At 46.3% G+C, this 72,089-nt stretch overlaps 1 protein-coding gene across 1 annotated transcript; it reads left to right on the forward strand.

Annotated features, from left to right (window-relative positions):
* The first annotated feature begins 32,430 nt into the window (after positions 1-32,430).
* Positions 32,431-54,417, forward strand: LNPK (lunapark, ER junction formation factor). The gene is made up of 12 exons (XM_078870940.1): positions 32,431-32,779; positions 37,157-37,198; positions 40,155-40,342; positions 44,494-44,552; positions 45,513-45,553; positions 46,759-46,842; positions 47,234-47,276; positions 48,042-48,359; positions 49,217-49,322; positions 51,151-51,221; positions 52,146-52,349; positions 53,253-54,417. Exons 1-12 carry the CDS (start codon positions 32,750-32,752, stop codon positions 53,552-53,554), a joined length of 1,488 nt encoding a protein of 495 aa, XP_078727066.1. The 5' UTR covers positions 32,431-32,749; the 3' UTR covers positions 53,555-54,417.
* Positions 54,418-72,089: the final 17,672 nt, after the last annotated feature.

A 72,089-nucleotide genomic window follows, 5' to 3' on the forward strand; every position in this document is an offset into this window, starting at 1 on the left:
ATAGTGTAGTGTATATTGTAGTGTATAGTGTAGTGTATAGTGTAGTGTATAGTGTAGTGTATAGTGTAGTGTATAGTGTAGTGTATAGTGTAGTGTATAGTGTAGTGTATATTGTAGTGTATAGTGTAGTGTATAGTGTAGTGTATATTGTAGTGTATAGTGTAGTGTATAGTGTAGTGTATAGTGTAGTGTATATTGTAGTGTATAGTGTAGTGTATAGTGTAGTGTATAGTGTAGTGTATAGTGTAGTGTATAGTGTAGTGTATATTGTAGTGTATAGTGTAGTGTATAGTGTAGTGTATAGTGTAGTGTATATTGTAGTGTATAGTGTAGTGTATAGTGTAGTGTATAGTGTAGTGTATATTGTAGTGTATAGTGTAGTGTATAGTGTAGTGTATAGTGTAGTGTATAGTGTAGTGTAGTGTATAGTGTAGTGTATAGTGTAGTGTATAGTGTAGTGTATATTGTAGTGTATAGTGTAGTGTATAGTGTAGTGTATAGTATAGTGTAGTGTATAGTGTAGTGTATAGTGTAGTGTATAGTGTAGTGTATATTGTAGTGTATAGTGTAGTGTAGTGTATAGTGTAGTGTATAGTGTAGTGTATAGTGTAGTGTATAGTGTATATTGTAGTGTAGTGTATAGTATAGTGTATAGTGTAGTGTAGTGTATAGTGTAGTGTATAGTGTAGTGTATAGTGTAGTGTATATTGTAGTGTATAGTGTAGTGTATAGTGTAGTGTATAGTATAGTGTAGTGTATAGTGTAGTGTATAGTGTAGTGTATAGTGTAGTGTATATTGTAGTGTATAGTGTAGTGTATAGTGTAGTGTATAGTGTAGTGTATAGTGTAGTGTATATTGTAGTGTGTAGTGTAGTGTATATTGTAGTATATTGTAGTGTATAGTGTAGTGTATAGTGTAGTGTATAGTGTAGTGTATATTGTAGTGTATAGTATAGTGTATAGTGTAGTGTATAGTGTAGTGTATAATGTAGTGTCTATTGTAGTGTATAGTGTAGTGTATAGTGTAGTGTATAGTATAGTGTAGTGTATAGTGTAGTGTATATTGTAGTGTATAGTATAGTGTATATTGTAGTGTAGTGTATATTGTAGTGTATAGTGTAGTGTGTAGTGTAGTGTATAGTGTAGTGTATAGTGTAGTGTATAGTGTAGTGTATAGTGTAGTGTATAGTGTAGTGTATAGTGTAGTGTATAGTGTAGTGTATAGTGTATATTGTAGTGTAGTGTATAGTATAGTGTATAGTGTAGTGTATAGTGTAGTGTATAGTATAGTGTATATTGTAGTGTATAGTGTAGTGTATATTGTAGTGTATATTGTAGTGTATAGTGTAGTGTGTAGTGTAGTGTATAGTGTAGTGTATAGTGTAGTGTATAGTGTAGTGTATAGTGTAGTGTATAGTGTAGTGTATAGTGTAGTGTATAGTGTAGTGTATAGTGTATATTGTAGTGTAGTGTATAGTATAGTGTATAGTGTAGTGTATAGTGTAGTGTATAGTATAGTGTATATTGTAGTGTATAGTGTAGTGTATATTGTAGTGTATAGTGTAGTGTATATTGTAGTGTGTAGTGTAGTGTATATTGTAGTGTATAGTGTAGTGTATATTGTAGTGTATATTGTAGTATATTGTAGTGTATAGTGTAGTGTATAGTATAGTGTATATTGTAGTGTATAGTATAGTGTATAGTGTAGTGTATAGTGTAGTGTATATTGTAGTGTCTATTGTAGTGTATAGTGTAGTGTATATTGTAGTGTGTAGTGTAGTGTATATTGTAGTGTATAGTGTAGTGTATATTGTAGTGTATATTGTAGTATATTGTAGTGTATAGTGTAGTGTATAGTATAGTGTATATTGTAGTGTATAGTATAGTGTATAGTGTAGTGTATAGTGTAGTGTATATTGTAGTGTCTATTGTAGTGTATAGTGTAGTGTATAGTATAGTGTAGTGTATAGTGTAGTGTATATTGTAGTGTATAGTGTAGTGTATATTGTAGTGTGTAGTATAGTGTATATTGTAGTGTATAGTGTAGTGTATAGTGTAGTGTATAGTGTATATTGTAGTGTATATTGTAGTGCATAGTGTAGTGTATAATATAGTGTATATTGTAGTGTATAGTTTAGTGTATATTGTAGTGTTTAGTGTAATGTATAGTATAATATATATTGTAGTGTATAGTGTAGTATATATTGTAGTGTATATTGTAATGCATAGTGTAGTGTATATTGTAGTGTATATTATAGTGTATAGTGTAGTGTATAGTGCAGTGTATAGTATACTACTTCAGGACACCGGTGTGTTGGAGAGTAAGTCCACAACATTTACTCTAATTGTAAATGCTTACGTGAAAACCCTTACTAATTGGCTGTGTCGGATGGTGGCGAGTTTAACGAAGCATTTATATTTACGCGATCTAACCCAAAAAGCCTGCATTATGGGCAATCAGAGTTGTTAGCTAGATTTAAGTTTGTCTTGGAAACTCGCCTCTTTAAACTGGGCTTCACCCCCTAGTACTGGCCGTTTGCCCCGGTTCTGAGCGAGTGTGTGGGTGAGTGGATGAGTCGGTGGGTGAGTGAGTGAGCGAGCGAGTGGGTGAGTGAGCGAGTGAGTGTGTGGGTGAGTGGATGAGTCGGTGAGTGAGCGAGCGAGCGAGTGAGCGAGCGAGTGGGCGAGGGAGCGAGTGAGTGTGTGAGTGGACGAGTGGGCGAGTGAGTGCGTGAGTGTGAATGAATGGACGAGTGGTCGCGTGAGTGGTTGAGAGAGTGGGTGAGTGAGTGTGTCAGTGAGTGAGCGAGTGAGTGGACGAGTGAGCGAGCGAGTGAGTGGCTGAGTGAGTGATACGGGCGAGCGAGTGGGTGAGTGAGTAGGTGAGTGATTGAGCGAGTGAGCGAGTGAAAGGGTGAGTGAGCGAGTGAGTGTGTGAGTGGGTGAGGGAGCGAGTGAGTGGGCGAATGGGCGAGTGAGTGGATGAGTGGTCGCGTGAGTGAGTGGGTGAGTGAGTGTGTAAACTGGCCTTCATCCCCTAGTTCTGGCTGTTTACCCTGGTTCTGAGCGAGTGGGTGAGTAGGTGTGGTGGGTGAGTGAGTGAGCGAGCGAGTGGGTGACCCTTTTACCCCGTACAGGTTTTTTTAAAACTCCTGGCTTCCCATCCAGGAGGCACGCATTGGTGACATCCACGGATGATCCGCGCCACTTTAAGAATGCCAATCATTGGTATTCATGTAAGCTCACTCGCGGCGGGAGCGTTCGACATAAGCGAGCTGCGTCGATCATTACCAAGCTGAAAGCCACCAGGGTTAGTCGGCATCGAATCCAGGAAGTCGTCACATCGTGAGACATTCTTACGCCGTGCTTGTCACCCAGCGTGCAGAGGTCGGTAGCCAACCAATCTTCTTGGTTGTTTCGGTAAAGTCACGTAGAAGGGAAGTAATAAAATAATACAAATAAAACATAATAAAATCATTCTCACGACGTTTCGGCCACAACGACAGACCTAGTCTTCACCCGAGGACGGCTGCTTGCGTTGTAGCCGAAACGTCGTGAGAATTATTTTATTATGTTTTATTTTTATTATTTTATTACTTCCCTTCTACGTGACTTTACCGAAAGAACCAAGAAGATGAATCCCTGCAGTCACGAAAGCTTTAAATCGAAAGCTAATCAATCGTTCGACAATCGTTCAAGGATGTATCTCCTATGTAAGTATCCACTGTCAAAATCCGTTCCCGTTGCGAATCAAACGGTTGGCTACGTTCTGCGCGAAATAAATTTCAACATACACATACTGTATCCCCAAATGCCATTATATTATTGTTCATTGTTAAACACCCGTTGTATCGCTATTATCCGGTACGGTGGAGAGACAGGATATGTGAAGGAGAGACACGCTGTTTGTTTATCTGCTTTGTTGTTTTACACAGGATTCTTCACGACAACGCTCGCGATAAACTCGTGCGATCTATATTATTATTGTTCGACGTTTAACAGCCATTATCACGCAGGAATAGCAAACGGAGAAACTCAACGGTACGCTATCAACAATGCTATTTAAATAAACTATTTTTGTTACGTAACCTTTTTTATTTTAACCAGGTAAGGTCCCACTCAGCTATATGGCTCTTTTTTTCAGAAGCGACCTGGCCACAAATGAAAGCTCAACAAAGTGGCTTATCGCGTGGACATTTATAGCAGCCAAATACTCTAAACGCATGATGTTGATTATAAATGTGGAGGGAGGACCCGGAAACAAATCCATATGACCACAGGGAAAGAAAGACAGAGACACGCAAACTCCAAATACAGCAGCAGGCGTCAGGGTCGGGATGGAACCCACGACCTCCTGTATACCAGGCGAGGTAGTCAACATCTCCTTGTACGTGGTCTACACGTGCACCCAGGGATCAGGCCGTGTTTGTGTTTGTTGGTGAGTTTCTTTATTAGTTCAACCGTAGCAACCTACCCCCGACTGACTCCGGCCAGAGTTGGCAAGCGCGCGCGTGGGTCTATCCGTGCGTCAGTCCGTGGCGTCTATCCGTGCGTCGTTTCTCTGAAGACCGCGAGATCGATGCCGATCTTACGACGTTCCCGTCGCCGCAGTCTGATGGCCCTGGTATTCTTAGGTTTTTTCGGTAAAGTCACTTAGGTAAAAAATTAAAAGTAAAATAAAAAATAAAATAAAAATCACGACGTTTCGGAGGCAACACAAGCTTCCGTATTCAGGTGGAACTGTCACAGCACGACTGCTGATACAGCTATCGTGCTGTGACGGTTCCACCTGAAGACGGAAGCTTGTGTTGCCTCCGAAACGTCGTGATTTTTATTTTATTTTTATTTTACTGTTATTAATTTTAATTTTTTAACCTACGTGACTTTACCGAAAAAACCTAAGAATATGAATCCTTGCAGTCACGAAAGCTTAAAATCTAGAACTGATGGCCCTCGTCGCGATTTTTTTTTGTTTATTCCCCCCCCACCCCCCCCAACTCTACGAACTCTACGACAGAGCGGGGTGCCTCGTGACGGCTCCTGGCCACCCTCCATCCTCCACTCCCGCTACGCCTGGCGACGCGCTGACTACATCTGGGCCCGACCACGCGACCCGCGCGTGAAAAGTGTTGCTGCTCCTGATGTCCACATTCGTCGGCCGTACGAGAGATGAAGAAGGAGACTGGCCGCGCGCGTGCGTGCGCGCGTGCACGCTCCCAACGACACACGCGCGCGCTCTCCTCTCTCTCTCTCCGTACGTCGATCTCACAGTGGGTACGCTATTACGAAACCCGCACCAGCCGAATTCGACTCCGGCTCACGGACACCAAACACCTCGTGACGATTCTCTGAAACCGGTCCCGATAGCCCGCAGCCTAGGTCGGCTCGGCCTCAAATGAGTAACCTGGTGCGGTGTGTTGTCTACATCGCCACTGGGGAGACAAAGGCGGCCGGGCGTGGTGCTGGACACTCACCCCCTCGTGTGCCGTGCCGGTCTTCGTATAGGTTGCTCGCAAACAGCACTTGCCCCAAACAGTCTGTTACAGGCTATACGGGGGATCTCTATCTTTGTGATATTCAGTGGATGTTATCGACCGTGTAGGTGATGTTTGTTAATATCCTACTGGTCATTGCCACGCGCTGTACGTCTGTATGGGTGTACGTGAGTGAGTGTCCGCGTGTGTGAGAGAGTGTCTGTGTGTACGTCGACTCAACGTAACGTTGTGAAAACACCGAGCGCTCGGAAGACAAAGGCGGCCGGGCATTCAGCTTGCTCACATCACCCACCCTTTGTGCCGTGCCGGCCTTAATAGGTGCTCGCTAACAGCACGTGCCTCAACAGCCTGTCAAAGGCCGCTACGGGGGATCTTTGTCCATATCTCTTGTATGTATATATATTGTATCAAATTGTACTGTGATACGCTTGCATATCTATTGAACACATAAAAAAAAAACACTGAGTGGTCTTTAAAATATTTTTTTAATATAAAAGCGACGTATCGGGCACTTTCCCTTCTTCGCAGCACGTAAAAAGGACAAAGTCGAGTGGATAATAGCTGGAGCGAACACTATGATAAATACAGTTATTTTATGTCATAAACTCCGTACCTATCTGTATATATTCCGATATATCTATGAATACAAATCTATCGTTTTGCCTATGCGTGTGTATACATTATCTCTCTCTTTTAAATTGTCTTAGTACATGCTGAATCCTAAAGAATCCATGCATATAATTACATGTAATTATATTTTGCGTTGTAAGACCGCACGCAATTATAATAATTGTATGTGTACAGGTATTATCTACATATCTTAATATAAAACATTGTAGTATGGTGTGCATGCATAATGAATCTTACTAACATTTTATATGTACAACTATTGCCTCTCTGTGTATATCTCTCCGTTGTTACATGCTGAGCTATCATATAGCAAATATAGAAATATATCGGTCAGTCTCAGATTATAAGTGCATATGCTGAATGTATGGTATATCTGACTGTATAATGCAATCATATTCGTCTGTCTAACATTGTACGTGTCCATTTATTACGTGTCAACATCTCTGTCTATCTGACATTGTATGTATCTCGATTTAAAGCTTTCGTGACTTGCAGTGATTCATCTTCTTGGTTCTTTCGGTAAAGTCACGTAGAAGATAAATAATAAAATAATACAAATCAAACATAATAAAATAATTCTCACGACGTTGAAACGTCTACGTGACTTTACCGAAAGAACCAAGAAGATTGTATGTATCATTTCGATGATTATCCGCTATCGAATATGTCAGTCGATATACGTAACAATAGTCCACGTAATAATGGTAACGTAAAGCCCCTTGGTCTATCCTCTGCTGCGTGAAGGACTATCCACGCCGCATCATCAGCGATAGAGTCGTTTCGCCATACTTCACCACGCTGGTCAATGCGGGTTTGGTGAACGAGGAGGGGGCGAGGGGGGAGAGGCCCAGCACCGGTCCAGGCATCGCTCGCCACTGATGTTCGCCGTGGCGAGGAGTCAAACTCAGGTGGCAGTGTTCGTAGCGCAGTGCGCTAACTGCTGCGCCACCACTCCCTCGGAATTTAAATAATATAACCGTGCACAACAACACGTTCACATTTGCGAGTAAACGACGCGCGTAAATAAACACAATCAGCGTCAATATATTTACAACAAACAACACAACTGGATCTTATAACGATACGTACAAAACCATCATCACAATGCAATGGAGCCTGGCAGAGACATTTGATAATTTTTCCTTTCACATGAACGCGTTTACTTTGTCGTGATACTTTCAGATTATCGGCGGGGTATGCACTGGTACTCAACTACACCACGAGCGTGGCTATTCCTATTTAAAAAAAACTCATCTCATCAACACACATTTGCTAATCGCGCAACCTATATTCAGCGGGCACCACGTGTCAATGAGGAGTTTCCAACTCTGACTCTCTCCTGGGTCTTTTTTTTCGCGTGTGATATGAACAAGGGCCATTGCTCGAAACGTTGGTAATAATTATGACGTTTGCATTGTAAGACCACACACGAAGACAAACACACGTACGTGCCGTTGACGAATGTGTTTGGCGTAATTTTGTATTTCTTGTAAGCTCATATAATGTATTTATAAGACGTTACAGTATTAAAACAAAGCATTTATAATACGTTACAGTATTCAAACAAATGCATTCAACGCAATTGTCAGCAAACGTTTGCTATCACTCTGCCCACGATTGCATTAATAAGGACAGTTGCCCGAATCGTCGCCTCTTACATCATGAATGCCCTTTAAGGCCGCAGCAGTGTCACTGACGAATGCACCGATGTTGTTGTTATACGATTACCACCAGCCCTCATCTATCCACTGCTGAATGAAGGTCTCCCACTGTCAGTCGCCATACCCTCCCGTCTCTAGCATGAATCTACGTTCCACTTCGTTACTTTATGAACGCTACATTGTAAATTAATTTATTGTAAGTTATTATGTTTATGCCGCGTGTGTTTTTGGTTTCAGTTTGTGCGAGTTGTATCGCTGTTTATTTGCCTCATCGTGTTATTTGTCAACAAAAAAAAGGCGTGCAAGATGCTATTATATTAAGACGCTTCATAATTTGTAATTGAGTCATACGTTAAAAACATCGTCTTATCGAGTAAATTAATCAAACATAGACGATGATATATGTATGTGTGTGTGTACAAAGACACATGCAAAGATCCCCCGTATAGCCTTTAAGAGACTGTTGGGGCAAGTGCTGTTAGCGAGTGCCCATTTAGGCCGAACCGGCACACGAAGGGGTGTGTGGACAGCACCGTGTACCGGCCGCCTTTGTCTCCCCAACGCCGAAGCTCACGCGACACCAGGTGCTGCTTTGAAGGCTGAGTCGACCTATGTGCGCACACACATACACGGATCTACACGAATACAGTATGCAGCCCATAACAGCGAACACGGCTGACACACAACAGATACCACAGTGGAGAGCGGTGGCGCAGCGGTTAGCGCACTCTGCTACGAGTTCGGCAATAGGAGGTGAGATTCCTAGGCTCGGCTCACATCAATGGCGAATGACATCTGAATCGATACCATAATTAATCAATCCGATACCGGATAAAGTTCATCCCCGCACGCTGCGTCGGTCATGGGAGTCGTTTAACCATATTTCACCACTCTACCCCTAACTGGACATCTGTGAAAAAGAGCTTTCTAGCTCATCGGATTCCTCCAGTAGAAATACATGTTCTGATTCCGGTTTCGGCGACGATTCCAAACTATGGGTCTGTGTGAGTCTATGGGTCTCTGTGTGAGTCTATGGGTCTGTGTGAGTCTATGGTCTCTGTGTGAGTCTATGGGTCTGTGTGAGTCTATGGGTCTCTGTGTGAGTCTATGGGTCTCTGTGTGAGTCTATGGGTCTCTGTGTGAGTCTATGGGTCTGTGTGAGTCTATGGGTCTCTGTGTGAGTCTATGGGTCTGTGTGAGTCTATGGGTCTCTGTGTGAGTCTATGGGTCTCTGTGTGAGTCTATGGGTCTCTGTGTGAGTCTATGGGTCTGTGTGAGTCTATGGGTCTCTGTGTGAGTCTGTATATGTATGTTGAACCTCTTTTGCACCGTACCTAGCAAACCGTACTAATCGGAGGTGCCGGGGGAAGGACAACAAACTAAACACACACACACACAAAAAACTGTTCTAAAGATATACGCAAACGTACGCACATTTATTTAAATGTGTCCACTCGATTTATATTTGTACAGCATGAGTTGCATTCGGACAGATTAAAAAAAAAGATTTTCGAGAATTATTGGCAGTAAAAATGGCATGGCGGTGTTTTAAATTACGGCTCAGTCTTGTGGGTCTGGTTTATAAATTTGATACCCAATTAAGGTACCTATAATAGAATTTGTTGAACAATAGGCGCGGTGCGTAGTACTTACTCCAAACCAAATGTGGTCTGATAGAACTGCATGACGTATGATCTGCTTATTTATTTGACGTACCGAAAGTAATTCTAGTCTCCACAACAACGCCAATGATTATTGTTAGTATGTGTTATGTATATTATGTACTTTTTGCGTTAAACTAAGACCCCCCCCCATGACATTTAAACGTCTCACAGTCGCCAGCACTTGTTCAAACAAAGCCTGACTCTGCTTGCTGATGAGCCATTGAATGACGAAACCTGCCCACGGGTTATTTGAGTTAAAATCATGCGCTCCCGTAAAGCTCGCGTGGCTGATGGGATGCTTAAAAAAATATATCTAGCATCTTCTTGGTTCTTTTGGTAAAGTCACGTAGAAGGAAAATAATAAAATAATAAAAATAAAACATAATCAAATATTTTTTTCATAATAAAAATAAAACATCATAAAAATACATTTTGTATTATGTTTTATTTTTATTACTTTATTATTTTCCTTCTACGTGACTTTATCGAAAGAACCAAGAAGATGAATCCCTGCAGTCACGAAAGCTTTAAATCGAAATTTTATTATGTTTTATTTTTATTATTTTATTATTTCCCTTCTACGTGACTTTACCGAAAGAACCAAGAAGATGAATCCCTGCAGTCACGAAAGCTTTAAATCGAAATATATCTAGCACTTGATTTGTTCACGTGGAGGAACAGCTATGCAAAGGAGGTGTGATTGCTTATAGACACGAGACAGTTGTGATCGTGTGCGCATGTATGTTGCATGTATGTTGTATGTATACTCTTAGTTTTTTTTTGGTAAAGTCACGTAGGTAAAAATAAATAATAAAAATAATAAAAATAATAACATAATGTGATTTATTATTTTAGTTCTATAATATTTCTATTATTTTTATCATTTATTTTTACCTACGTGACTTTACCGGAAAAAAAAAACTAAGAGTATGAATCCTTGCAGTCACGAAAGCTTCAAATCTATGTTGTATGTATGTTGAACATCTTTCACACCGTACGTAGCCCACCGTGCTAATCGGCGTGTATCTGTGTCCACGTGGGCAGCAGCAGTGGAGCAGTGAGCGCTACGCTGCGCCACAAACCCGGCGAGCTGAGTTCGATTCCCGCTCACGGCCGACACTCCCCTAGGTCGACTCAGCCTCAAATGAGAAACCATCTGCGGCGTGTAAATCATCGCCATTGGGGAGACAAAGGCGGCCGGGCGTGCTGCTAGCACACCCCCACACTCCTCGTCGGCGTTTCATAGGTGCTGCTCGCTAACAGCACTTGCCCCTTTTACCTTTTTGTTACGAGCAAAATCTGAGACGTTAACATTTGCCCCCATTGATATGAATCCATTTGCGTCTCCGGTCCAACGTTGGGAGAACGTCTGAAGGCTCAGTGAATCACTTAGCGTCTCACTTTGTCTGACTCCCACGCCGAACGTGTCGTAGTCGTATTTATTGTGATGACATTTTTTTCCGAGCAATAATACGAAACATTTCTCATAATAATAATTCAAATGTATAATTGCGCATTCCATCCTAAGATCCCAATGAACAGTGCATGAACATCAGGAAACATAAAAACAGAACCAGGGGCAACCGACACACCAGAAGAGGGAAAGACACTTTTAAAAGCGATGGGTTTTCTGAGCAAACTCAAATATATCTACCGACTCTGATTGCCTGGTTTGAAGAGGCAAGGCGTTCCACAGCTTGGGTGTCACGCTAACAAAAGCCCGATCGCCAAAAGAGCGCAACCTGTAGTCCTGGGAGTGCTGAGCAGTTGTGGATCGGAAGATTTTAAGGACTTTGATGGATCTTCTTGGTTCTTTCGGTAAAGTCACGTAGAAGGGAAATAATAAAATAATAATAATAAAACATAATAAAATAATTCTCACGACGTTTCGGCCATAACGCAAGCAGCCGTCCTCAGATAATATTAAACAGGTGTTCTTCACCTGAGGACGGCTGCTTGCGTTGTGGCCGAAACGTCGTGAGAATTATTTTATCATGTTTTATTTTTTATTATTTTATTATTTCCCTTCTACGTGACTTTACCGAAAGAACCAAGAAGATGAATCCCTGCAGTCACGAAAGCTTTAAATCGAAATTTGACTTTGATGGAATATATAAATGTATTAGTTCCTACTATGTATGCTTTTTGTTGTTGTTGGTCAAATAGAACTACTGTATACTCTTGGTCGAGGAATATAACCTTAACCACGCTTCTCTCTATTCGTGTTAACTTCTGATAACACAACGTGCACACGCGATATTAAACACGCACCTCTTAGACTTTGAAGAAATGATCAGATACGTTGCACAATTCTACCTGGGGTTTGATCTTGCACGAAGCGCACGGTTAACCCCAAGCCGCATCCAACGCAAAAAAAACCCGTGGCTGCAGTAGATGCGCGTGACACCCGATGTGCACAAATGGGAAATTAAAAACTCTCCAGTAGTAGCGGTGTATGACTGTGGGTCATCCAGAACAGAGACCGTGACGCGACTTCTAACGAAGACGCGATGCCCCGATCTACAAATACGAAGGTAGACACCGCGGCGACGATTCGCCACTACCCCCGCTACTCCTGATGTGGTTATCTGAGCTCGATCACCTGGATGTGAAATTTCAGTTGTTGCTCTGCATCTACATGATCAGCCGGACGAAAAATAAAGAATAATAATAATGATAATCAACCCGGGCTAAGTGGCGATTATCCGACAATAAGCTAAAAATTCACTTTACGTGTTGAAGCTGAGTTTAAAACGAGTCGGATGGTGCCTATCAAATCTCTCGTGTATAATTGTTTTGACTTTGCGTACAAAGTAAAAGTGCATTGACTTGGCAGGAGAGGCAGCCTGCTTGCTAGCAGGTACGATGGCTTGAGACTCAACAAAGTCACGTAACGTTGATGTGTTCTGAAGAAGGGCCATTGCCCGAAACGTCACCTATTATAAATATGTTCCTTTGAAGGGTCAAACGCACACACGGTGTTATCGACGAACATGCTGTTTTTATTTTGTAATTTATTAAATTGTTTATCTTCTCTATCACCAATTCCGTTTCACTTCGTCCCTCCACTCATGATAATACAAATAGAGATTGCATCAATCATTTGTTTTATTTAATTGTTCCTAATAATCGTTAATCAAGTATTTGTTTTTATTATTCCAAATAAGCACCGCGCGATGATGATGATTATGATGGTATGATTGGTTATGTGTGACTTAGCATTGCCAGCGAGCGCCTATGAAGGCTGGCACACCACACGCAACTGCGTGCTGTTCGTGTCGATCGCGTCTCATCACGAATTTGGATGTTTGTCATAAGCTGAACACGTCGATATACGTACACACACATAGGCACATTGACACAAACATATACTCTGCGTACACAGGAACAAACATGCAAAGAATCCCCTGTAACGCCTTTAACAGACATTAGGGGCAAGTGGTGTTAGCGTGTAGCACCTATGACGGTCAGCACGGCACACGAGGGGGTGGGTGGCCAGCACCACGCCCGGCCGCCTTTGTCTCCCTAGTGGCGATGTTTACACACCGCGCCAGGCACTCATTTGAGGTCGACCTATACAAAGACAAAGGTCCCCCCGTATAGCCTTTAACAGCATGTGGGGGCAAGTGCTGTTAGCCAGCACCAATGAAAGCACACAAAGGGATGGGTGGCCAGCACCACGACCAGCCGCCTTTGTCTTCTGCTCGATATTCTCACACGGCACCACGTACTCAATTAAGGCCGAGTCGACCTAGGAGGGGAGCCCAGGAGCGGTTCATATATTCGCCACTGTTATTGGTCGTGAGCGTGGGAATTCAACCGGCGGTCGCTCAGTGCGCTAACCACTGCGCCACCGCTCCCCACCGCACGGAGAAACACACGCGCGCACATGCACAGACAGAGATCCGGAGAGAGTCGCACAGATGGACACAACGTACGCATGACATCATCATAATGATCGTCATCTACTCCGAATTAAGAAAAAGCATATCAGCAAATACTGTACATAATATGTACACTCTATGATTGCACACACACATGCATATACGCACACAAAGACAAAGATCCCCCGTATAACCTCAACATGCTGTTGGGGCAAGTGCTGTTAGCAGAGAAACGATGAAGGCCGCCACGGCGCATGCGGGGAAGGATGGCTACCACTCCCGGCCACCTTTGTCTCCCCCTGCCTATGTTTACACATTTAACCATGTACTTATTGGAAGCACATGTATACACATAAATGCATTCAGCACGATACGTGGCACAGTGATAGGGTGCGATAATGGAGCGGTGGCGCGGCGGTTAGCGCACTGGGCTACGAAAGCAAGTTTCATGAGTCTGATTGCAGGCAGTGACCAGCGTGGTGAAGTATGGCCATAGTACCCCCATGACCGACCGACTCGACGTGACAAGGCCTTCATCTATTGGTGGATGGACATAAGGGCCCCGTACGCGATTGCATTAATCATATTAAATACAGAGCTACGTGATCTGAGAGTCAATGGATATGTTTTCAATCACATATCTCTATAGGGTGCGTGCATAGTGCAGACCGTGCATGTTACTCTAGGAGCAGTGTTTGATTCCAGCCGGGAGCAGTCGGGAACGCTGTGAATTATCGGGGAAGTTATTGCTGCACCCAGCCACATCCATCTCGTCCTCATAGGATCATAGAAATATAGGGTGGCGAGATGTTAACTACCTCGCCTGGTATACAGGGGGTCGTGGGTTCGATCCCGACCCTGACGATGCCTGCTGCTGCATTTGCAGTTCGCGTGTCTCTCTCTCTCTACCTGTAGACTTATGGATTTTTCTCCGGGTCCTCCGGTTTTTCCCTCCACATTATGGAATCGACATCACGCGTTGAGAGTGTGTGGCTGCTATAAATATGCACGTGATAAGCAACTTCATTGGGCTATCATTTGTGGCCAGGCCGCTTCTGAAAACGAGCTAGATGGCTCAGTGGGCCTTACCTGATAAACTAACAAATGAATGAGTTTTTTTGGGTTACATCGCGTAAATATTATGGATGCTATTGGTCGCGAAAGCCTACGTGTTAAACTAAAAACAAATTTGATTACAGTTTACTTCGTAATGGATAGGGTGTATCTTGCACTCTCGTGCAAGTGCCTTACGCCGATGATAAACATTCCAAGCCAGCCTAGCAGCGCTTCGGAAAAAACCCCAGATATTATTGAAGCTCTGTATTTATCCAATTTATAAGTATTGTCAATAACTCGCCCTTTGCCCGTGCAAGGACGGGTGTATTGCAGTTAATCTGAAACTTGCAAGCGAAAAGCAGACCGCGACGTGATATTCATTGCATCAATTCGTGTGCAATTTGTAAGGGCGCGGTGACACAGACCTATTTAATTTAAAGGTTATAATCCCTTGTTCATCATGACGTCCTTTTTACTTCGATGTCTCAACAGCGTTACGGAGATCGCGTGACGTGAGGGTTCTGCTTTTGTCGTGAGGGTTGTGAGTTGACGCCTAGGAGCGGGGAGGAGGCGCCTCGCCCCCCGCCCCATGTGGAGTGACGTCACCTGCTCATGATTATTAATGAGGGGGGGTCCATGTGGAGGACGTAACCTGGTCATGATTTCGATTCATGATTTCGTTTTATTTTTGTTATTTAATTATTTAACTTCTACGTGACTTTACCGAAAGAACCAAGAATACTGTTCATGATTATTAATGAGGGAGCTGGTCGACGTGGAGTGACGTCACGCGCGGGACACACAGACATTCTTGGCTCATTATAGTAGTACATTATTATCACGGAGATAGTTATTATATAGGGTGTTTATTAATTATTGATTTTAAGCTTTCGTGACTGCATGAATCCATACTCGTTGGTTCTTTCGGTAATGTCACGTAGTTAGTTTATTTCTAACTACGTGACTTTACCGAAAGAACCAAAGAGGTATGTTTATTAATTGTTTTAATACGATTCCACAGAAGTATGTGTAGTACGTATCTTTGTCATGTAATGCATACAGAGACGCTCTTGAGTGAGTGACTGTGTGAGTGGGTGATGTGAATTCTAGCGATGTTCTAGAAGGGCTAGAGAGAGAGCTGGACATTCGGCACAATTATAGCCCCGAGCCTGTGCATTGTCATCCTATAGAACGATCTGACAACATCAACAACAACAATGGAGGTGTTTAGAATGTTGGGGGGGTCACTAAAGCGGAGGCACGCGGTGGTCGCCGATTTGGTTTCACTCACGGACTGGTTGGAGGGGGGGCAGCCTCACTCAGCCTGGAGCTCCCCAGCGCTGCTCCGAGGCTCAACACTCACGCGGGATACGAGACCCGTCAACATCATCAGCATCATCATCAGCAGGAGTGGACCGAGTAATTGGCCTCCTGCCGTGGAGTGTGACGCTGAAGCCGACTGAAAGCAGGAAGACGTCTCGGAACCCATACCCCGACATACCTGCTACCTACGTGCGTGCAGAAACTCGACGCGCTCACGCGGGATACGAGCCCCATCACCATCACTATCAGTAGTGGTGGACCGAGTAATTCGCCATTTACCCGTGGAGTGTGACGCTGAAGTCGAAAGAAAGCGAGTGGAGATCGCTACTGGTTACGAGTTATTATAAATGTGTGTATACTGCAATTACATATATTACTACATTATTGATACAATTGATATTTAAATGTCCACATGGCGTATAACAACGACCTGCATTAATATGTAATGTGTATATTTACATATAATACACGTATAAATTAAAATAACATTCATGATGCACGTATGTTGAACTTCCTTTGCACCGTACGCAGCCCACCACGCTCATTGCAGGCGCGAATAATGGCGTATCATGATGGGCTACTTGTACACACAACGTAAAGAGACGGCGTTACACACGACGTATAATAACACAATCCTGGATCGGTCCATCGCACTGCTGTGCTTTGTTAATCCCGCCTCCATCTCCATCGCCGTCATCCGATGAGAGCCTTGTTGTCTGTGCACGGTGGGAAATAAGTTTAACGTACGTGCACGTATAAATGTATCTTCTTTCACCCCTTACCCACTCTCTCTACGCTCTTGCGATTGCAATCGAATAGCGTCACTCAATCCATGCAGCGTGTCAACAACACTCGCTCGCCGGTATTCATTGCACTTTTAATCTATTGCATAAACAAAGAGATGAAGGTGATTTTGGCTTAAAACTTTCGTCACTGCACGAATTCATTTTCGTTGCTTCTTTCGGTAAAGTCACGTTGATAGAAAAAAAAATGAAGTGAATAAAAATAGGAAAATGAAAAACCACAACGTTTCGATCGCAACACAAGCGGTCGTCATCAGGAAAAGGGGGTGGGGGTGCGATCGAAATGTCGTGGTTTTTATTTTATGTTTATTATTTTGTATTATTTTTATTAATTTCATTTTTATTATTTTTCTATCTACGTGACTTTAGCGGCTCGTGTGAGATGCTGCAGAGCAACGACGGTAATTTCACGTTCAGCCGGTCAAGCCACATGAATTCAGGTGGTCGAAACCATCCTCCCGCACCTCCTATTAGTACGGTTGGCTACGTACGGTGCGAAAGAAGTTCAACATACACACTGCCCATAGACTCAACACTGCCCATAGACTCAACACTGCCTATAGACTAACACTACCTATAGACTCAACACTACCTATAAACTCAACACTACCCATAGACTCAACACTACCCATAGACTCAACACTGCCCATAGACTATCACTACACATAGACTCAACACTGCCCATAGACTCAACACTACCCATAGACTCAACACTACCCATAGACTATCACTACCTATAGACTCAACACTACCCATAGACTATCACTACCTATAGACTCAACACTACCCATAGACTCAACACTGCCCATAGACTCAACACTACCCATAGACTATCACTATCTATAGACTCAACACTACCCATAGACTCAACACTGCCCATAGATTCAACACTGCTCATAGACTTAACACTGCCCATAGACTCAAAACTGCCCATAGACTATCACTACCTATAGACTCAACACTACCCATAGACTCAACACTGCCCATAGACTCAACACTACCCATAGACTATCACTACCTATAGACTCAACACTGCCCACAGACTCAACACTGCCCATATACTATCACTACACATAGACTCAACACTGCCCATAGACTCAACACTGCCCATAGACTCAACACAACACATAGACTCAACACTGCCCATAGACTCAAAACTACCCATAGACTCAAAACTGCCCATAGACTCAACACTGTCCATAGACTCAACACTGCCCATAGACTCAACACTACCCATAGACTCAACACTGCCCATAGACTCAAAACTACCCATAGACTCAACACTACCCATAGACTCAACACTGCCCACAGACTCAACACTGCCCATTGACTCAACACTGTCCATAGACTCAACACTACCCATAGACTCAATACTACCCATAGACTCAACACTACCCATAGACTCAACACTGCCCACAGACTCAACACTACCCATAGACTCAACACTGCCCATTGACTCAACACTGTCCATAGACTCAACACTACCCATAGACTCAACACTACCCATAGACTCAACACTGCCCACAGACTCAATACTGCCCATAGACTCAACACTGCCCATTGACTCAACACTGTCCATAGACTCAACACTACCCATAGACTCAACACTACCCATAGACTCAACACTGCCCACAGACTCAACACTGCCCATTGACTCAACACTGTCCATAGACTCAACACTACCCATAGACTCAACACTACCCATAGACTCAACACTACCCATAGACTCAACACTGAACCTCCAATTAGCACGGTTGGCTACGTATGGTGCGAAAGAAGTTCAACATACGTACGCATGAATGCCAGCACTCTTGCCCTTCTATGACATCGGTAGCATTGAGTCACTCGCACGCACGGCCACTCGCTCAGGGTCATCGACGGATGCATTATATGACAAAGATATATAATCCTGCTGTAGAAGCAGATTACAATAATTAACAATCACCGTGTAAAATAACAATATCTATACTCTTAGGTTTTTTCGGTAAAGTCACATAGGTAAAAATATTTTAAATTCATAAAAGCAAAATAAAAAATCGCGACGTTTCGGAGGCAACACAAGCTTCCGTCTTCAGGTGGAACCGTCACAGCACGATTGCTGATACAGCAATTGATGATTTTTATTTTACTTTTAAAAAAATTATTTTTTTTACCTACGTGACTTTACCGAAAAAACCTAAGAGTATGAATCCTTGCAGTCACGAAAGCTTCAAATCTAGAAACAATATCTATCGTCACGATCTAAAAATACTTTTAATTAAAAAAAAGTATAATAGTTCAAAATACGTGTGTATGTTGAACTTGTTTCGCGCCGTATGTTGCCACCCGTGCCAATTGGAGGTGTGGGATACGAACAACAAACAGTTCGAAAGAAATATTTTTCTCATCGAGTTTTAAAAGTGCTTAGCTCCAGTGGCTTCCTAGAGACGTGTTTACCTTTCCTATACTTTACGCTCCTGTCGTGGTTTTGTATCGTTTGTTGTTGTAACTTTCTGACCCCGTGATTCTACTGGAAATCTGTGAAAAAAGAGCTTCATGGCTCATCGGATTCCTCGTCCGGTACGAATAAATATTCTGATTCTAATGATATCGAAAGGAAGAGCGTTCCAGACGGCCACCGAATATGGTTGTGGGTTTGACTGGGGACATTTGAGGTACGGCAAGAAGCCAGGGAAGACAGCAAGTCGCACTGCTGTGAGCGATTTGAACAATTGGATTGCACCTTGGAGAGGAATCCAATGCAGAGGTCTTGAGTGAATACCACGGACAGAGCTGAATGTAAGGATTGCCACGGTGGCGAGATTCTAGATTTGAAGCTTTCGTGACTGCAAGGATTCATACTCTTAGGGGTTTATTTTTCGGTAAAGTCACGTCGGTAAAAATAAATAATAAAAATAATATAAATAATAATATAAATAAAATAATAAATCACGAGAGACTCGCACTTGATTCAGTAAATCTAGCTGTGACGGTCCCACCTGATGACGGAGACTTGTGTTGCCTCCGAAACGTCGTGATTTATTATTTTATTTCTATAATTATTTCTATTATTTAAATTTTATTATTTATTTTTACCTACGTGACATTACCGAAAAAACCAAAGAGTACAGTGGCGAGATGTTAACTACCTCGCCTGGTGTACAGGAGGTCGTGGGTTCGATCCCGACCTTGACGCCTGCTGCATATTTGGAGTTTGCGTGTCTCTCTCTCTCATCATCATCACGGTGGCTAGGAGATGTTAACTACCTCGCCTGGTGTACAGGAGGTCGTGGGTTCGATCCCGATCCTGACGCCTGCTGCATATTTGGAGTTTGCGTGTCTCTCTCTCTCATCATCATCACGGTGGCTAAGAGATGTTAACTACCTCGCCTTGTATACAGGAGGTCGTGGGTTCGATCCCGACCGTGACGCCTGCTGCATATTTGGAGTTTGCGTGTCTCTCTCTCTCTCTACTCGTGGTCGCGTGGATTTTTCACCGGGTCTTCCTGGCACTTCCCTCCACATTTGGAATCAACATCACGCGTTAAGAGTATTTGGCTGCGATACATTTCCACATGGAGATGAGCCACTTGGTTGAGTTGTCATTTGTGGACCAGGCCGCTTCTGAAAAAGAGCGACATGAGCTCAGTGGGCCTTACCTGGTAAAATAAAAAAAAAATAGTTTAGTAAATATCAGTTTAGTCATTGAGAAAGGAGGTGGCACATAGAGAGATGCCCACATAAATTGCCAAATAAATAATGATAAAGTCTATTCATAGTTCCACGCACTTGTTTTTCACCATCAACCTTCATCCCCTCTACGCACCGCACTGACCAGGCTGGTGAAGTATGGTCAACCGACCGCCCTTGACCAATACGGCCTAGGGAGGGAGGAGGCCCTTATCCAGCGGTGGTTTGACAAAGGGACTGTACATGTTATATATACACATTACTACTTCATATATCTAATTTAAGTAATCATACACGTAATACATTACGGACAATTTTCAATTTAACTTGCAGTGTGTAAAGTATACACATTATAAACGTGTCTCATATTTACCCTGATCCTGAGCCAAGCAGCGAACGAGTTCAAACCCTGATAACTCAACCCATCATCCCTCCCTCCGCGGGTCGATAAAATAGGTACCTACCTTGTTGGGAAGTCAGCATTGCTTGTCCCTATGAATTGCCTCAATCCATATTCCTATCGCAGGATAAGTAACGGTGCAATGTAACGATCCACCCTCAACACCTGCTCCTGTCTCTCTTGGTGGACGCCGTATCGGATAGCGTGTACAGATGTAGTGACATCGCCGAATGTCACTGTTCGACATCGCGGACACCGCTATGGTGTGGGTCTAGTCCCGGCCCTAGAGGGGCTCGGTCAGCGCTGATTGACAGCGTTGGATGGCATCACGCTCGGCGTGCAGTGCCAGCCCTAGAGGATTGGGTGTGAGAGTGCTGGCCGAAGGGAAGGGGTTCCTAAAGGCCATGGCACTCAGATTGACCCGAGAGGACACGTGACCGGTTAAGTCTACAAAGGGGCCCCAAGTGGGGGCTAGGGGTGGTCACGAGGTCCGGGTCGAGATCCTGTTCGAGGATTCTGGAAGGTGGTCGTGGCCAAGGGCGGAGCCGGCCACGCCGCAGAGAATCTAAAATCCGGGTCCCCCAGAGGGACCGACGTTTTTGTTCATCCTGAAGAAACCTTCGTCTACGTCCTACGAGTCTCCAACACGTGGACCTGGACCCGAGCTTTTGTCCCGGTCCGTAGTAGCAGTTACGTGGTAATTAGTGTAGTTAGCCTGGTGGTCACCACCATAGGTTGTTATTCTGTTCAGGGGCAGTTACCTCGTGTGTTGGTGTTAAATAAATGTGTTGCCTCCAAGAGTACGTCTGTGACTCAGTTGAAGCCACTAGACAAAGACAAAGATCCCCCGTGTAGCCTTTAACAGGCCGTTAGGGCAAGTGCTGTTAAGCGAGTAGCAGCACTTGCCTCAACAGCTGCTACACGAGGACGTGGATGGTCAGCACCACGCCCGGCGACGCTTGCTCTCGCCAATGCTGACGTTTACACAAGGGGAGCAATGTTAAGGCTGAGTCGACCTAGGGGAGGTCCCGAACCGGTTCAGATATTCCCCCACTGTTATTCGCCGTGAGCGGGAATCGAACTCGGCTCGCCGGGTACGTAGCGCAGCGCGCTAACCGCTATACCACCGCTCCCCATGGCATGTGCACACACGTGAACACTACGCACGCGTACGTGTGTAGTGTGTGTCTGCCCGCTCACGTCCACCAACACCAGTGACGATTATCTGAACCGGTCCTGAGCTTCCCCTAGGTCGACTCAGTCTCAAATGAGTACCTGGTGTGGTGTGTGAACATCGCCACTGGGGAGACGAAGGCGGGCGGGCGTGGTGCTGGCCACCACCCACCCCCTCGTGTGCCGTGCCGGCCTTCATAGGTGCTCGCTAATAGCACTTGCCCCAACAGCCTGTTAGAGGCTATACGGCGGACCTTTGTCTTTACGCGTTGTGCACCCACTTGATTTAATTCACTCACTAAACATTTCATAATCAAGGCCACCGAAGCACATTTTATCACGAGCATTACCGTGTACGGATAAGTGGATTTACGAACGTACTAATTACAGAGCGTTATCGTGTGCAGTACACCCACCGCAGCGTCGTTCATTCATTCACACGCACGTGGGCTTTTAAGTTAATTGCCTCGCACGAAATTTTTGAAACGTCCGTGATCCGGTGTATGTTGTTCCCATGTTGTATGGCGAAAACATGACAGTAGCGTTGTGCTGTTACAGTCTCTGGACAATGATGGTTGGTGACTGTATTAATGAATATTAAAAAAAACCATGTCAGACAAAACAATACACCATGCACTCATAAGAACTATGTTATGAAAATGCAATTGAAGCAGTAGCATCGGTGATGCCGATGATGTAAGGTTCCATATGATTACGATGGTGCATTTGTGCGTGTCTTGTGCCCTGTGCAACGAAGCCGGCGACCCGAGTTCAGAATCAGAATATGTATTCATACCAGTGGAATCCGATGAGCTACAAAGCTCTTCGTCACAGATGTCTATCAGTAGATTTCCATTCCCGCCCACGGCCAACACCAGTGACCGGTCCTGGGTCTCCCCTAGGTCGACTCAGCCTCAAACGAGTACCGTCGTGCGGTGGTGCTCGCCACCCAGCACCCTCGTGGACCGCGTTGGCCGTCAGAGATGAACTCGTGCCATGAAGGCGATACGAGGGATCTTTGTTTTGCCGTGTTTATCAGTTAACGTCATCGCTGGGACAGCCTACGTGGCGGTACAACAGCTGTGGTTAGCGCACTGCGCTAGGAACCGCGGCGACCCGAGTTTGATTCCAGACACTCGCGTTTCTTGATATCCGCGATGAAATTTTAGATACAGTTTTGGAACCGCCCTCTCCATCAGCCTCACCGACCTGCGTTGACTAGGGCGTGCAATTCCGCATTGCTGTGGTGGTGACCGAGTATATTCTATTGAGTGCTTAAAAAAATGAACCCGTAAAAACAAAGTTTTTCACTCTAAATCCTTTATATGCGTGGCGGCTAGAGTCCTCTCGTCCTCTGGCTTGAGATGGCTGCCACCTATGGGTCAGATGATTGTCTGCCAGCATTAAGCAATTGGTAATTAAATATTTAAAAAATTGTCACACACAACGAGTCTGTGTGGAAAATGTCAGCTCGATTGGATCACGGGAAGTGTGTTAAAAAACGACCGAAAGATTTGCACGGTCGTAAGCAAGCAAGCAAGCACGCAAGCAAGCAAGCGAACTTAATATAAAGGATTTTAAAAAACAAAACACCGCTGATTTCGCGTGAAGTGCCGTTCACGCGGCTGCATCTGCCCCGCACCCAGACCGAGGGTCGCACTTGTCCACAGTAATGATTGTGAGGGCCTAAGCCACCGCGTGCCACTGGACTTTACACTGCTGGAGCACGTACCGCCACGGTGGCGAGATGTTAACTACCTTCCATAACACAGGGGTTTTGGGGGGGGGAGATCGCGTAAATATATACATGTGTCGTTAAACCCACCACCACCCGACACAGCCAACTATAGTAAGGGTTGTCACGTAAATAGAACGTGCCAATCCGTTACTGGTACAGCACACACAGGTTGTGTGTTGGAGAGCCAAGCCACAACACTTACAAATCTGAGTACGACGTTTCGCCAGTAATAACAACTAACTTCATCAGCCGACAGAGAAATATGTGGAGAAGTCCAACTGTTTCGTTCCTTAAATAGAGGCGTAGATGTGATGACATTTGTGCGCTCTTCTTGCTTGCATTGGGGGGGATTAATTTATCAACGTACATTATGCATGCGCATTTTGCGAGCACGTTGATCTTGGACTTTCTGTCCATTGTTTGTACTAAAATAGCCGTACCAATGGTAATCCCTATTGAAGTATGGTGGCCTGCATAGGCATGCATTTAAACAATGTATTATTTGATTATTCGCTTTCAAGTCGGTAGCTATCCGAACGGTTACAATTATTTTGATTTCTTTCAATTGCGATATATTCTCTAATTAGTCTTGGCCAGTAGTAACCTGTTTTGCGCAGAACTTCAACATTATCAAAATCAATTGATATAACCCCAAAGAAAACCTGTATTATGGATATTGGTCGCGAAAGCCTACGTGTTAAACTGTTCACTACCTTGCCTGGTATATATAAGTTCGTTGATTCGATCCCGACCCTGACGCCTGCTGTATATATTTGGTGTCTGCATGTCCCTCTCTCCCCGTGGTCGCGTTGATTTTTTTCTCCTGATGACGGAGGCTTGTGTTGCTTCCGAAACGTCGTGATTTAATTTAGTTATTTTCATTTATTATTATTTTATTATTATATTTTTTACCTACATAACTTCATTTCGAATATTTGGCTGTTATACATTTCCACACGCGATGAGCCACTTCGTTGAGCTGACGTTTGTGGCCAGATGGTTTCTGAAAAAGAGCCACATTGCTCAGTGGGCCTCACCTGGTAAAATAAAAAAGTTTCAATAACTGAATTTAAAATAGTGCATACAGAAATTCTACGCCAGTCATATTGTACGATAGCATCACTACATTTAGAATTGTATATGTATGCTATGCGCAGACAGAATATATATGAGCAGATATATGAGCAGTTTTTTTTTGCGAGCTTGATATAAAATAAATAATTGAGTATTTTAGATATATATATATATCTCGGGAACAAATGAATAATGGACCAAAGGGGCGATCGAGATTTGATTTGCAGTGTTTTTTTTTTATAAAAAAAAGTGTTTGACAATGAAATATCAGCGTGCAGTCGGTATACCGTCCACTGGCGAGCACGAGGAGTGACGTTCTGAATCCTCTTCTTGTCGAACGGCTGCTGATGTCGCCGATGCGGAACTGCAATCTCACATCCAGGTGGTCAAGCCGGATAACCGCGTCAAAGCAGGAGCAGCGTAGCAGTGTCAATCGCCGCGATGTCTACCTTTGTAGTATCTGCGTCGTTATACGTCGTTACGGCCTCTGTTCTGGATGAACCACAGTCGCACACCGCCGGAGAGTTTTTCACGCGTGAATCGGGTATCATCCGCATCTACTGCAGCCAGGGCGTTTGTGCGGAGGATGCGGTTAAGGAGTGGACCACGAGCTTCGTGGGAGATCAAATCCCAGGCATCTTCTGCGTTGGGTCTTGCACAAAAGGTGTTGCTTGTCTGTGAGTTCTATTGAATCCCATTCAGCTCGTTTTAATCAGTGCGCAGTGTATACGGTGTGAGCCGTATACCAATAATATACGTCTTGAGGGTCAGTGTACGTTGTGAGTCGTATACTACAATATACGACGCTAGGATCGGAATCCTGGAAAAACCGATAAAAGACCACGGTGTAAACGCCAGCACTGGAAAGACAAAGGCGGCCTGGCGTATTTGCCGGTCACACCATTGCCTCGTGTTCCGTGACGACTTTTAATAGTCTTAGGTTTTTTCTGTAAAGTCACTTAGGTAAAAATAAAAATAAATGATAAACATAATAATAGAAATAAAATAAAATAATTATTTTATTTTAAAAACTATAAAATAAAATATTTATTTTATTAAATAATTATTTTAAATATTACTAAATAATTATTTTATTTTATTTAAATGTTTTACCTACGTGACTTAAGAGTATGAATCCTTGCAGTCACGAAAGCTTCAAATCTAGAATTGACTTTTAATAGGTGTTCGCTAACAGCACTTTGCCCGGCAGTCTGATGAAGGCTATGTGAAAGAGGGAGAATATTTGTTTTTGCATGCTACGTATATGTGTAGACGGAGGCGTGTTAAATTATGTTAAATTTTATATATAGTTGGAGGCATTTTAAATCGTATGTGAAATTGCTTTGATCCAGATCAGCCTATTATATTTCATATTAGAGATGTTTCGCATTGCTTGGATTTGCATGGTCGTGAATTATTGCCGAGTTATTTGTCCATCAGTTTTTTTTAAACATATATTATGATTTCTCAGGCGATAAGCGAGGCGTCTGGTAAAGCAATCAGTCGCACGCGACTCCCTGATTGTTGCACGTCGTGTTATCGGAGGCGGACCAGGGAGAGGGGGGTGTCAAAGACACGAAATCCAAATCGGCCGTGCCGGTTGGAATTATTTTTCTGCAAAAAATATTTTTATTTGTCGGTGTTCGTATTTCTGATCCAGACTTCACGGCAGATTATACTGCACCGTGCGATTGGGGGGTCTCTCCTCCTTCATTAATCTGTCGCCCAACAATCCCAGCGGCCTGACCTTGCTGATGAGACACTGCCATGTCGAAACCGCTCCAGACCAGTGATCGTCTTTAGACAATTCTGTTCAAATTACACACTCCCAGAAGCCAGTGCGGCTGCTGAGTTGAGAAAGAAATATAATTGATTTAGTTTACGTGGAGACACGGGATACTTTGCTTATCATTATCGTGATCGATATTCTCCACAACGACGCGAGTCGTTATCTTGAGTCTTGTCACGTTCGATGAAAATGGGCAAATGAAGTGGTCAGGTTGGGTTCCTCAAATCCATGCGCAGCAGTCAGCTGACGAAGCCATCACATCAAGAAGCTCCCGGAGCGAAACGTCGTCGTTCTCATGCTGGTGTTGAATTCAGTCAGAAACCGGAATCAGAATGTGTGTTTATCCGATGAGCTATCTCTTTTTTTTACAGATATCTAGTAGGGGCGGGTCAGAACGTTACAATACAAAGACACGGTAGGAGTGCAAAGTATAAGAAAGGGAAGGAAATCACTTTGAAAAATATATACCAATAAAACGAACTATTTTTACCTTACCAAGGAAAACCCAGTGATCTATTAGGCTTCTTGGTCAGAAACGACCTGGCCGCAAATTCTAGCTCGACGAGGTGGCTTATGACGTGGAAATTGATAGCAGCAAAAGAATCTAAACTTATAGCAGCAAAATAATCTAAATTTATAGCAGCAAAATTATCTAAATTGATATCAGCAAAATAATCTAAATTGATAGCAGCAAAATAATCTAAATTGATAGCAGCAAAATTATCTAAATTTATAGCAGCAAAATTATCTAAATTTATAGCAGCAAAATTATATAAATTTATAGTAGCAAAATTATCTAAATTTATAGCAGCAAAATAATTGAAATTGATAGCAGCAAAATTATCTAAATAATAGCAACGTCTTTAGCCACCGCTGACGTACAAAAATATTGGCGTCAAACTATTACCACCACCATCACCATCACCGCTACCGTCACCATCACCACGACCACCACCAGCGAATACCGATACCCGCCGTTCGCCACGAAGTGACGGTGGCGTCACCACGGCGCCTGTACCAGGCCAGGTGTCCAAGGTTCGCTGACAGGTCTCTGGACATACCAAGGTGCCATGGGTTGCCTGGCTGAGATGACCGGTAGATGCACCAGCTGTACCCCCTACTGTGCCAACTTGCTGCATTTTATCCGCCCGGTGCTCCGCTTGTTGTTGTGAGCGTCGCTCCTCTGTTGCTGGAGAGCGACTGCGTCCAACTGCCCAGTAGCGTCCTTCACGAGCCTGCTATATAAGACCGATCTTGACACCGCTGGTACCAGTCGTCGGCAAGTCCACTTAGCTCCACATCCTCCCATACGCATCAGTCCATCTCTTCTCCAGCCCATGTCGTGCCCGCCAGCACCACTACCACCACCAGCACGTGGTCGACCCCAGAAACAAATGCAGATCATTGTACTGGCCAAGAAAACCTAAATTTTGAAAGTTAACTCAAGTTAGTATCTATAAACAAGGCTGGTGTTCATGACAAATCGAATTAATTGTCTCGTTGAATTCTTTGTGTTGGTTGTACCATGTTGATTAATGACGTTGCCATTCCAAACTGATCGTATTAAATTGTTTGCATTGTTCATATATATTGTTTGTTTTCTTTTACCGTAATCAGGTGTCCATGGTGTAACCTGCAGTTTCCCGTAGACAAGTCGACAACGGGCTTTCATTACCCAATGGCATCTAACCTGTGCCAAAAATTAACTCAGCTCAGCTAATAAATTGGGCCCCTCTTTCTCAGACATACCCCCGATTAACAGGTTTCCACAAAAAAAAAGTATTTGTTGAGTCCAAGGTCAAGATCGGTCTGTCTGTGGATAAAAAACAATACATCCGATTAGCACGGTTGGTTACGTACGGTGCGAAGGAAGTTCAACATACATACATGCATTGTTTAATAGTCAAATTAAGGTAAAATGTTCCTGTGGTCTGACCTGCATGGCCGGTGGTGAATTTCTTTCTCGGACGCAGGGAATGAAAACTCAGCCCTGACGCTGTGAACCGGCCCCAGAACACACATTCTGGGATGGAGCCAACATTCTCAAGCAAATGGAGTTGACAAAAAAATAACACAGACACAGTGCAGCTGGGATGGCTACTCGCGTTTAAAGTCCAATGAAAACCGGTAAAAACCGGTTGCCGATTTTGCCTCGCCTATAGAAATGGCAATAGCTTTGGAACATAAAATTTAACTTTTTTTTTTACCGAGCAGGAAATCACTTTGACTTGATCATTGTGGTCAGACCGGGTTCTCAATGATTGACGCTGTCAGCTCCGTCAGCAATGGCTGCACACACACACAAACAACCATCACATTCATTCGGGGGCGAGGGATGTTGGCCTTAGACAGTGGTTCTTAACCTGGGGTGCATCTCGCGAGATGCCCTTGGGGTGCGAGATGCCCTTTCTGGGGGTGCGAGACATGGCCAGGTCTTCTTATAAAAGACAAATTAAGCAGGGGCAATCTAGATTTGAAGTTTTCGTGACTGCAGGGATCCAAACTTCAAATCTAAAGGGATCCATACTCTTTGGTTCTTTCGGTAAAGTCACGTAGGTATAAAATAAAATTAATTCAATCACGACGTTTCGATTGCAACACAAGCAACCATCATCAGGTGGGAAACCCACAGCAAGAAAAATGTTTTTTTTGTGTTGCAATCGATACGTCGTGATTTAATTTATTTTATTTTATACCTATGTGACTTTACCGAAAGCAGGGGCACGTAAGTACAACTACTTTGTTTCATCAAAACCGATGTATTTATTAACATTGTACATTTTTTTAAACGATTAAAAACCAAAGGGGTGCAAGGCTGCTGTAAAAGTTAAGAAGCACTGAGCTAAGATAATTCGATTTAGTCAGTTCTCTGTTTTGCAAGGCGTGTTTGTGAATAGCAGGAGGTCGCTCTAATGATGGAGTCTGTCTACGGGCGCAGATGTTTCGTCATTCTAAAAGGGCCGTTCTGTATGGCGTAACTCTCTCCCTAAGAGAGTTACGCTACGCAATGTCTGGCATGTCAAAAACTACATGGCGGTGTGAACGGTACACGCTGGAATATTATCGCTAGAAACAAACCCCATGTATTAAATAAGAATAGTAATAGGTCGAATACAATTTTTTTGGGGGGGGGGGGGGCAGGGGGTGGGGTGGTTACGCCATAAAAGAAATTAGTCATGGGGGGGTGGGGGTTGACCATACTTCACCACGCTGGTCAGTGCGAATTGGTATACAAGGTGGTCCCAGCAACCGGTACAGATATATCATCATTTGGGTTGCATTGTTGTCCATGCACCACTGCCAACGCAGCAGCAGCAGCATCGCCAAACAATTAGTGCCCGATTAGTGCGGCTGTCAGTAAGTCGGATAATCAAATTATTGTTGATAGGCAACGTTTTGGGGAATGGCCCTTGTTCATAGCACGTAAAAAAATATAAAATGTTCTTTGAAGATGGACCGTTGCTCAAAACGTCGCCTTTAATATGTGTATTTCAGTCAGCACAGGCTACACAGAGAGGGTAATACTGTAGAGTATTTTCGACCTGAAAACGCTTCCTTTCTAATTTTAGCATGCGAGGTCGCTTCTGTCACCGCGAGTATATTCGCGGCCGGAGAATCGGTGCTCGAGGATTAGGGGGATTACATTTGACCTGGCAACATCATCAGCCCCTGACTTGAGCATGCGAGGTCACGTCTGTTACCGAAAAAGGGGCCCCTTGAAGTTCGTGTGTGAACGTGCGGCTTGCGTTGATATCTGGGATTTTAAGCAGATATTTCTACGGGACGTGCACCTCGTGCTCTCTTTTAGCCCCCCCCCCTTCCAATACGTCATCATGCGCACCAACAGGGACTTGCGCACAAACACGTCCACGTCTACGTGCACCTCGTGCTCTCTTTTAGCCCCGCCCCCCCCTCCCGATACGTTCCATTCATTGGCTACCACATTCTGATAAGCTCCCCCCCCCTCTCCTCCCCCTTAACTTGTATTTAAGAGCTTGCATCTTGGAATCCCTGCCACACTTGATACAGCAAATCTGGCTGTGACGGTCTCACCTGATGACTTGTGTTGCCTCCGAAACGTCGTGATTTTTTATTATTTTATTTTTTATTAATTTTAATTTCATTTTTTACCTACGTGACTTTACAGAAAAAACTAAGAGTATATATCTCTACGGGACCCCTGTTTGCCATGCGGTATTTAAGGCCTTGCACGAAGCTCATGGTCCACCCGAAAGGGCATCCCCACAGACCGTGGCTGCAGCAGATGCACAAATGATAAATAAATAAATAATGTTGAAAAATACTTTTTTTTTAAACACGTTTTAATGAAATGTACCCTACTCGTAATGGGAGAACTCCACGACGCCAGGCAGTGGCCGTGGACAATTCGACCCAAGCCGAAACATAACATATAAAAATGAATGTTTAAAAAACTTTTTATATTTTTTATAGAATACAGTATTGTCATCAGTATGACATAAGTATACCAAGTTTACAATCGATACCACATTGGGAAGTGGGTTAAAATTGAGTTACAATATTTGAGGATACAATCGAGTTCATAGAAAGCGTGTAAAAAGATAGTTTACAATTGTTTTGGTTTATTTTTTATGATAGAATATGGTATTGTCATCAGTATGACATAAGTATACCAAGTTTGCAGTCGATACCACATTGGGAAGTGGGTTAAAATTGAGTTACACGATTTGAGGATACAACAACAACGACTTAAATTTCGATTTAAAGCTTTCTTGACTGCAGGGATTCATGTTCTTGGTTCTTTCGGTAAAGTCACGTAGAAGGAAAATAATAAAATAATAAGTGTTTTATTTTTTATGATTTCCCTTCTACGTGACTTTACCGAAAGAACCAAGAATAACAACAACGACAACAACAGAGTTAAATATAAGTTAAATAATAAAAGCGTGTAAAAAAAATAAAACTCTGCAGCATCCGGAACAGAGACCTAACGAAGGTAGACATCGCAGCGATAACACTCCACTACTCCCGATGTGGTTGTCTGACTTGTATGCATGTTTCGCACCTCCGATTACCACAATTGGCTACGTACGGTGCGAATGAAGTTCAAAATACAGAGTGCATACACATATAAAAGTAGTCCCCGACTCAGCTTGCGACCCTAAGCTATTTATTACTTCGACAAATAGTAAAAAAAACTATGCAACACATTTGTTGTCACTGCCTTGAGAGTAAACATGCAGTACAAACTATAAACTTTTAAAAATATATTTTACCAGATAGCTCTGATTCAGAAGCGACCTGGTCACAAATGAAAGCTCAGTGAAGTGGCTTATCACGTGGAAACTTATAGCAGCAGCCAAATATTCCAAACGCACGTCTCTAAATGGGAGAGACACGCAAACGACAAATATACAGCAGCAGGAGACAGGGTCGGCATCGAATCCACGACCTCCTGCATACCAGGCGAGGTAGTTAACATCTCCTAGCCACCGCGACGTCTCTGTTGTCCTTCATGTAACACTGTATCCTTGTTAATAAATAAACAAATATATAATTGGCGACGTTTCGGACAACTATCCTTCGCGCGTAACACTGTGCCGCCCTAAAATCAAACGTCAAATAAGTGACGTTTCGGGCACTCACCCTTTTTCACATGGAATTTTTTTTTTAAAGGCCATTGCCCTAAACGTCGCCTTCGGAAGAAGGGCCATTAGCCGAAACGTCGCATATGTTACATTGTTTTCATTTTAAAGGTCACGCATAGCGTAATTGACGATTGCAGCGGTGCAAATTAATTCGGTTTTTTTTTATTTCCACGTGGCCCTTCGTCGGCCTGCGTGACACACCCCTCGCGTGACGTCACCACGGCTCTGACGTACACACCAAATTCCACACAACTGACGCGCATCGGCATGCGATTCCGCGCCTCTCCATTGGCCAAATCGAGCGCCGTCCCCACCAACCACCGCTCCTGCCTTCCACTGCCCTTCCCCATTGGCTGTCGTTTCAACTCACACCGACGAATCGGCTTCGAGGACACAAGACCTCGCCGCTTATCCGTAGTGTGATTTCAAATCTCGAGTCCGCGCCCATTCGCTTGAAGCCCCCCCCCCGCCCGCCTGCGTCGTTGTGTACAGTGCGGACGGTGGGAATCAAAGTTAATGTCCCACCACCACCAACACCACCACCACCACAACCAACCACTACCTTTACAATTCGTACAACTTTTGCTTCGTTCGTGAAGCGAGCCCAGAGATCTTCGCCCCGAGAAATATCTCCTCGGCCTTGTTTCGTGTTGCCAGCGTGGTGCTGGTGGTGGTGGTAGTGGTGTGGGTGTCTTTCTCCCCCCCCCCACCACCATTCGCTTGTTAACAGCGGCAAGCGGCAGGCAGCAAGCGGCAAGCAGCGATGGGGGTCCTCGTCTCGCGCTTCCGAAGGGTGAGGCCGCAGGCTGCTGTTGCGTTCGGGAAACTTTCGGACGCGAATTGACGCTTTCAAGTTACAACGATCGGCGACGAAATAACGGCGACGTGGTGGGGGGGGGGTCTTGCGATTGTGTGTGGGGGGTGTTGTGTGTGGGGGTTGTTTTGTGTGGGGTGTTGTGTGTGTGGGGTGTTGTGTGTGTGGGGTGTTGTGTGTGTGGGGTGTTGTGTGTGTGGTGTGTTGTGTGTGGGAGTGTGTGTGTGTGGGGTGTTGTGTGTGGGGTTTGTGTGTTGTGGGGTGTGGTGTGTGTGTGGGGGTGTGTGTGGGGAGCGGTGGGGAGCGGTGGTGTAGCGCTTACGCTGCTGAACCCGGCGACCCGGGTTCGATTCACCGCTCTTGGCCACCAACGCCCGCTGACGATTCATCTGAACCGGTCCCGGGCCCTCTCCTAGGGTTCGACTCGGCCTCAAACGAGTACCTGGTGTGGGTGTGTAAACATCGCCACTGGGGGAGACAAAGGCGGCCGGGCGTGGTGTTGGCCACACAACCCCCTTGTGTGTTGTGCCGGTCTTAATAGGTGCTCGCTAACAGCACTTGCCACAACATCTGTTAAGGCTACACGGGGGATCTTTGTCTTTGCATCGAGAATGTGTTTTGAGTTTAACCCACTTGTCCACAAAGTGGTACCTTATTTTACCGCCCAGAGGTGATTGTAATGGTGGTGATGGTTATTGTGATGTTGATGGGTGGTGGTAAATTACGATGCTGCTGGTGATGTGTGATGATGTTTAATTGGTGATGTCACCGTGGTGTCAATAGCAACAATAGAAACTGGTGATGTTTGGCAACATTGTGATGGTAATCATTTCTGCTGCTGATGGTGTTGTGACTGGTGATAGTGATGGTGGTGGTGATTATGTTGGTGGTGATGGTGGTAATGACGGTGCAAAGTGCACCTAGCATGGCACAAGCGCCGTGGTGACATCAGTGCCACTTAGTGGCGAAAGGCGGTTGTTGTTGGTACAGTTTTGATGTTATCTGATAATGGTGGAGTTGATAATTATGCTGCTACGTATGATAATTATGTATGGTGGTGCTGTTTGCTGATGGTGGTTATGGTAATATGTATGTTAAAAGGCATAGAGATGTCGATGTGATGATGAAAGTGATGATGCCAACTAAACAAACGTGCACATTTAAGGGCGCGTAAGAGCGCGGCTCATTTGCAGCCTGGATAATCTGCTTCCGGAGAATGGAGAGTTGTAAACTTAAATAAAAAATGCTCAAAGATTAGACTATAAACTATACTATTAGACTATTTCTAGTTTGCCTTTCAAGGCCCCCACTGAGCTACGTAGCTCTTTTTCAAAAGCGACGTGACCACGAATGTCTTGCCCACCGAATTGGCTGATCACGTGGACATGTCTAGCAGCCAAAGACTCTAAACGCGTGGTGATGTTGATTCTACTCTTAGGTTTTTTCGGTAAAGTCACGTAGGTAAAATAAATAATAAAAATAAATAATACAAATAATAATAGAAATAAAGTATTATATTATTTTATTTCTAATATAATTTTTATTATTTATTTCTACCTATGTGACTACCGAAAAAACCTAAGAGTATGGATCATTGCAGTCACGAAAGTTTCAAATCTGAATGTTGACTCTAAATGTAGAGGAAAAACCGGAGGACCCGGAGAAAAATCCACGGGGAGAGAGAGAATATGCAAACTCCAAATATACAACAACAGGCGTCAAGGTTCAAACCCACGATCTCCTTGTATATACCGGGCGAGGAAATTAACAAAGCACGAGCCACCCCAGCTCCCAATCTCTCAACAATTGCCCCGTGCGACACACATCAACCAGACGGATCGTTGCTGGTTCCAGACAAACCCCGTGGCCCCCCTGCCCCTTGTAACGGAGTTGTAGAGCTTTGTGGCATTTCACACAACCGCGGCGTAGCGAGCGTGGCACGCTCTCGCTTTGCCTGCGCGGACCCCCACATGAGCTGGATACGTTAACGATGTGCTCGGGTCGGCGAGACATCGGGGAGACAGGTTGGCGATCGCTTTGCCCTCGGGGAAAGGCAGATTGGTCAGAGCCTACCTAGCATCGGTGGCAGGAGCGCGCAACTGACCGTGGCGGCGTTTTGAACGCCTTCCAGCAAGCACGCGGAGTCGCGTTGTTAGACGAGCATGCGGCAGGTGGTGAGGATTTATAAATGAAAGAAGGTGGGGGGGGGTGTGTGCTGAGTTTGGGTTGGGTGGGTCAGTGGGTTGGTTGATAGTGGATGGGTGGGTGAGGGGAGTGAGTGGGGTTAGTGGGGTGGATGAGTGGGGTGGTGAATTGCTTCGTGGATGTGTTGATGGGTTGGTGGGTGTTGTTGGCACAGTAGGGGGCACAGGTGGTGCATTGGCCAATGATCTCAGTCAGTCAACTCATGGCACCTGGGGTCTGTCCCGTGACCTGCCAGCGGGCGTTCGACACTTCGCGTGGCCTTAACGTGCACGTAGCCTGGCACAGGCACCGTGGTGACGTCACCGCCACTTAGTTGCAAATGGTGGTTGTTGTTGGTGAGTGGGTCGGGGGTGTGGGTGGGTGGGTGAGTGGTTGGGTTAATGAGTTTGTGGGTGTGTAGCAGGCAAGGGGATTTGCAGGATATTTGTTATTGATGCCAGGAGGTGGGGGCGGGCTTGGGCATTTGGCAAAGGGGGCAGTGGGAGATTTGGCAAGTACATGGACACGTGTGAGAAGGGTAGGGCAAGAGTGGAGAACTTCCGGCTCCGAGGCCAAATACGGCCCTCGACTTAATTCCGTACGGCCCGTGGTTATGAAAGGCCCAATCACTTTAAATTGGCCCTCAATTGATATTTACCAATTGCTGCAAGCATTTTTTAGCCACGCTGATCGGGTACGAGAAGGCAGTATTTTGGACCTGGCAACAACAACACTGTGTTTACAATTCTGGCGCGCTCGATCACTTTTGTCATTACGGCAAAGGCGGGCGCCGAAGCATTTGTATTAATTATTCGATTTCGACGAAGGTCGTGTTGATGTTTGACCTGCCACGGTTATGTGCGAGAGTCCCCTTGAGCCCTTGGGAAGGAAAACATACCCCCTCAGTATTTGGAAAGACGACACAAGAAGGTATTATGAGGAGGATGAGCCTCGAGTGATAAGGTCAATGAATAAATATTATTTAGTGATGCTTGCTATGGCTGTGAAGGAGCACAGTGGCTCAATGATTACTATTCTTTTTAAATCTTTTATATTAAGTTCGCTTGCTTGCTTGCACGCTTACGACCGTGCAAATTTTTCGGTCGTTTTTTAACCCACTTCCCGTGATCCAATCGAGCTGACATTTTGCACACAGACTCGTTGTGCGTGACAATTTATTTTCGTGAAAATAAATTCCATAACTTTACAATTTATAGGAAAAAAAAATTATATTTAATTACCAATTGCTTAATGGTGGCAGGCAATCATCTGACCCATAGGTGGCAGCCAGCTCAAGCCAGAGGACGAGAGGACTCTAGCCGCCACGCATATAAAGGATTTATAGTGAAAAACTTAGTTTTTACGGGTTAATTTTTTACTATTCCTGTCTTACCAGGTAAGGCCTACTGAGCTACATAGCTCTTGACCGCAGTTGACAGCCCAACGAAGTGGCTGATCTCGTGGACATTTATAGCAGCCAAATACTCCAAACGGACGTTGTTTATAAATGTGGAGGGAAAAACCCAGAGGATCCGGAGAAAAATCCACGCGACCACGGGGAGAACACGAAAACTCCAAATATACAGGCGTCAGGGTCGGGATCGAACCCATTATCTCCTGTATGCCAAGCGAGGAAGTTAAACATCTTGCCACAGTGCCATTGAAACTAGTGATCTGGGTTTCATTCCCGGTGACGGCTAACACCATTGGCGAGTGATATCCGAACCCGGGTCCAGCCCCCACCTCGGATCCTGGGTGATATCTATGGTGTACCTTTCTAATCCGAGTTCCTTCTTGTCAATGTCAAAATTCCTTCTCGTTCTCCCGGTTAATCCCACAATCTCTCTGCTTTGCTGTAATGCAACAAATGCACTTGCCAGCAAACTTGCTCTTAGCCGTGGGGCTGATGTGCCGAACAGGTTTGCATAGCTGCTGTTTTTGCGGTTGATATTTTAGGCCTTTTGCGATATCTGTGAATTGTAAAGTACTTAAATTAACATAAAACGTACAGGAGGATTATTAAATACTCTGTCTGGTAAAAAGTTATTTAGGCATCATATATCACCAGTGAAAGTTTGTAGAAGTCTAGCATAGAATATATAAATTGTAAAACACTTGAATTGATATGAACACAGTACATTACAACTTCTCTTGTTGTTGTTGTTGTTCCAGGCCAAGCCTTCTACCATACAACAGTTAGAATCACTGGAAAAGGTAAGGCAGTTCATTGAACTTACCACAAACTATCTTCATCATCATCATCTTCATTGCCTATCCATGGCATCACCACATCCCCACCATGGTCCTGTTATGCCACAATCCATATCTCTCCTGCACATTAACTCATCTCATCGCTCCATCTCCGCGGAGGTCACCGTATTGGTTGTGTTATCTCCCTTAGTTACTGCTCCCAACACCACTTAGTCACATATTCACTTTAAGATGTTTTCTTGTTCATGTTTTAGTTTTTTGTTTGTTGCGGTTGCACTCGATTCAAGAGCCGAATGGCTCACAGGGCTATACCTAATATCATCTCGTCTTGCGGCATGTGCTACCAATGCCCATTTAACTTTTGTGAAGTCATTGTGATGATGTCCTGATCCACAGTCTCTTACTGCTGTGATTCCAAACATACTAAACTAAACGACTTTATTTACCGGGTTAAAAGCCCAACTGAGCGATTAGCTCTTTTACAGAGGTGACCTGGCCACACGTGATAGCTCGTCGAAGTTTGCTTCTATCATCACACGTTGGAGTTTATAGCAGCAGCCAAATAATATAAACGCAACTTTCTAAAAGTGGAGGACGTAACCGGAGGACCTGGAGAAAAATCCACAGGGAGAGAGAACACGCCGGACTCCAAATATATACAGGTATCGCCAGGGTCGGGATCGAACCCGTGACTTCCTGCTTAGCAGGCGAGGGAGATAACATCTCGCCACCGCGGCGCCCGAAGATCTCTTTGCTTACACTTGATTCGGAGCTTTCGTGACTGCAGGAATGACTTTTTGGTTCTTTGGGTAAAGTCACGTAGAAAGAAAATAAATGAAATAATAGAATACGACGTTTCGATCGCAACACAAGCAATCATCATCAGGTACGAATAAATGAGAAAAACAAACCTAGTAAACTTAGAAATATAATACAAAACAACACAAAGCCGGCTAACATAACAGTCAACACCCTACCTGGTTGATTACGTTCTTCCAAAGGGTGCTAAATTTGAGAGAGAGACAAAACACAGACACGGAGACACATAGACAGACACAAGTAGAGAGAGACAACACAGACGCACAGAAAGAGACACACACATAGGCACACAGAGAAACAATGCATCTGTGTCGAGGCCTTAGCACACGTTTGTGCTTGTGTTCCATATTATCTGTCAATGTAATTATTTCTGAGCCATATACCAATAGCAGGTAAAACATATACACTGATGAAAACGTCATTCTTTTGGGCACATCTGTTGTGTTTCCTTTGTCAGTGTCCGCGCGTCTGGCACGCTTGCAGCTATGACGTACGGAACGGACCAAATCAGATTCCGCCCGACCACGCTGAGATTACTGAGCGGTTGCACAGCCTCTCGGCTCAACTGGCACCAGTCCACGTTGCAAGTCATTGCCTGTTTGGATTCCCACCCTCTGCTCATTCATGCTGCGACACAGCGTGGCATTTTGCTGTAAAGCATACACTTAATTAGACTCTGTAGTATCTTTTACGAGGTTCAGATTGTTCATTGCGGCATCACGTCCCGAGCTGCCAAACATGAAGGCAGTTTGCATTAACTAAGTTGCATGAAGTGATAACAACAAATTATATGTTAAAAGGGATCGCTGCCGTGCGGGGCGTGGTGGTTTTCACACCGCACTTGCAATGCAGAGGTCGCCGGTTTGATTCCATATCCCGAGGTGTGGGGGCAAAATTTGTACATCCCCCCCCCCTCCTCCTCTGTCCATCCAGCAGTAGAAATGTGTGCCCAGCAGTTAACCCTTTCCCGTTTCGATGACGTACGTTTACATCAACGAAAAACGAAACTGGAAGAAAAACTAAGATAAAATAACCTTATCGGTACCGAGAGGCTCCCACAAGGCCATGCGGGAGGGCCTGTGGCACACTTTTGGCCTTTAGCAGTCTTGGAGTGTGGTCGTGTCGCTATGGTTCTCTGCCTCTCTAAATAAAATGAACGCTGAGCCGTTCGCACGTTCCGAGATTGAGAGGTGAACGGGACACCCACCCTGCAACTTGCAGACGTCTCTGAACGGGAAAGCGTTGATAAACTTTCGGATGAAGGCTCATCCGCACTGTGTCGGTTACGAGGTGTTTCTTCACCATACTTCACCACGCTGGCCAGGACAGGTTTGTGAAAGGATGTTCCAGCACCGGTTCGATTATCACTCACCACTGACATCAACCGTGGCCTGGAATCAAACTTAGATCACCGAGCTCATCTGACAATGCAATAACCTCGCACCACCATTCCCACTGTGGTTAAAATACGACAAAATATTCATAATACACTGAGAGCCTATGAAACCACACTTTTATTCCTAACTGCTAATGACATGATAGCTGAAATTCACAAGCCTATCTTCTCCCGGTAGGATTTTAATAAACATTTATATTTAATTCCAAGACTATTACGTATTAATCCATAGATTAAGTTCTATGTTGGGAGGGGGGGGCATAGCCGATGCAATCACACGTCAAATATTGCATCATTATCAGCCATGATCATTCTACTGCTGGATGAAGGCTTCCCCAAGCCTCCGCTGCCAGCTGTAACGATCCACGCAGCAACCAATTTCGTCGCTCCATCTCCGCAGGGCGCCCCGCCTTTACACGCCTTAAATTTTTTTTTTGCAGACTCTCCATTTCATTTGTACATAGGTGTGTCGAACTTCTTTTCGAAACCGTACGTAGCCAAAAAAAACAACAATCGTTTCAGTTTTAGTTTAACATCAACACCAAGGTGCTGCGACCGATCGCTATGAAAGCCTGCTCATCCGCCACGCTTTGCTGTGAATAACGCGGGACGAATAAGTCGACGGGTCGCGTAACCCACTGCGTACCATCGGGGTAAGGAGGCGGGGTCGGCCTTGGGCTCAAAAAACGCGGCGGTGCGCTTGCTTGCCCCCCTGCTTTGTTTTTTTACGCGGTTGGCGTTCAGGACATGACCGACTTGGAGGAGCGTAGCGAGAGGACGCAGCGCCTCCAACGCCTGTGGATCGGCCGTCTCATCTTCTACTCGTCGGCCGCCTACATCGTGGCAGCCGCCTTCCTTTGGTTTTGGAGTTTCCCCAAGGAGTGGACGGACTGGATCTTCGCTGCACTGCCCTTGCTCCTATTTCCCGTCCTGTGAGTGTCACGTGCGGTGGTCGAGATGTTAACTACTCGCTCGCCCAATTATGTTAGCCGTGACCGGGACTGAAACCCAGGTCACCGGTTTCAATGGCACGGTGGCGGGATGTTAGCTACCTCGCCTGGTATACGGGAGGTCGTGGGTTTGATCCCGATCCTGACGCCTGCTGTGTATTTGGAGTTTGCGTGTCTCTTCCCCCCGTGGTCACCTGGATTTATCTACGGGTCCTCCGGCTTTTACCCGCCACATTTAGAATCGACATCGCGCGTTTAGAGTATTTGGCTGCTATACATTTACACACGATAAGCCACTTAATTGGGCTATCTTTTGTGGCCAGGTCGCTTCTGAAAAGGAGTTATATGGCTCAGTGGGCTTTATCTGGTTAAAATAAAAATTGTTGTAGTTTCACAGTTTTATTAATTAATGCAAAAAATAATAATAACCCCCCCCCCCTTCCCAAGAAAGTGAATGATTTCCTGCCTCACTATAACGCGGTTTAATCACGAGAAATACGACCCCAGATTCGAACTCAAGCACCTCGGCGGAACCGGCTCAGCGCTGGCTCGTAGCTTCTCGAGCGTCCATCTTGCATCACGCGTGACGTTGTACACGTCAGCTTCGTCATCATCGGCATCATCGGCAGTCGTGGTCAATCCACTGCTGGAGGAAGGCCTCTGCTAGCCATCGCCGCTACACCATCTCTCGCTATTCTGCGATGTACCTATCCGCGAGCTAGGTTTATAAACAAAACAAAACTTATTTTTGGTTCTTTCGGTAAAGTCACGTAAAAGGGAAATAATAAAGTAATAAAACATAATAAAATAATTCTGACTGAGAATTATTTTATTATGTTTTATTTTTATTACTTTATTATTTCCCTTCTACGTGACTTTACCGAATGAACCAAAAAGATGAATTTCCTGCAGTCACGAAAGCTTTAAATCGAAAAACAAAACTTTTTAATTTTACCAGGTAAGGCCCACTGAGCTATAGAGCTCTTTTTCAGAAGCGACCTGCCCACAGATGATAGTCAACGAAGTGGCTTATCATCACGTGGAAATTTATAGCAGGAACCAAATACTGAAAACGCGTGTTGATTAAAAATGTGGAGGGAAAAAGCGGAGGACCCGGAGAAAAATCCACACAATCACGGGGAGAACATGCGAACGCAAAATATACAGCAGGCGTCAGGGTTGGGATCAAACCCACAAGCTCCTATATACCAGGCGAGGCAGTTTACATTTCGCCACCGTTAACATAATAGCGCAGGGCCACGGGCATTTCTGCGTCGTACTTTTGTAAAAAAAAATTTAAATATAAGTTGCTTGACAAACGTGCCTTTTAAACTTTTGTCCCGTGGAACCGAGTTTCAAATCGCTGAACCTGAAAGCACAGCCTCCGAGTGAGTGGCCTTGTGCACTTGGGGCTTCAGATGTAATCTCAAGTATTTGCTTTTACGAGGGGTGATGTAAAGGTCTGTAGCCTGACACAGAAGGAGCTTAGGGGCGTCGCAGCGGAGAGTTGAACTTTCAGCCAGAAGTGCATTACACTCGAGATAAGCAAAACGTCCTGGCTTTTGATTGATTCCGACACGTTTACAGGCGTTTCGAGATCTTCTCGTTCGAGTGCCGAGTGAAGAAATGGAGACATCTGAGAAGTGTAGCGGAATCTGGAGAGAGAGAGAGAGAAAAAAATTGATGTTAAAAAAAAACGAAATAATTCGTAGAGACTTTCAAAATATTTGGCGTCTTAATAATGCTGCGGATTCATCGGTTGAAGTCGATTACTCCGCTCAATATGCAATAATATTGCGTGTAAAAAGATATAATGTGATTAATACAAATTGTATGCAAATGGTACGCTCGTATGCTAGCGGTGTACGTTCATGTAAAACACAAACAAAGAGAAATAATAACAAGCAAGGTGCTAAATACTCTTTGGTTCTTTCGGTAAAGTCACGTAGGTGAAAATATAAATAATAATACAAATAATAAAAGAATACAAATAAAAATGAAAATAATAAAATTAAATCACGACGTTTCGGAAGCAACACAAGCCTCCGTCATGTTTGTGTTGCTTCTGAAACGTCGTGATTTAATGTAGTTATTTTTATTTAATTATTATTATAATAATTTTTTATTTTCACCTACGTGACTTTACCGAAAGAACCAAAGAGTGTATGGATCCTTGCAGTCACGAAAACTTCAAATCTAGAATTAAGGTGCTAAATAATAACAGGCCTGGCTCCCAGTGCCCTCCGAGTGATTCCACGGTTAACGAACCGCTCGCGCGTTCCTCCGCCGGCGGTGAAGTGAGATGCGCGCGGTTTGAGGGGAGGGGTGAGAACCGAGAGTTCCTTTGTTGGCGGTGATTTAGGCCTTTGGGGCATCCACGGAGATGATTGATGACGACGACGATGGAGCAAAGTGCGTTCCACATCAACCACCGGAATTCGATTTTCAGCCACGGCTAACATCAATGGCGAGCGATATTTGAACTGGTCCTGCCCCCTCCCCGCACCACTTTACCAACAACCGGCACTGACCAGTGCCGGAAGTATGGACAAACGACCCCCATGACCGAGATGGCGTGAGAAGGCCTTCATCCATTGGTGGATTGACATGAGGTCGCCGTAACACGATCGCATTAATTGTATTGAATATAGAGTTGCGTGGTCTGAGAGTCGATGGATATTTTCATGCTCATCTCTGCAGCGTGCGTGCATAGTGACCAACACGGTGTGGTGGGAGGCCTCCGTTCCGCGTTAACATTGTCAAGGGCCAGGACACGTGTATATTTTAATGTTTCACCGTGGTTTTTTTGACGTTAATCATTTGCTGTCGTAAACATTTCCCTTTGATGTTATTTCCTCTGGCTCTGTTACAACGCTTCCGGTAGAAATTATGGCAATTAACTTTTTGTTACCGTCCAACTGTCGCACTTCGCCGTCTGCCACGGGTCGTAATTAGCCCTTTTATTTGACAGGCATCGCCAGTGTAATGGATGTATCATTAGTAAATAATTATCTTGTTTTCCCATTGATAACGACGTGTGCCCAATGGTAATCGTGTTGTATCATATTTTAATCTAATACATAGAGACCACTGCGACTGATTCCACCGATTGATGTAAATTCTAACCAGTGTTCTATAAGAGCTGTAAAGCTGAAGTTTGTGCACAATTATAGTCAAGTTGATGCTTATGGCGACAGCAAAAACGATTGGAATGTTGGGTCCACATAAAAGGAGGGCACGGAGGTCGCCGATTGGTTCACTCACGGGGCAGCCTCGGCCTGGAGCTCCCCATCACTGCTCCGATTCTCGCGCTCAGCACTCGCATGGAGCTCTGTGATCATCATCATCAGCAGCCGTAGTGATGGACCAAGTAAATCGCCCCCCCTCGGAGTGTGACGCGAAAGCCGCTAGAAAGCCGCGGGCAGCATGCTGACGTTTACGAGTATAGATTATATATTGTACTGGTTTATAATATAACAATAGTGCTGACGGTGTCGTTTGGAGGATGACGTTTCGCCAGTAATTACAACTAGCTTCAGGCGATAGCCTGATGAAGCTAGTTGTAATTATTGGCGAAATGTCGTACTCAGTTTGTAAATGTTGTGGCTTGGCTCTCCATCACACCGGTTAGTGCTGTACTGGTGACAAATTGGCACGTTCTGTTTACGTGACAACCCTTACTAGTTGGCTGTGTCGGGTGGTGGTGGGTTTTAACGACACTTATATATTTACGCGATTTAACTCAAAACAACCTCTATTATGGGTGATATTGGTCGCGACAGCCGACGTTTTAATTTTCCATTTGTGCATCAGGTTATCGGCACCTGCAGCAATGGTTTGTGCAGTGGATGCGGTTTCGGGTGAGCTGACGTTAGCCGTCGATTCATCGAACCGCACCGCGTAGGTTTTTTTCTCGGTTTGTGCCGCATCACGTCTCTCCGATTGCGTCTGCGCGTTGCGCCGCGCGCGCCGTTCGGCACGATGTCCGACGCTCCGCTCCACGTGCCGAACGACGCGTGGCACATTCCGAAAGGACGTCGGAGAGCGCCGTACATCGGACGTTCGTGGGTAGTGATGGCGATTCCCTTGCACGCTTCCTGCCTGTACCATGCGCGTGCATCGTTCTCTTGCAGAGTGTGGCTACTCAAGAGGTTTATGTGCTGGTGGTTCGTGAGAAGGACGCAGAGCAACTGTGAGTGTGCAGTTTAACCGCGGTTTTCATTCAGTAAAGTCGGTGGGCTGGTCGCGTTTGGTTGCGTTTAGTGTGGGTACAATATGTCTGGCCAGCGTAGAAGGCTAGGTCATGTATGTATCTTGAACTTCTTTTGCACCGTACGGAGCCAACCGCGCTAATCGGGAGGTGCGGGGGAAGGACTGCATGATCAACTCAGATAGCCCTCCAGCGGGGCTATCTTGTCGTTGAAGGCCTTTCAATCAGCAGTGGCACGAGCAAGAAATTGCGGGGTTGTGCCTTTACCTACAGTATAATTCCCCACACTTGTCAGATGGAGATATTTCAGTGGTTTGTAAATTCAGCATGGGGTTTTTAGAACTCTTATTGTGCTTTGTTAACAGCCTTTCTCAATGCCTGTTGCAGTTGGTATGCTACTTGATGATCCATCTCTGTCCATTGGTTCTGTACTGTGTTGAAGTTCAAAGCTCCGATGCTCGCTCAGTGGACAGGCTTCTAAGTTAGTCGTTAATATGGCACCGCAAACCACCATGAGATCTCTTTTTTCAAACGTACGATTCGATTTTTAGTTTTGTGTGTTGAGATTCAAACTAAAATGATGATGGTAATGACTTTGATTTGAACCATAAAGCTGCCTTAATATAGTCCTGCAGTGATGACTCATGTCCACATTCTTGTTTGCTTATGAGTTATAAATGAGACCACTATGACAGATAATAATAATCATATCTGCCCGACATTGTAACCGTCACCAAGAACAACAGTTTTAGAAAATAGCTTACCATGGATTCTAAGCGTCACGTGGACTACAAGCTGAGAAATGCCCTTCTCGTTACGCGAGCTCCGGACCATTGCACTTCCCAACGGAGTGTGGAAGTGCAAACAAAAAGATGTTGCTTCGTGATGGATTTGAAGTGCCCGTCGTCCGCTTCGCCAACCATGCTCTGTCTCCTTTCACAGACACTGCTCTAGAAGGGCTCAAGGAGAAAAAGCGGAAAATCGTGAGTGTGCGCCGCCATTGCGATTTACGGCTTTGGGAATGGGAGAGGGATGATGCGTCGTATTGATACGGACTAATGGAAGGGCATTACAAACGGACCCGCGGTCCGGCCGTAAATCACCAGCGCAGGGTAACGAAGGCACGGCCAATGCGAATTGTTTCTGTACATCGCGGGCGGGGGAGGCAGGCGGGGGGGGGGGGTGCTTTTCCTTAACCACGGCCAGAGTCGGATGCTTAATAACATTTGGCAGGCAACAAAGACAAAGATCCCCTGTGTATTGCCTCTTAACCGACTTTTGGGGCAAGTGCTATTTGCGAGTACCGATGAAGGCCAGCACGGCACACGAGGTGGGTATGTGGCCAACCCCACGCCCGACCGCCTTTGTCTCTCCGGTAACAATGTTTACATGCTGCACAAAGTACACATTTGAGGCTGAGTCGACCTCGGGGAAGCCCACGACCAGTTGAGACAATCGTGACTGTTTATGGCCGTGAGCAGGAATCAAACTCGGGTCGTCCGTCGGGTTGGTAGCGCTGCTGACCACTGCTCCCACCACTCCCTGCGCCCTCGCATGCCCCCCACTCACTCTCCCCCCATCGTCGCGCTCCCTTTCCACAAATCGCTGTATCTTTGCTCTCGTGTCAACCGCGGGAATCGAACGGAGGTTGCCGTGGTCCGTGACGGGTGCGCTAACCAAGGCGCCACCACTCCCGGCTGAACCCATATTAGAGGTTTTTTTGGGTTGGATCACGTAAATAGAAATGTGTCGTTAAACCCGCCACCACCCGACACAGCCAATTAGTAAGGTTTGTCACCTAAACAAAACATGACAATTCGTTGAACTAGTAACTAATTGGCATATTTTATATTTAAGCAATATAACCCATAAAAAACTATTGTAGATAATATTGGTCGCGAAAGCCTACGTGTTAAACTGAACCCATATTTAATACGAAAACACGATTTCCGACCAAGCTCAATACGCACCTGGCGGGTTAAACTTTTTTTGCAGCAGCAGCAGCAGCGAATTCAAATTTCGCTGGGTGAATTAGTTTTTTTTGTTCCCTTAAATGTTTTGATCAACTCTAATAAAGAAGTGGCTTCACTGGACGGGGAGTCGCGGCTCAAACGGCGGTGGCGGTGGCGGTGCTGATCCCCTCCCTCCCCCTCCCTCCCCCTCCCTCCCCCTCCCTCCCTTGGCGCAGCTCGAGGAGGTGATGGAGAAGGAGACCTACAAGACGGCGAAGGAAATCCTGGAGAGATTCGATTCGGAGGCGAAGAAGGCAAAGGTTTCTCAAACCATTCCCGTTACACGGCGCACATTCCGATGGCTGTGCCCGTAAAAGTGGGGGGCCCTCTTTTAAAGCAAAATACTATATTCTCGTTAAATATATTATATATTGCGAATCCCACATACAACACCTATACTAAGCCAATTGTAAGCAACGTTCAAATGCTACGTTCTGTGAAAAAAAAAATGGTTCTCTTTAAAATGAAAAGACTATACTCCCGTTAAAATATATATGTGATTTACGCAAACAGCGCCGATGCTAAGCCAATTGTGGGCAGTGTTCTCCGGATGCCATGTGCTTTATGGCAGGGCCCCGTGTTCTATTTGTTTTACTGTATCCCCCGTCGCATTAGGAATCGGTAATAACTCACGACTTGATGTCGTTTTAGGAGCTGGAGCAAGCTGCCATCGCCGCAGCGTCAGCCGGGCAAGGTGTGTGTTGTGCGAGAGTCTTAAAATGTGCTTGTTTATCGGGGAGCATGTGGATTTTGTGGTGGGTGTTGTTATTGTCTATCAAGCCAGCAACTGCTGAGACCCCAGGTTCAAACGCTGGACGGGAATTGTACTCGGACTGGCAGGTTTGTCGTGCGCCGTGTTAGCCCCTGTGCCACGACTCCACCCCGGGTTGCTTAAGAGTGGGGGTTGTGGGTGGGGTTCATATTGTTTGTGCAAGGGATAATTAACGCTGTTGAGATCCCGCGTCTAAATCCGGGTTTCGGCTGCCCACGATTAAACGGGGTTGATGATCGTCTCAAACTTGGTCACTAATGACTGCAAAAAAATTAACCCGTAAAAACAAAGTTTTTCACTATAAATCCTTTATATGCGTGGCGGCTAGAGTCCTCTCGTCCTCTGGCTTGAGATGGCTGCCACCTATGGGGCAGATGATTGCCTGCCACCATTAAGCAATTGGTAATTAAATATAATTATTTTTTTCCTAAAAATTGTAAAATTTTGGGAAAAAAATTTCACGAAAATAAACTGTCACGCACAACGAGTCTGTGTGCAAAATGTCAGCTCGATTGGATCACGGAAAGTGGGTTAAAAAACGACCGAAAGATTTGCACGGTCGTAAGCGCGCAAGCAAGCAAGCAAGTGAACTTAATATAAAGGATTTTAAAAAAGGCGTGAAATTAACGTTTTTTCAAGTCGAAGGTTCCGAACCTCTACGACGCTATCTCGTCTCCGCGTGTCCAGAGCTGCGTCAGCGCACGCCGTCGCAGCGGGGCGTCAACGACCCCCCTGCGGTATCGTCTCCGCTCGGACCTCACCCCGGCCCCCCAATGCAGACTCCCGGCAGAGGCCCCCCGGGACCCCCATCGGCGGGCAGAGGGGGGAGCCCCAGCGTGCCGAGCACTCCCGGGGGTCCTGGGACTGCTCCCGGGGGCCCCCCGGAAAAGGGGTTGCTGGCGGGGGTGGGGGGCGCGACGGGGGCTCTTGCGCGAAGACCCAGCGGCCATGTTGCCGCCACCACTGCTGCCGCACACGCGGGTTTCTTTCCGCCCCCCCACCTTGGTAAGGCTCGGGTTTTGATGCCCCGTTGGTTCGCATGATGCTCTGCTTGGTTTGAACGCCACCAAGTCCTCGCTCAATGCGTCGTCGTTTGCACTGCGACGATTTTTCCGCGACGAGGACAGTGCTTCCGTTGGGGAACGCTTTTCCGCGGAACGCACGCACCGTTATCACGCGGTTTCTGAGCGGCAGACGACAGCGAGCTACAGTTGATCACCGATTATCCGGTGCCGCGCGATTATTCGGCTTCGAACATCCGGCAGCCTCCTGCTGATCCGGCAAAACCGCTCCAAAGGCTGTACCAGTCCAGCGATGAACAGGAGTGTATATTCTTAGGTTTTTTCGGTAAAGTCAGGAGTGTAGTTGTACCTCCATCACCCCATGCAGACTCTTTGAGATTGGAGTGGAAGGCACAGTGAATACAGTAACTTTTTACAGTATCATATTTATTTTTGTCTATTTGTATGTTGATACCAATTTGCTATAGTAAACAAATCTTAAACACTCAAAAACATACACAACACCTAAAACATAATGTTATGCAAGAATGTGCAAAAATAAGTTATTTTAAATAGTGATGTGATTATCCGACATTTTGGAAAATCCGGCGCCCCCTTCCCCCCCGTACCTGCCGGATAACCGATGAGCTACTGTACTTCCTTGAGCTGCACGGTTGAGAGTTACAGTGATGCAGCAACGCTGCGACGTACCGTCGGTTATTTCTCCTTCCTGTGTGTGTGTGTACCTACATTGTAACTCACAAAACGTAATCGTTGCTGCATTAGTTATGGGGAAATTGTTTTCGCTGAACGCGTGTACATTTGCCGTGTGTGTGGGCGTGTGGGCGTGCGGACGTGTAGGTATGCACCCGCCTGGGCCTCCCCTCCCCAGGCCCGTGCTGCCTCGTGAGCGCGGCGTTGCCGACCGCGTCATCGAGTACCTGGTGGGCGATGGCCCTCAGAACCGGTGAGTGCTCGTCGCACTCTCCCACAGAGGCCCCATCGTCTTCATGCATCACCCGTGTACCTCTGTCAGTCCCTCCGTCTTTCCCTCTCTCCGTCCCGCTGTGTGCACGCCTGTTTATCTGTTTGTCCATTCGTCTGTTTGTCTTTCTGCCTGTTCCTCGTTTCTCTGTCGGTATGTCTGGCTGTTTGTCTGCCCATCCGTCTGCCTGTCTGACTACCTGCATTGCCCCTCTATCTGTATGTATGGCTGTTCATCTGTCTGTGTCTTGTCTCCACCTCTTGAGACTCGGTGAGGATTTCCTGGACGGATATAGGACATCGATATTATTACTGCAGTGGTATTGATGCACAGTATTATAGTGCTGCGTGTACACTCCAGTCCGTGATAATACTTCAGGCTGTTTGCGCAGGACAGCCCTTCATGAAAATGAGGAACTGACACAGCCCTAAAAGCCTTCATAAAACAATTGGGGTCATAAACCGTGTTTAAAGAAGTCCCCAACAGCTGACGAAAACACATCGCAGTTAACATTGTGGCATTCCCTCCCCCAATAACACTGCGTGTCCGGAATGCGTGTGTCATTGTAAGCACGTGGTGTGTTTACCATTTTATATTCTTAGGTTTTTTCGGTAAAGTCACCGTGTAGGTAAAACATCAAAATTAATGAAAATAAAATAAAATAAAAACAAACATCACGACGTTTCGGAGGCAACACAAGTCTCCGTCATCAGGTGGGACCGTCACAGCCGAATTAGCTGCATCAAGTGAGGCAATGATTCAAGAAGTAATCCCTTATAAGCAAGTTGAAGGGGGGAGGAGAGGAGGGGGGGAGCTCATCAGAATGTGGTAGCCAATGAATGGAACGTATCGGGAGGGAGGGGGGCGGGGCTCAAAGACAGCACGGAGTGCTGCCACCCCCCTCGCCCGCTTCCCCACACCCCATGCAACACGGCGAAAGGCCCCGATTTACGTCGTTTTGCAAATACGTCGCTAATGTATGAATACCGCTACCATATTTTCCGTCGGCTCGACCCACGCACGCTTACGTCGCTGACTGCGTCGTCTGTCCTTTCCCGTCTCCGTAGCCTCTCCGCCTCCACCACCTATCCTGTAGGGCGCCACGGTGGCGAGATGTTAACTTCCTCGTCTCGTATCCAGGAGGTCATGGGTCATGAATTCGATCCCGACCCTGACACCTGTATATTGGAGTTTGCATGTGTCTCTGTCTCTCTCTCTCTCCCCGTGGTCGCGTGGATTTTTGTCCGCGTCCTCCGGTTTTTCCCTCCACATTTAGAAACATGCGCTTAAAGTATTTGGCCACTGCTAAAAATGTCCATGTGGTCAGGGTAGCTTCTGAAAAGAGCTGTATAGCTCAGTGGGCCTTACCTGGTCAAATAAAATTATAAAAAAAGTTTCTCAATTACTTTGTTACGTTTCGATATTCGTCCTCGCACCTTTGAGGAACGCATCCCCCCCCCCGACGTAAACCGCGGTATCGCTGTACAACTCAACATGTGATTAGTTCTGGTCTCATTGAAAGTCCCGAGTGTAACATTAGCGTGAGATTTCTAGGCATTTACAAGTCGTCGACTCTCACCTATGTGGAGCGCAGTTCGATGTCCTGTATCGTCGGCATGTGCGTCACATTTAAAATTTTCTATAGGGGTATTTGTCATTACAAAGCAATCGTTTCAATAAATTAATGGATCGTTAACGAAGTGCCCGGTTATATGAACGGCAGATATTGAACGTTTCTAAGATTGGTTTCCATTCACTGTTTAGTTTGAATCACCGTGTGTGTGTGTGTGTTTACTGTCTGGTACCCCAGGTACGCTCTCATCTGCCAGCAGTGCTTTTCTCACAACGGGATGGCGTTGCGAGAAGAATTCGAATACATAGGTGGGTTTCCCCAACAGGTGCCCTTCACATTACCAATAGTATTGTTTATGCTTGCCTTCTGTGTGGGCCTCCTGTGTGGCCTCATCGACAGCCCGTGTGTGTGTGACGTGGGGAGTGGTGGCGCAGAGGTTAGCGCGCCGGGAATACGAACCTGGCTAGCCGAGTTCAATTACCGCTCACGGTCAACTCCGGTGCCGAATATCTGAACCGGTCCTGGGCCTCCCCTAGCTCAACTCAGCCTTAAATGAGTAGCTGTTGTGATGTGTAAACATCGCCACCGGTGAAATAAAGGCGGCCGGGCGTGGCGGTGGCCACCTACCCCCTCGTTTAAACATCGCACCAGGTGCTCATTTGAGGCTGAGTCAAGCTAGGGGAGGAGGCCCAGAATCGGTTCAGATAATCGTCACTCGTGTTGGTGGTGGCCATGAGCGGGAATCGAACTCGGGTCGCTGGGTTCGTGGCGCCAGTGCGCTAACCCCTGCACTACCGCCCCCCACCGTTGACACATGCACACACTGACACACACACTGACACACAACAACAACACCCGCTATTCTCCACTAAGTGGCGGTGACATCACGCACTTTGAGGCCACATGAAATATCGAAGATTTTCTGACAGAAGGGCACGGGACAGACTCACACACTCGCACACAAAGACAGAGATCCCCCATATAGCCTTTAACAGACTGTTGGGGCAAGTGTTGTTAGCGAGCACCTATGAAGGCCGGCACGGCACACGAGGGCGGGACGCCCAGGACCGGTTCAGATAATCGTCACTGGTGTTGGTGGCTGTGAGCGGTAATCGAACTCGGGTCGCTGGGTTACACACTGACACGCGCTCATCAGGCTGCCGATCGACCAAGTCGACCAATCGTCCCAGCTGTAGGCGATGACACACAGGCGCGTGTCTCGTCCCCCGCAGCGTACCGCTGCGCCTACTGCTTCTCGCTGAACCCCGCGCGGCGAACGCGGCCCATCGCCCCACGCTTCGGGGACTCGAGGGCCCAGGCCCAGCCACAATCTCGCCCCGGCTTCAACACCGCCGCCACCGCCGCAGGGCCTGCCCCAACCGCGGCCGGAGCAGACGGCGATAAGGCGGCCCCAGCAGTGGACGATGCAGCGTCCGGTGAGTTAGTGAGCGCGTGCGCTGGTTGTCGTTGTCGTGGTGTGTCCGTGTGGGTGTATCTGCGTGGGTCTGTCCTGTGATCTGTCAGCGAGTTTTCGACACTTTAAAGTGCACCTGGACTGGCACTGGCGCCGTGGTGACGTCGGCGGGTATTGGTATCGGCTGATGTGGTATGGGAGGATGTGGAGCTGAGTGCACCCATTCCCAGCGGTGTCAAGATCGACCTCTCTGGAGGAGGCTCGTGAAGGGACCCGACTGGGCAGTTTGAGGCAGTCGCCCTCCAACATCAGTGAAGGGCGGCGGAGCGATGCCCACAACAACGAGCAGCGCGCCGGGCTGCTAAATGTTGACACCGTGTCGAGCACCGGTGGTGCATCTGCCAGTCATCTCAAGTCCTGTAACTTCCTGCCGGCGTGACTTGCATCAAGTGGCCTCGCGATGTAGTGATGCCATTGCCACTTATTGGTGAACGGCTGCTGGTGTGTGTCTTTGTTTTTGTGTCTATACGTGTCTGCGCGAGTGTCTTCCTGTGTGCAAGTCTGTGTGTATATGTGAGTGAGTATACGGGCGTGGTGCTGGCCACCCACTCCCTCGTGTGCTGTGTCAGCCTTCACAGGTGCTACTCGCGAATAGCACTTGCCCCAAAAGTCTGTTAAGGCTATACTGGGCGGGATCTTTGTCTTTGTGTGTGCAATCTCATGACCCTCCTACCGGCGAGTCTTCCACAACTTCACTTAAATTTCGATTTAAAGCTTTCGTGACTGCAGGGATTCATCTTCTTGGTTCTTTCGGTAAAGTCACGTAGAAGGGAAATAATAAAATAATAAAAATAAAACATAATAAAATAATTCTCACGAAATCCGCAGCAACATTTCAATCCGTCCCTCCTGTTTGCTTGTGCAGACGTGGAGGTCGCTGAAGAGGAGCTACCACATGTTGCTGCTGCTGCCGCCGCCGCCGTTGATGATGATGCTGCTGCTGATGAAGATGATCATCCTTCTGCCTCCGAGGAGGCGAGTCCTGGATTCGTCACCCTTCCGGAGGGAGATCCGGTGGTTCCGCAGGAAGGCACGGACAGAGATGGAGCGAGCACAGCTGAGAGCGTCTCACCCGCGAGTCTCAGCGACGTGGAGACTCTGGAAGCGGAGCCCCCAGCAACCGGGCAGGCTGATAAATCGGCTGACGAGAGCATGGACGTCTCCTAATACTTTCCTCCCTGGCGGTCAATTTTGTTTGTTTTGTTTTTCGTTCTCTGAATATTTATCTCATTTCCTTGGTACGAGCGGTTGGCGTGTAACGATTGCATGTTCGTCGGTTGAAAGGGATTCCGACGCAATCAGGTTTAACAACGGCACGAAGAGAGGGCTGCTCTTCCAAACAGCCCCAAGCCACGGGTCTTATTTGTTTTCAAACCAGTTTACTCGATTCCCCAGTTGTGAAAGGATTTTCCGCCATCCATTTACACAAAAAAATCTCTGCTGGATTTAGAAATAATTTCTTGCAATCGCCATTTCGCGTGTCTGGTCGTCGTCGTCGTGAGCTTAAGATTGAATTCCGGGACGTCCTCGTTTTAACGCGGTGGTAGATGCGTTTCTGCTAAGTACCGCGTTAAGCGAAAACAATTTCCCCGTAAATAATGCGACGACAGAGTTTGGCGAGCTACGACGTACGCACACCATGCAGTGTGAGGTTTGCGAAACAAATCACTGAGGGTGCGCATCACTCCACGTACTGTATCGCACTGCTCAGCCGCTCAGCTCATGAAAGTAGTTCGTCGTCGACCGCTCCGAAATCGCGTTGTAACGGTGCGCCTTCCGTGTTTTAATGATGCGCATTTTGTGCTATAACGGCGCACGTTTTGTGCTATAATGGCGCACGTTTTGTGCTATAACGGCGCACGTTTTGTGTTATAACGGCGCACGTTTTGTGCTATAATGGCGCACGTTTTGTGCTATAACGGCGCACGTTTTGTGCTATAACGGCGCACGTTTTGTGCTATAATGGCGCACGTTTTGTGCTATAACGGCGCACGTTTTGTGTTATAACGGCGCACGTTTTGTGCTATAACGGCGCACGTTTTGTGCTATAACGGCGCACGTTTTGTGCTATAATGGCGCACGTTTTGTGCTATAACGGCGCACGTTTTGTGCTATAACGGCGCACGTTTTGTGCTATAATGGCGCACGTTTTGTGCTATAATGGCGCACGTTTTGTGTTATAATGGCGCACGTTTTGTGTTATAACGGCGCACTCGTTAGGCGTTCTAACAGCGCGCTCGTTCTGCTTTCTAATGGCTCCGTCGATGAACGACGATACAAAATGAGGCGCCAAAAATTAAGGAAAAGAAACAAGAATCGAGTATTGAATCGAATGACCGCTCTCAATCACCGGAGTTGGTTCGAACCCACCAACTGGCGGTGGAGAATCGTTACACGCTTACCAATCGCCCGTTGTTGCAGTGTTTTGCTTTGGCTCGCCGGGTGTGCGCTCCGCGGTTCGCTAAGCGTGTTGTTTTGGAGACGACGTCCCGACGATCCGCTTCTTCCCGGAAGACCGAAGCGCGTGCGAGTTGGTTCGCCTCCTCCCGCTGTTTCTCAACGACGTCGAGCGAAAACGTCAGATTCTGGCGAAACAACGCGTTGGCATATACAACCGAGGAAACGTACGGGAGATCTGCGCAACACAACCGCGAAATCCTTCGCAGTACAAACCCTGTGGTTTTTGGTTGGTGTTTTTGTTTTTTTCAAATGCTACTACTGCCAAGTCGCGACAGCCACCGGTGAATGCACTGTAAGTTCGCGCGGAAAAGCGAGAAAATCAAACAAAAGACCTTTGGCATTGTTCGCAAGAGTAGATAGTTGCGTACCAGTGCCAAATTCGACAAAAATTCGTAACTAGTCCACACTGTAGAATTTAGATAAACTGTCTCGATACGCTAAGGCTTGAGAGTTCTGTGAATGAGATACGTGTTATTTCATTGAGTTTAAGTAGCATCATTTGGAAAAGTCGCTGTTGGCGCTTATGTCTGTGGCTGTGTGTCCATTGAAAGTGTTTAGCCCCGTGAATCTATATCTGGTTGAACAGAAATAGATGCGACAAGCAGAAATACCTTAGACGAGTGGTGGGGAGAATCTTTTCCTTACCTAGGGCCGGATAGGAAATTTCACTTATTTTTGGCGAGCAAACCGTACATTTTCACACACGCGCGCACACACACACGTTGAGCACACCTCATTCACAACCGGTGCTGCAAGAGGGCGCACCATTGCAGTGATCGATGATTGTGTGGATAACAGGAAGAATAGAGAATAGGAGGGTTTTTTTGCGGGGTCCTACAGCTCCCGCGGATAACGGGAGTTTGGGGGGCAATCGGCGGGTCGCGTTTGAGAGAGAGGAGTTCTGCTGCAATTCGCCAACGGGTTTTGCGTTGGAAACGTCGCCTCGGCGTTGGGACACCTGAGCCCGGCACTGGGCCGAGATCCTTGGATTTGAGACCTCGGAGACCCGCCTTGGTCGAACAGCCGAGTGGGTCGCGTTGTCCGTTTTATTGAGTGAATGTTTCAGCTCGCGTCCCCCCACGAACAGTAAAAGCCATAGGATGCCAGGTGGTGAATGCACTTAAGATGAATGCGCGATAGAAAGAAGAAAAATAAAATAGCTCTCGTGAGGTGTGTGTCCCCCCCCTCCCATCCGGGTGCGGTTCCTACGCGAATCTTTTGAGGGTTCGTAAATTGGAAAGGTAAAATAAGGTGGCCGGATGACTCGGTTGGTCAGAGAGACTGAGCCGCTACTGCTGAGAAGTTGGGTTCGAATCCAGGCTCTCAAGCGTAGCGGGGTCGATGGTCTCAGTCGCCGTTGGCTGCACGATGAACCCCCATTGCATTAAGTTTTAAAAAATGTATTTTTACACACTTAATTTGTCTCCGTTCCAACTCTTGAGATACAAGACATGTTGATTTGACACTCGATGAGCACTCTTTGCGGGGCACGTATTAAAGTTGTGCGGCTGGGGGAGGTCTGGATGAAGAGGTTTGTTGAAGCGTGGTCATCAGTAATTCTGAGGTCGTCTTCTGAAGTTGTGCTCTAGCTTCATGAGGTGGTCCTCCACTGCTCGCCGCGTGAGCTCCGAGTGGGGAACATCTTTTGTTCCAGGACCGCAACGTCAATGGAGGAACAATTGGAAGGCGCACTGGGGGAAGACAACTTTAAATTTTTGAAATGTTGATAGTGTTGAATGAACCCTGATTTTATATTGGTTGTAGGTTCATGACAGGTCAATCCCGAGTAATTTGTGTAAATTGTGCTTCAGTTACAGAAGGACCCAGAATTAGACCAAGGTGCTTCTCTGTTACCCAGTTACTGTTAGCCCCCCACTTGGGGCATTATTAAATATAAGTTTGATGTGAATCCATGACATTTCATAGTGTCCACACGCCCTAATTGTGGGCAGGTGTTTTGAGTTATCTTGAGATGCGTTTTACGGGTTCTACCGCTGTGCATGTCGGTGGACTTATGGTGCTGAGAGCTTCTTCCCGGGAGCTGAAACATTAAAAAAAAGCTCCTATGCCGTTTGGAGCGAAACGTCGGACAGCATGCGGCACGACCCGAAACAAAACAACTCGTCTGACAGTCGTATACAAGCTCGACCGTGAAAACAAAAAACTTGCGCAGTTGCAAGTCCGTTATTTAAGTGTTATTGTTGTTTTGCCGTCGCTCTTTCCGTGACACCGTCTCTAAATATATTCGTTTCACCAAAGTAATTGCCTTGACTGACGTCACGGCTTGCTGGTGTGCTGTAGACCACGCGGCAGCTCTGCTTCGATGTCACGGCGGGTCCACTCGTCAATCTGCCCCCAGACGACGAGGTGCCCCTTGGCGCGACGTGGGGGGGTCGTCGTTTTGGGTTCGTTGATTCACCATATGGCCACTCGCTGAGATTGGGAAAGGCAGGGAGCATAGACGTACGAACATAAGTGTACAGTACAACATGTCCCATCGTAAAGCAACAGCGGCAAGGCTGATCGTTCACCGTGCTTGTTCGGTCCAAGCAGACACGCCGCCCAAGGGCTGCACATTCGTATTAGTTGAGAAATATTGGTGTTTACTGGAAACGTAATCTAAACATTTTTTTATTTGAACACGATTAAACCCTAGAGGTGATTGGTAGGTTAATCCCAAAAAAATCCCCAAATTTGACCGAAATGTATGAAGTTTTGCATGATCCAAATTGTTTTGCTGTCTATCATATTTGCCTGAAAGTGTGACGCCGCAACAAGTGACGTCACAACGCGTGGCGTCACTTCTGTGACGTCACCGTGTTTTCCCCATTAAAGGTACAGTCATGCTTCACTTGTGCTTTACAATATAAATATGAAAATGTTTACGTTGACATTTGTTTTACTCCAGCAACTAATTATAGCATTATACGATTAACATTGAAAGTGATTGGAATTGTTGTGTTTCGTGCATAAATAATGAACATTATAGAAAAACGTGACCTTTAAAATGAAAAAGATATATAAAAATTGGGCCTAAAAATAAATCCGCATATGCACAAATAAATGTAATCCATAGCTCATCCCCTTATCCATCGTCACAAGAGGGCCACGTGCAATGGGATTGTCCACGAGCCCAGACCAGATGCTTCGTTCGTAGGCACCGCTGCCTCTGACTTTAGTCGCGCCAGTGTGCTTTCACGCGACCAGTAACGGCGACTTGTGCGTCGAAACGAGCTGAGTTATCAAGCAGTTCGCTCGTGTTGGCCGTTTCTTTTTTAACGAATCGGTACGAACAGAGCCGTCCCCTGGGGAAATGCAGCGAATCGGGGCGACCGCCCCGGGCCCCGCGGTTTGGCGGGGGGTGGGGGGCGGCCCGCCCTTCGACGTCAAGGTGTCAGATGTCATAATATTCGGTTTAATTTGAAGGCGTCGGGTGTGGGGGGGGGCACGGTGTGATTTTCCCCCGGGTCCCGCACCCCCCCAGTGCCGGATTAAGCTAGTGCGCGGGGCCTGTTGCATATCTTATAAAGGGGCCTAAAACAAATATTAAAACACAAATGTTTAACTTGCACGGTAAAGTAATTGTATTTTTTCATTTGCTATACAGCCAGATGGATAATACGACACATCACCAACCTTAAACAATTAGTCGTTCATAAAAGTTGGAAGGAAGTACAGTACTATAGTAATAGAGCAAGTGCAGAATCACTGAACCGGAATTGATGGCTTGAAAGAATTTAGCGCGGGGCCCGTAGCATATGTTACTTTTGCTACTCGGATAATCCGGCACTGCCCCCCACCCCCCGCTATGGACGGCTCTGGTTACTAATCGGGTGGTTGGTTACCAGTAGCCGCTCGAGCTAAAGGACGACGTCATCCGTTCACGTCCACCATCATTGTCGGTGGCTGAGCGAGCGGTGGTCTTACTTTTGATCTTGCCTGTGGGGTGGGAGGGGGGGGCTCTCTGTGGGCCGTGGGTTCCACAGCGCAGGTGCACCGCCTGCACACTCGATAGCTACGCCACTGGCGAGGGGTGTGGGGGGGGTGGCGTCAAGGGGACCTTTGGGCCTCACGCGGCAATCGAAGTGTGAGCTGGGCATCGTATGTATATGTGTGTATGTTTAACTTCTTTCGCACCGTACGTAGCCAACCGCGCTAATTGGAGGTGGGGGAGCGGAGGACGAACAACAATCTAGACAGCAGTTCGAAGGCGATGAGTTTTTCAATCTTGTCTAGGGGTGCGATGCGAGTCTGGACGTGCGAAACGCGAGTCTCGCTTTGAAGAGTGCAACACCGCGTGGAACGTGCACGAGTTTAGTGGGGAGTTGGGGGTGGGGGTGAGGAAAACTGTGTAGCGTGCGATTTTGAAACTCAAAAATGTGATTAGAAATTCGCGTTCAATGTCGTCTTTTGGAATGGGAAATCGACTCAAACGAAGCGAGGTTACATTTTGAAAGAACAGTTTTTCTGACACATCGCGAACCGATGCTTAGATATACACACACACAGCAGCACCGGTGGACAATGACAGCATGCAAATGCAGGGAGCATGGGTCGACTTATAACGTCACGTTCACGGTTAACGCGTACAACATTTACTGAAGCCACACCACGTGTGCGGCACGCGAACGTCGGCAAAATGCGTCTCGTGTCAGAATTGTGCCCAAAACAATTGCCGATGTCGCAGCTCTACAATGTTTTTTTTCTGGCTGTTACCACCTGAGGAAGGCTGCAGCACGCCCAGTGAAACGTCGGTACATCGCGCGGTACAACCGGAGAGAATCACATCGGAGATAGCCGTGCGTCACCACAGTTGTACGGTGGCGTCATCTCGATATGCAAAGCATGCTGGCTGTTCCTCCTATTGCTTTGCTATTTTGGAAGTCTTTGCGGGGCGCGTGTTTTGTGTTCATATATATTTTGTTTGTGGCCTGCATGCAATTTTTCTTCCGGCTTTTTGAAATGCCTCCGTAGCTGGAGGAAGTGTTCAAACGCGTGTTTACGCACGTGCGTGTGGTATTATTACGTTTATCAATGACCCTTGACCTCATTTGCAAACCGTGTAAGTGTTGCGAGCATGTTGGTTTTTAAATTACACGCGTATTTTTTTACGTATTGTGGTGTTGTTAATTTATATGCGTATTACAAACAAACAAAAACGTTGCATGATGCTTTCCACATAATTTATTTGACCTTACCCGTTCAAGATGTTTGTTTGCCATCTGTCGTTAACTTTAGAATAAGCATGCCGGTTGCAGTGTGTATACTTTGAAGTCAGTTCGTGGTTTGGCGTTTAAAAGGCTTTGGTGCTGATGGTAACGCAATGGAAATAACCCGAAACCAATCGCCAGGGTTTTTTTTTTTTGTCAAGAAATACGATTCAATCACACGACGAGACAATTAATTTCTGATTGGCATGTTGCTTGTGGAGATGCTAATGGGGTTAGCACACTGGAATTGAAATCCCAGAGGTCCCACCGGTTTGATTCACCCTCCCGGCGCGAGTTTCTTCAATCCCACCTCGGCCTCTGTCCACGCAGCGGTGTCCGATGGGTAACGCCGCAGCAATGCAATCGGCAGGATCACTCGTGGTGTGGTGTGGGTCAAATTTGGGTAACTCCTAGCTCATCGAAGATGTCTTGCGAATGTGTAAGAGTAAGCCAAATCGACCCCCCCCCCTCCCTCAGATATCTCTAGTTGATGCTCTTCTACCAGCAGTGGCGTGCGTATGACATTGCAGGGCCTGCACCTTTCCCTTGTCGCTTGCGGTGGTGGGGGGGGGGGAAAGAACAAAAACATGAGCAGAGTGAATCACAACCAATGTCCACCTCCCAGTGTGTGGGGGGGGCGGGTGCTGTAACGAAGGCCGGATTCCCCCCTATCGCCACCATCGCACATTGGCAAATGGAATTTTATTGAAACGAAGAAGCGACACAAATATGAATCGTTTGTGTCGCAGAGTGGCCGGGGAGTCTGGCTGGCCCGTTGTTGTGTTTGGCAGACGCGGGCCACTTTGGAAAGACAGGTGGGGAAAATAGCTTAACGGCCATAATCACCGGTCACATCCCGTTCCAACTTCCCCCCCCCCCAAAGCTGTTTGCTTTTAGCATCGCTGCCAAGTTTCTTATCGTGCGATTTTTGTGTCTCTAAGTAAGAATTTTCCTTTTTTGTTTTTAAAGCAAAGGCGCAGCCCCCGCAATTGCTTGCTCACGCCTCTGCTGGCAGAAGGGTCTCCGCTATTAACGAGAGAGAGAGCTCCCTCCGTACAAGGCTATTTGGGCGTACTCGGCCAGACGTCTCCGGTAGGGGTGGCTTTAACCACACACTTTACCGCACCTCACGCGACCTGCCGATCAACAGTTGCTGCTGGGTGAGCAAAGGTTGGAGTGGGTGGATGGGTTAGTAGTTGAGTGGGTGGGTGGTGGGTGGGTGGTTGGTTGGTGGGTGGTGGTTTGGTTGGTGGTGGGTTGGATGGTGGTCGATGGTGGGTTGGATGGTGGTCGGTGGATGGGTTGAATGGTAGTTGGGTGGGTGGTTGGTGGGTGGTTGGTGGTGGGTGGTTGGTGAGTGTGTGGGTTTAAGAAACAAGTTGTGTGGGTTTAAGAAACCCACACAACTTATTTCACCTGCCGCATCGGGAAATCAAACCCGCCACCTTTGGATTCATCCACACGTGTTTTGTATAACCCGCTGTTTCTGTTTTATCTGAGCCACTCCACGTCCTCATCACCCTACATAGTCTTGAGTTGATTGTATTCCCTGTATGTGACAACACTGCCCAGCCACATTGTAATAAAACCCAAACCTCAACACCTTCGTCAATAACACCGTGGTCTTAAATAGACAAAAATATTTATAACAGGTGATGTTTTGCGCAATGGCCATTCAATTTTGCCTGTAAATATTTTCCCATATGAGGCCACGGTGTTATCGATGAACGCGTTGAGACACATTTTGTTGTTAATTGTGCTTGTGCGCCACTGCAAACGCGGCATCGCCAAATAATTCACTTTAAATAAATAAAAAGTCCAAGTTTGGAAAATAAAAGTTTTCTTTTGCTCACAAATCTGCTCGTTATGTTTTGGCCCGAGGTTCCAAAACTGAGATTTGAAATACAAAGTAAATAATGATACGCTGCACTTGCCCCATGATTACTCAACACGCTGCATGTGGTGCGTACAGAGAGAGGGGGGCTGATTTCTAGTTCTCGCCTGTGTTTAGCAAGCATCAGGCGCGTATAGCATGCGCAAAGTTGGTAAGCTCGCAGAGGCGAACCTTGGTGGGGGGGGGGGGTGGTCGCAAGGCCTGGAGTTCCTATAAACGTGTTGCATCATGGGTCATTCGTAAGTACTGCGCGTATGCCTGTACGCGTTGTTGCGTAAGAGTGAGTGCATCAAAAGTAAGGGGTCACTGTGGAGCGAGTTCACCTTGAAGAGTCGCGTTGACGGGTGCACAGTGAAGGGGGACAAACAGGAGTGGAGTTGTAAACGAATAATAGTTGAAAAGTGAAAGTAAATTGTATCGGTGCGACGGTCGTGTTGACGTGCGTTGAACTTCTTTCGCGACGTACATAACCAACCGTGCTATGAAGAGCGCCGGCTTGGTTATACACCCCGTGAGCTCCGGCTTGTATCATCCTCTCGCAATGTAAACCATCCACGTGGGCAAATCCGTGCATCGCTCCCATCTCCTTAACAGTGGAAGTACTCTCACTCTTTCTCTCGGGCCTTTATCATCCCTCCTTTAGCTGCCATTCCGTTGAGCTGTCGCGTTGACCGCCGGCCGTCGTCGTCGTCATCATCCGCTCGTGCCCACGACGCGTTCCTGCCCGAACGTGTGTGCGTGTCCCCGCTAACTCCGCCGCTGTCTCTCGGCGTGATTCCAAGCGAGCGTCTCTCCATTGAACGTGATGCTCCGTGCAAGTTAGGTCGTCCTTGTGTGTGTGTATTCATAGGTGCTCGCTAACAGCACTTGCCCCAACAGTCTGTTAAGGCTATACGGGGGATCTTTGTCTTTTGTGGACGCGTATGTGTGGCATAGTGCGATGGTGGAGCGGTTAGCGCTACGCTGCGCTACGAACCTGGCGACCCGGGTTCGATTCTCGCTCACGGCCAACACCAAGTGACGATTATCTGAACCGGTCCTGGGCCTCCCCTTAGGTCGACTCAGCCTAAAATGAGTTCCTGATGCGGTGTTTGAGCTTCGCCACTGGTGAGGCAAAGGCGGCCGGGCGTGGTGCTGACCCACCCACCCCCTCGTGTGCCGTGCCGGCTTTCATAGTCACTCGCTGACAGCACTTGCCCCAACAGCCTGTTACAGGCTATACGGGGGACCTTTGTGTAGGGGGCAGCACGGGAACAGGCTCAGATGCTACGTGCCACTGACGAGCACTATTGGTAATTGAATCCAGGTAGTTTCAGTCACGTGAAGAAGAAAGCATCAGATTGCTCCGAGTGGATGGAGGTTGAGCCAGAGATCTGTCGTTGGACAAATCATTAAAATGGAGAAGATGCAATTGTTGCACTGTTGCGGCTACACGGGGGGGGGATCTTTGTCTCTCTGTGTTGTAATATTACATTTCCTTGCGTTTACCGTGGCAATTGCCTGCCCGAGTGAGTATTCTCGGCGGTCACGCACAGCTGGCTATGACCACGAACTCGTGTGTACAAAGACTCCCCCGTCCGAACCCATCTCCCCTCGGGCGTTGAGAGATGTGCCTTTGCGGAGTTGTTTATTGGATCGCGAGACGCGACGAAGCGGAGCTGTTGACGTCTATTTTTTTTTTAGACGGCGGTACAGCTCGACGTTTAGAGGACCGCAGAGCTTGGCCAGTTGTTGTTGTTTCCGCCGGCTCGCCGTGTGCGTGTCTGCTTCTGTTCCTTCCCCGCTCCTCTTGAATCGTTCCCCCTCGCTGTGAGAGTGAGCGGGGCGTTATGACGATGACATTATCATCATCATCATTATTAGTATTCTCACAGTAAGCATGTACGGCTCAGCAGTATAACAAGTGAGGATTTCTGGAAAGGCTTGATAACCCGCAAATATAAATATTTTGAAAGACTGCCCCGTTTTTGCCGACTATCTTCATTGGATCACTTTACAATCCATTTGCCATAGATTGTTATGGTATCATACGAAGCCACAGATGGCCACACAATAAACTTCGAATTATAAGCCCCCGCCACCTGACCCTGTATGTGAAAGTAAAAACAAGTGTGGGGGGAGGGGGGTGCTGCGTCTTATAACACGGGAGGTTGTGTGCGTGTGGCCACGTTTGTACGTTGAACTTCTTTCGCACCGTACGTAGCCAACCGTGCATAATCGGAGGTGCGGGGGAAGGACAACTGGACTTGCCACAGGGCTTTGTATATAATTTGTGTAGCTTCATTGACACGGGGGGGGGGGGGTGGGGGGCACAACAGTTGTGGCCTTCTTAATTTCCTCTGCGTCTCGTTAGCGGTGATGACGGTCGTGCGTTTGTTTTCAGTCACGATCCAGAGACTCGCAACCAAACCCACAACTTATTTCTGCCCCCCCCCCCCCCCCCGTGGGTATTTGTGGGTTATCGAGTTTTGATTTCGTGTGTTATGTTTCCAAGGGGGAACAACCCTCAGATATTTCACGCTTAGGCGGTGCAACTGACAGTACCTTGTGCCCCATCGGCTACTGGATGAGAGCCTCTCCGCAAAATCGCGTGGGTTATTTGCGCCATACTTCACCACGCTGGTCAGTGTGGGTTCGTGAATACGGGCGGGGAGCAGAGACGTGGAATGTTGCTGTACTGCCATCTGCTGCCCACCACGTGGCTTCGCGGGAGCCTATAGCACCTGTTATGCATGGCGGTCGCCCCCATGAAAGCGAAGTCGTCCTGGTTCAACTCTTGCTTCGCTTCTGAGATCTGGTGAATTTGTACTGTACTTCTATGCGTCAACATATTTCCTTCCCCCCCTCCCCCTATTAACCAGCGTGGTGAAGTATGATCAACTCACCTCCAACTCTGCTCCACAACCCAACAAGGCCTAAGGAGGGCACTCATCCAGCAGTGGATTGGTATAGATGGCCGTTCACGGACGTGTACTCTGTACAATCTTAACACTGGGATTAGAAATGATGGAAAAAATGCGCTGCGTTTGTTTTGTTTTAAATAAATAATTGAACGCAACATTGCTTTTTTCCCGACCCGTTTTACCCGCAACAATGACGTGACCTTTAAACTGGGAATAAACCTTAATAATAATAACAATAGACATTGACAGAAAATATTTCAAATCGCTGCTGTCGTTTCCATGCATGTCAAGTTACTCGGTGTATCCACAAGCCTCAGTGTGAGCAAAAGTTTAAAAAGTTACAACAGCATAACATTTAACGTTTTTGCCTGCACGGATAATCATTTGTGTTTTTTTTGTATTCGTCTAAAAGAGTGATAATATATCCATGCATCTGATGTACAAATGTAATATATTTGAATCCGAATCTTTATTTAGACTGCAAGAATCCGATGAGCTATGAAGCTCTTCATCACAGATGTCCAGCGTCCATCTGGAAGATGCCGTCGCAGCGGTGTTAATGGTCAGCACCCTGAACTTGTAACCCAGAGGTCACCGGTTCGATGTCACCAATGACAAGTTTCTGACAAGTGCCCACCTCTGTCCACTCAGCAGTGTGAATGGGGGGCGGGGCGTGCACCAAAGTAATTTCATCGGCAGGTCTTCCAACGACGTCGAGTCAACGCGGATGAGTCGACCAAATGCACTCTGGGTCTCGGGTTCGATGGAGGGGAGACCGTTTCCGCCAGCGGTGACCATTAATACGCAATTGCAGGGCTGCACCTGTAACTAAAATGGGTACAACTGCAGTTAATATATTGGTAGGTCGCGTGTGTTGGTTGAGAATGTGGGTACTCCCACGTCTTCCAAGACATCTGGTAAGTGTGGAAGAGTAGGCCAAATACCATATTGGGGGGAGGAGGCTCACTATTGCTGCATTTATTGGAGACCCTTCCACCAGCAGTGGCCTGAATAAGCCATTGCAGAGCTGCACCTCTAACTAAAAGGGGTACAATGGGTGTCCAAGACGTCTGACCAGTGTGGAAGAGTAGGCCAAATATAGGGGTGAGGAGGGGCTCGCTATAGCCGCATCTATTGGAGACCCACCAGCAGTGTCTTGAGCAAGACATTGCAGGGCTGCTCCTGAATCTAAACTTGTTTGAGGAGTAATCGACCAAACCGGCTCTTCTGTGATCTTGTACCGAGACTTCCCCCCCTTGCCTGCTGTTGTTTAATAATGTGTACGTACAAAGAACACTATCTCGTGCTCAATAAACGTGTCCCCTTTATCTCGCGCCTTGTTATCCCCATGCAGCAGAGTTATTTGCCAAGACGTTAAAGTCACCCAACCAAAAAGAGAGCCACTTTTGCAAAAACAGTTAAAATATATACAGAAATTTTTGGGGCGAAATTAAACATTGTATACGCCACTTAGATTGATTTTTTTTTGTTGCAAACACATACATCAGCTATACTGCATCTATATATATTCATGTGTTTTTTTTATTATGGTACGTGTTCAAATAAATATAATTCCTTATGGCGTTTATATATATAAAAAAAAGTTAAAGGTGCAGCCAGAGTGGCGTTTGGACTACGCTTGCGAGTTGGCCAGATGTCCTGGTAAGAGGAGGGAATACCCACGTTTTACCCCACCACCACCACGACCCCACCACCCCACCACAACCACCCCACCACCACCACACCACCCCACCACCACCACCCCACCACCACCCCACCACCACAACCACCCCACCACCACGACCACGACTCCACCAACCCACCACCACCACGACCCGTCGATTGTTCGACTTAACTGTGGTGCCCCCGCCCCCCCCCCCCTATTGTATACAGTAAGTGTGTCGAACTTCTTTTGCACCGTACGTAGCCAACCGTGCTAATCGGAGTTGCAGTGTTGAGTCTATGGGCAGTGTTAGTCTATGGGTAGTGTTAGTCTATTGGTAGTGATAGTCTATTGGTAGGGATAGTCTATGTGTAGTGTTGAGTCTATGGGTAGTGTGTTTGTTGAACTTCTTTCGCACCGTACGTAGTCAACCGTGCTAATCGGAGGTGCGGGTGGGGAAGGACAACAAACGAAACACAAAAAGCAGTTCTAAAGAAATTAGTTTTAAATTTTATATTTAAAAGTGCAGAGCTCCCATTCGCTATTAATATCTGCTGGGGTGGAAAGGCCGGCCAGGTTTAATAAAAAAAAACTAAAATGTGCCATTTTTAATTCAACTGCCATGACGAGTTGATAGGAATGGAACCGGGAGGGTCTGTGGCAGGATTGCAAGTCCAGTGTGACGATTATCTGAACCGGTCATGGACCTCCTGTAGATCGACTCAACCTCAAATGGGTACCTGGTGGGGGAGACAAAGGCGGCCGCGCATGTGCCGTACCGCTTTCATAGGTGCTCGCTCACAGCACTTGCCCCAACAGTTCGTGAAGACTCAACGGGGGACCTTTACATTTCGATTTATAGCTTTCGTGACTGCAGGGATTCATCTTCTTGGTTCTTTCGGTAAAGTCACGTAGAAGGGAAGTAATAAAATAATGAAAATAAAACAATCAAATAATTCTCACGACGTTTCGGCCGCAATGCAATTAGCCGTCCTCAGGTGAAGACCAGGTCTGTCGGGGAGACAGCGTGGTGGTGTTTCATTCAGACGCTGTCTCCCCGACAGACCTGGTCTTCACCTGAGGACGGCTGCTTGCGTTGTGGCCGAAACGTCGTGAGAATTATTTTATCATGTTTTATTTTTATTATTTTATTACTTCCCTTCTACGTGACTTTACCGAAAGAACCAAGAAGGGGGACCTTTATTTTGTTTTGTTAAGTCTAGCACTTTTTTTTTCAATTAAAGTACTGTCTACATGAAGTGAGATTAAATCTTAAGTTTACACATATATCAGATGTTATATATACACATACGCGTTTGGCGTATGTGTATTTCCTCCTTTTTTATTTACGATGCACATTGAGACCCTTTTCCAGGCATGTTAATACACCATGCTACCTATTTAATAATTCAGCGAACTATTTTTATTTTTCGATTTAAAGTTTTCGTGACTGCAGGGATTCATCTTCTTGGTTCTTTCGGTAAAGTCACGTAGAATAAAATAATAAATAATAAAACATAATCACATAAAATTCTCACGACGTTTCGACCACAACACAGGACGGCTGCTTGTGTTGTGGCCGAAACGTCGTGAGAATTTTATTTTATTATGTTTTAGTTTTATTTTACCAGGTCAAGGCCCCACTGAGCTGTATAGCTCTTTTTCAGAAGCGACCTGGCAACAAATGATGGCTCAACGAAGCGGCTTATCGCGTGGAAATTTATATTCGCCAAACATTCTAAACGCGTGTTTGATTCTAAATGTTGATTGAGCAACCGGAGGATCCAGATTTAAAAAAACCCACAGGGAGAGAGACACGCAAACTCCAGTTTTTTAACAGGCGTCAGGGTTGCGATCGAACCCACGACTTCCTGTAGACCAGGCGACGTAGTTAACATATCATAGCCACCGTGATGATGATGAGAGAGAGACACACAAACTCCAGTTTTTTAACAGGCGTCAGGATTGCGATCGAACCCACGACCTCCTGTAGACCAGGCGACGTAGTTAACATCTCATAGCCACCGTGATGATGATGAGAGAGAGACACACAAACTCCAGTTTTTCAACAGGCGTCAGGGTTGCGATCGAACCCACGACCTCCTGTAGATCAGGCGACGTAGTTAACATCTCATAGCCACCGTGATGATGATGAGAGAGAGACACACAAACTCCAGTTTTTCAACAGGCGTCAGGGTTGCGATCGAACCCACGACCTCCTGTAGACCAGGCGACGTAGTTAACATCTCATAGCCACACGTGCACCACTCGCAAATGTTGTTTTACATTTACGCGTGCAGCAAGAGCGAGAGAGGAGAGAGCGATATGGAATGACTCTGCTTTGCCTCCGCTTGATATATGACGGGCTTGAAACGCACAAGTGCTGAGAGAAGGCCTGCCCTGTAAAGATGCCACGAAGGGGCGTGATTGTCGGACGATGTTTTCCAATTTAGGGAGGCAGACAGAAACGGCATTTTGCGAGACCACTTTTCGCTTGGGTCCCTATAGCAATCTGTGGGTAGAGAGAGAGAGAGACACTGTTTATATTCCCTGTAAGGAGCCTGTAAGCCACAAGCCTTGCCCTGGCTGTCTCAATTCATCAGAGCTGTAATAGGGAGGGAGAATAATAAAATAATACGCAGCATTTTCAGTTAATGATAGTCTCCGTACAGCAATGTTCTTTCGCCGTGTATCTCATTCTGGCATCTTGCCCGCGTGGATAACACAGGAATCATGCTTATTGCGTTTTATTATCTGTACCAAAATCCACCGTTAAGTGTTGTTGTTTATATATATAAGTTGTGTTTTTTTTCTTTTCCCTTCAGTTTATTTTGTGGAGGTACTTTTAAGTTTGCTAGATATTTCCCTTGCACGTAGCGTATTTCTTTAAGTATCTCATCACTTTAAATTTCGATTTAAAGCTTTCGTGACTGCAGGGATTCATCTTCTTGGTTCTTTCGATAAAGTCATGTAGAAGGGAAATAATAATAAAATAATTAAAATTAAACATAGTAAAAGAATAAAATAATATACTTTTTATTTTATTATGTTTTCTTTTTATAATTTTATTATTTCCCTTCTACGTGACTTTACCGAAAGAGCCAAGAAGATATCTCATCACTTTTACTTTGCGTTCACGTTTGTCGTTAAATGGTCTCAACTTTCGCGCGTTGGGGTCAATCGACATCGGTCGGGGCCAAGTGTGGACTACCCCTCCTCCCAGCTCTTCACAAGGTCGTCTGGCCGACGTGGGAAGAGTAGGCCAAATAACCCAACCACTAGAAGGGGGCCCTCTCCAGAGCCGCATCTATTCGAGGTCCCTTCCACCGGCAGTGGCGTGCGCCTGTCAATTGCAGGGTCTGCACCTTTACATTTCTTTATTTTAAATCCCTTCAGCAACACGCAACAGAGAGCGCGATTGCATTTTTTGACTCGGAATTAGAAATGTAAAGTGAGATGCATTTTTTGTAAAGTTCACGTGTTGAAACGCTGTAAATACAAGGGGATAATTCCACACGTTCCGAATTTCCATTAAATTCCTGTTTTTATTTTATGTTACTGCCTTTTGCCTTGGATGATGAACGCAGACAGAGAGGGGCGGGGGCGGGTGTTAAGATTATTCTAAAAAAATACCGTGATCAGCAATCGTTTTAAAAGGTCATCTCAGTCAGCAAATGCAGTGTTTGCAATTAGATTCTGTGTATGAGTGTGTGTGTGTATGGATCTTACTTTTGGGTGAGCGGTCGTGTAGCGACCCGAGTTTGATTCCCGCTCACGGCCAACACCAGCGGCGATTATCTGAACCGGTCCTGGGCCTCCCTTGGGTCGACTCAGCCTCAGAATGGGTACCTGGTGCGGTGTGTAAACATCGCCACTAGGGAGACAAAGGCGGTCGGGCGTGGTGCTGGCCACCCACCCCCTCGTGTGCCGTGACGGCCTTCATAGGTGCTCGCTAACAGAAATTGTCTCAAAAGTCTGTTAAGGCTTCATGGGCAACATTTGTATTTGTGTTTTATTTTCTGGAGGGTCTTATAATCCGGAACAAATGGTCAAATTTTTTTTTTTTGGTCCTAATAATTACATGGTCACGTTTTTGTTGTCAGTGGACACTAAAGTTATACAAATTTGCAGAATATTCATATTCTTTGGGTCTTTCGGTAAAGCCACGTAGATAGAAAAATGATGGAGAAAAGAAAAAATATCACGACGTTTCGATCGCAACACGGCAGCTCTCCCGCTATATTTTTTCACCTGATGATGATTGCTCGTGTTGCGATCGAAACGTCGTGATGTTTTATTTTATTTTTCTATCTACGTGGCTTCACCGAAAGACCCAAAGAGTATGAATTCCTGCAGTCACGAAAGCTTTAAGTCGAGAAATTTGCAGAACTTTGGTGGCACCGGGCACACCTTTTTTGGGGCGAGTCTTGTAATCCAGAAAATTAAGTTGGAGTTTTTATTCTATTTTACTTTTTACAGTCGCCTATAGAATTGTCTTCTCGCATCCCTTCCGCATTTGACGGATAACACCCAGTCGCGTATTAAATAATCGGCTCACTATTAATCTTGATTTGAGACTTTCGGTAAAGTCACGTATAGGTAGAAAATAAAAGTAATAAAATCTAAGTAATAGATCACGACGTTTCGATCGCAACAACAAGCGGTCGTCTTCAGGTGAAAGAAACAGACTGCTGTGGACGAGGTATTATACTGGTAGGAACCTCCTGGTTACACCAGCCCACAGGGGATTATTGTGTCCGTCGTGCAGGGAGGGGCTGGGTGGGGAGGGAGGGGCTGGGTTGGGAGCGGAGGGTGGGGAGAGGCTGGGAGGGGCTGGGTAGGAAGGGTGGGGAGGGTGGTTTAGGGGCTGGGTGGGGAGGGTGGTGAGCGGCTGGGTGGGGAGGGGTTGGGTGGAGAGGGGTTGGGTGGAGAGGGGCTGGGTGGAGAGGGGCTGGGTGAAGAGGGGCTGGGTGAAGAGGGGCTGGGTGGAGAGGGGCTGGGTGGGGAGGGGAGGGGTGGGGCTGGTCACCCCGTGGTGCCCTTATACAACTCAACGTTTAACCTACTCACGCCGGCTTGTGCCCGCCCTCACAGTCGGGCATATTTGCGGAATACACCACGCCGCCGTTGACCCTGGCCATTGACCGAGCAACCCAACGTTCCTACCAGCTCCCTCCGCAGGAATGTGTTATCGTCCACAGCAGTTAGTTTCTTTCACCTGAAGACGACCGTTCGTTGTTGCGGTCGAAACGTCGGCTCACGTTTGGTTGATGAAAAATAAAATAGAATGACTAAAACCTTCTCACCTTCTAACAATTACGGACGTATATTAACAGCCTTGTTGACTTCGTTAATTGTCCCGAATGTCTGGCGGTGTCATTAGTAAGGTGTCACGCGCTGGGCAAAGTTGCTATTAAATCAGAGACCCGTGGTTGGAGAACAGTCAAGGTTAGCAAATTTATCGTGAAATTAGCTGTCGATAAAAAAATGATTTTCCTTAATGTCTCATAACCTTGCATCAGTCCTCCTCCCCGTTGAAGTCGTATAAAGACGATCCAGTTCGCCTTGACAC

The sequence above is a fragment of the Lampetra fluviatilis genome, chromosome 31, assembly GCF_964198595.1.
Source record: "Lampetra fluviatilis chromosome 31, kcLamFluv1.1, whole genome shotgun sequence".
NCBI classification, from domain to species: Eukaryota; Metazoa; Chordata; class Hyperoartia; order Petromyzontiformes; family Petromyzontidae; genus Lampetra; species Lampetra fluviatilis.

Bases quoted from the DNA above. Each gene is read 5' to 3' on its own strand.
- LNPK (XM_078870940.1), top strand. From the start codon at position 32,750: ATGGGGGTCCTCGTCTCGCGCTTCCGAAGG. The intron at 32,780-37,156 runs GTGAGGCCGCAG...TTGTTGTTCCAG, and splicing joins TCGTCTCGCGCTTCCGAAGG to GCCAAGCCTTCTACCATACA. The intron at 47,277-48,041 runs GTGTGTGTTGTG...CCGCGTGTCCAG, and splicing joins CGCAGCGTCAGCCGGGCAAG to AGCTGCGTCAGCGCACGCCG.